Here is a 70,675-nt window from a genome sequence, read left to right on the forward strand (position 1 = left end):
TCCAAAGGTGGACTCCTTTGGCATCTCCCTCTATTGCCTTGTGGCTTCGCTCCATGGTGTCTACGGCATGGCAGCTTCAGGGAAGCCAGACTTCCTATAAGTCAGCTCAGGGCTTCCGAGGCGTGTGTCCCGAGACAGAAAGAGCCAAGAAGAAGGTCTATCACTTTGTGGTTTTCTTGCCTCAAAAGTCACAGGTGTCACTTCCACTATAGCCTCTGGGTGGAAGCAGTCACAGGCCCCCACCAAGATTTAAGAGCAGGGAACACAGAGCCCCACTTCTGTGAGCAAGGCATGTCATCTCCATTGTGAGAAGAGAGGGCGGGATGAGAGATAGACCTTGATGACTCTGTCTTTGGAAACTATTATGTGCACCCACTCTCTATCTGGAAAACTCTTCGCATGCTCAAGACCCAGCTTGAATATCATCACCTCCTTTATAAAGCCTCTCCAGCTCTCCCAGAGCTAGTTACCTCCTCCATGGGGCCTAACAGCACTTCCTAATCTCTGCTTTCAGAGCATTTAGCACCTGAAATGATGTTATTTCTCTAACTCTTTTGGATACTGTGAACTGTGAGCTCTTCAAAGTCTGGGGCTGTAACATATCTTTCTATATCCCTAGCTTTCCACACCGGGGGGCTTCTTAGGAAACAAATGCTACTATAAGCTAGACTAGGGTTTCTCATGCAGCCTGGACTACTTGCCTCAGAATGCCCATGTGCTTGTTAAAGATGCACCCTCCTGGTGTGCATCAAACCTCCTGCATCTACTCTTGGAGCTGGAGTTTGAGAAGCTGCATTTTAATAAACTCCCCAGATGATTCCAGTAGATAGTAACCTTTGCAAGCTATCCGGGATATCCCCAGTGCTTAATACAGTACCTGGCACATAGTTGCTACTCAATAAATACCTGTTGAATGAATAAATGAGTGAGTGAATGAATAAATATTTTTAGAACTGGGCTGGGCACACAAGAGTCCATCTGCTCTGTTGGCTAATGGGATGGCCAGTTCTAGCTCCAGGGTCAGATAAGCGGACATCCCTCTGGATTAGGCCCAGGTGGGACTCGACCCCTTAAATGGGCCGGCCCCTGGAGAAGGTGGTTGGGACAGAGAAAGGAGGGAATCTTGGCAGTGTAAAGTCGGTGCATTATCTCACCCTCTACCAGAAGGCTCCTTTACCGTCCGCACCTCCTCCTCGTCTCCCCACCCCCAAGCATCCTGTCACATCCCAGATCAGAACCATTCTGGAAGCAGTATTTGCTAGTTTGACATTTCAAAATAGCATCAAGGAGGCTAAAGATAGCTAGGTTACAAGGGAGGTTAAACAGCTTGCCAACTGACGCTGAGCGAATTCGGTCTTCTCCATGTTGGTCCAGAGAGCCCTGTGATGTCTTTTCTCTATTCAGAGGGTTAGAAGTATTGGAAGAACAGGAGGGGATATTGAGTCAAGAGCAAAGGGCACAGGCTCTCTGAATTCAGTGAGTGGTAGCGGAGTGTGTGTGCTTCAGGGGTCTCAGAGCTCTGTTTTTTCTAGGTCTTGAGGCAAACACTTGCCTTCATAAAACTCTGCTCTCTGGGCTCCTTCTGCGGTCCCCATGCCCACCTAAGCATCTGGTTCCCCTCAGACGAACACAGCCACGAATCATTCGAGTGGGGGAAACGGTTTGTCAGTCTGAGATAGTGAAATTTTTCAAATGTCACTAGCCTTTTAGTTCCTTTTCGCTTCTTCCCACCTCAGCCTACTTACACTCCACGTTCCAAAGTCGGGACTACGTGACTGCAGTTATGGAGAGTAGGGGCCAGAGCCTGGTGACTGACTGGGGTGGGGGGTAGGGGTTGAATTCAAGCACCGTGTATGCTAATAACCGCTACATGCACGGCCCATTTACTGCCTGCCAAGCTCTGCTAAGCTGCTTACACATTTGACCTCATGTACTCTTACAACAATCCTCCTATGCATTAGGTAATGTTCCCTCCACCTTATAGAGGAGGAGCTGGGGGTCAGAGAGGCTAAGTGATTCGCGTTGGGTGCCACAACTAGCAAGTTGCAGAGCTGGGGTTCTAGCTCAGGGATGTTGGACACACAGCCTGCTTTTCCTCCCGACCATATTATATCAAGATCACCTCCCCTTACAGAAGTAGATGAGGAACTTCCTCCCCCACATGCCCTGATTCAACCCATCCCCTGCATCAAACTGGCCTCAGCAAGGGGATAAGGTGCCCCCTGACATGGGCCAGCAACGATGTGGAACAGAAAGGGGTGGGCACTTGCGCTCCGTGACTCAGCAGCCCAGCCCGCCTGTCTGACCTTTTCCCATGTCACAGATAGCTAATGAAAGGGTTATCCCTGCTCGAATCCTGCAGCCCCAGGGCTAAGTGGCAACCTGAGTCACAAGGGACAGATTGAATGTCAGAGTTGAAGTGAGTCTCTCTGCCTCACCGTCCCTGAATGTGACCGCAGCTGCCCATTCAGCGGTGACAGTGCTGTCACAGCCAGAACATGCTGGCAGAGAAGCAGGCGGGGATCCTAAGGGGACGAGATGCTGATCATCTGGCTAAAAACGGGGGGTAGGGGAGGCGACCCAATTATGTCTGGCTTTGGGGCCAAGCTCTATAATAAGATTCAGGTGCCTCCAAAGGCCCCCTGCCTGTTGCGAGCAAATTCAGTTAGGAGCAAGGGGAGGTTGCATTAATGGCTTTCACATTGGGGACCTTCTGCAACACAGCTTTTCAAGCTCTGAAGGAGGCGAGGAGTCTGACCTGGCCTCAGCACAGAGCCCTGCTCTGGGGAATGAAAACACATAAATTAAGTGCCTCATATGTGAGTGAGGGTCTTACTGGGCTGGACGCTGAAATATGGTGATAAGCAAGCAAACAGATGCATCTGCCTGGACCTTAGAGCTGGTGAGAAAGACAGAAAACATATCAGAAATTTATAACACGGGGGTGAAGAAGGCTGTGAGTGCTCTAGGGGCCCAGAGGAGGCCACCTGCCTGAGATTTTGGGCTTCCAGAAAGGACTGGGTCCTGAGGCCTGCAGGCTGTGGAGGAGTTCAGCAGGGGGCTGAGGGTGCTAGGAGCTGGGAGGAGAGCGGGGGAGGGGGTGCACCTGAGGTGGGGAGACGGTAGGGTGGCCAGAGAGGAGGGTACAGAGGTACAAGGGGTCAAGGGATAAGTTAGGAGTGTTGAACTCTTGGATAAACTTCACATCTTGGAACCCGTCAAGGAGAACAGCTGAAGAATGATAAAAAGGCCAGAGATAGAATGCAATCCATCCATTCAGAAGCACCAGTCTGGCTTCCGAGAACAGGCGGGACAGGACAGGATGCATGTGGGGACACCAGTTAGGAGGCTGTAGCAGTGATTCAGGCAGGTGTTCTTGACTAGCACGAGGGTCAAGGGCATGGAGAGGAACAGAGTGTAAAGCTAGTTACAAGGCCAAATCAAGGGATGATATGGTCTTTGCCTTCAAGGAGAACACAATTTTATTTATTTTACTCTAAAAAAAAAGATTTTATTTATTTATTCATGAGAGACACAGAGAGAGGTAGAGACAGGTGGAGGGAGAAGCAGGCTCCATGCAGGGAGCCCAATGTGGGACTCAATCCCAGGACCCTGGGATCACAACCTGAGCCAAAGGCAGATGCTCAACCACTGAGCCACCTAGGTGCCCCAAGGAGAACACAATTTTAGTTGAAAAAAGTATTTTCTCCCTTAATCCATCCCAATTTTACTTAACTGGACAGGAGGTGAGAGGTCACTTGGTCCATTCTCCCCTCACAAGAAGTCCAGTGGTTTTCAGCCTGGATTTGAATTCGTTCCATGCAGTGGGGGTGCCATTGGGGGGATGTTAGACTGCAGGGGAAGAATCTAGGTGCTAAGTTGGCCTGGACTCAAGCTTTCTTGAAGTTTCAGAAACCCCTGGGTCTGGGAGTGTGTGTCCTGCTGGCAGGGCCCATGGTAGTGGGCAAGGTGACAGTTGGAGGCCACACATTTTCTGCCAGCTGTGATGACACGGGCTGCTGACCTCACCAGGTGGAGCCCCCTGGAAGCACCTTTCTGCCAACAGACCCACTCACAAGTGCTTGCTGAGTGACTGCCCTGTGCCCAGCCTTGTTCCTGGAAACTCCTGTGATAACACTCTGGGTGAGAGCCAACACTCGCTGACCTTTTATATGGGCAGGATCCACAGGAAAAGGTCGTTCTTTTTGGAGGCTGTTGAAAATTTAATGACAGCAATTCCTTAGGCTTGTAAAACTCCTTTAACATTCTCTAAACACAGACAACAACATCTTCTCTTACAGGAGTAAATGGTGTTTTACAGCTCTAAAGCACTAACTCCGTGACATGCTTGATCCACAGACAAGCTTGGGAGGGGGGCAGAGATCCTGGATCCTAGAGCCCTGGTGGCCCAGAGTTAAGTCCTCACCCCACCCCTTATGACTATGCGGCCACAGTCCTTGCTTTACTTCTCTGACCATCCTCCTCTGTAAAATAGGGATAATACACTTATTTTGAAAGCTTGATACTGCCTAGCCCAGTGCTCAGGAAAGGCCAGTGTCCTTCACTTTATTTCTCTCCCATTTCTGTATTCTCAACAAGGACATGCCAAGGTTGCAGAACTAGAAGAAGCAATGCCCGGCATGTAGTGTCTTAGTCAGCTCAAGCTACTGTAACAAAATATCATAGACTAGACAGTTTAAAAACAGAGGCACGTTTTTTTTCCTCAGGGTTCTGGAGGCTAAGAAGTCTCAGATCAGGGTGCCTGCGTGGGCAGGTCTGCTGAGGACCCCCTTCAGGGCTTAAGGATGGCCACCTTCTTGCTGTGTCCTCCCATGGCAGAGAGTGGAAGCTCTGATGTCTCTTCTTTTTGTAAGACTGCTAATCCCATCATGGGGGGTCCAGCCTCATGATCTCATTGCAGTTTAGTTACCTCCCCAAAGCCCCACCTCCTAATGCTATTACATTGAGAGTTAGGGCCTCAACAGATGCTTGTGTCTGGGGGACCCAAGACTGGTCCTACCAGAAACAAACATCAGTCTGTAATACAGTGGGTCTGAAATAAACATTAGTTTCACTTTTTCTCAGCTTCAGGGCCCTAAACTAGGGGTGTCTCTTCTCCAGGCTTCTCCTTACACAGCCTCTAATGCTTCCTGGGGACCCCCTTTGAGAATGTAATGAGAGTCATGGACCTTCTCCCTGGAAATGCACATGTATGGAAATAGATACCACATGGTTCTTGTTATCCACACAACTTTGCCTACAATTTTAAGGAGTTCACAGATCCCTAAACTCAACCCTGGATTCTAATTTAAAACCTCGTTATGTCACCCATACTACACAAAAACTACCTTCTTCCACATATTGTGGCTCAGTTATCTATACTCTGTGGTAGACTAAAAAATCATATAAAGTTGGGGACCAGCTCTGCTTGTTGAAGTCTGTATTCCATATAGCGACTAGAGAGTGATAGGTGCATAGTGAATGTCAATCGAATGCCTGATGGACAATAAATAAATGGCTGGATGGGTGGATGGATGCATGCATGGATAGATGCATAGAAAGGTGGATGGATGGTTGGATGGATGAATGGATGGGTAGATGGGTGGGTGGGTGGTGGACAGATAGGTGAGTGCTTCAAGTAGATGGATGGTTAAGATGGTGAGGGAGTTGCCATGCTCATAGAAGGGCACAGACAAGCAGTGAGAAAAGGACAGGTGCATCCATGGTTACAGGGGACTCAAATGCTGGAGGACCTTGAAACCCATAGGTGAAGTCCTCTGAAATAAGTCAGTAGAGAATATGAGATCTAGAGTAATCAGAAGCAGAGGAGGAGTGGTAGCAGGTTGGGTATGAAGCAGAGCTATGGGTTGGGTGGGATTGGAAGAATCTGAGTCAGAAAGACAAACAGGAAGCCAGATTGGAAGTGAGGGAGTCTCTGACCAAGAAAGCAGCACTGGCACTGGATGGAAAGCAGAAACAGCAAGACCCATTTCTAAGGAAAACTGGAGAGTGGGCAAATCCGGGAGGAAGGGGAGAGGGCTGAAGAGAGACACAAGAATCCATGGCATGTGGGATTCTTGGACTCATTTGTTCAACTACTATTTGTTGAACCCCTGCTATGTGCCTGGGCTTATTTTGGCACTGAGGAGAAGACCCAGTCCTTGCTGTCAAATAAGAAAGACAGAAATATTAATAGCAATTGAAATTTACAGAGCACCAACTATGCACCAGCCACCATTGGGTTTAATGTGACTTCCCTCAATAACAACCATACAAGGGAGGCGTTGTTATCATCGTTACCTAATGGATTGGGAAACTGAGGCACTGAGAGGGTAATTTAGCTCCCCAAAGTAGTGTAACTGGCAAGTGTCAAAGCTGAGATTTGATCCTAGGTTACAGAGCCTCCGTGCTTCATCACTGTGCTATACTGCTGCCAGCAAATAAATGATTCAACAGTAGCTTCAATGCAGGATGACGACAGATGGAAGGGCAGACAGATGGAAGGACAGTCTACCCTCACAGGAGGATGCAAAGCAGGGGTGGTTGACTCTGGTTGGGTGGGTCTAAGGGTTTTTCTTGTCCCTTCTGATTATCCTGATCGACCTCAACAGGTGGGCAAGTCAGATATTCAGTCTGTCTCTCTTTGGTAGATAAGGAAATCAGTCAGAGAAGTTAAAACGACTGGTCTAAGTTTACATGATCAGTGTGCAGCAGAGACCAGGCTGGACCCTCAGGCTTCTAATTTTAATAATTTGAGCACACAAAGCATTTTGCTGAGCTCCAGGACAGAGATCAATAGGACTGAGTTCTCTGTGTTTTCTGCAACAAAGGCAAAGATGAGGAAACTCAGAACAGCAGAGGACAGAGAATAAAGCCTTGACAGAAAATTAACTATCAAAGAACAAGCTAGATGGGCACGGTGCTTCATAGTCAACATACAGACATACAGAACCTTATGTGATATCTATGAAAACACTGTAGCGGACTGTGCCTATACTGCTTCTGTTCCCATTTTTCGGGTAAAAAAAGCCCTAGGACTCAGAGATAGTAATTAATTTGCCTAAGGTCACGCAGCTTGTAGGTGATAGAGCTACAACTTGAACATAAGTCTTTCTAATGCCAAATGTACATAATCCATGAGGACTGTTAATATGACAATAGCCAATATTCATTGTACAATAACTGTGTTAGCTGCTGTGGTCAGTGCTTACAGGCAACATTTTATTTCCTTTCTACAAATGTGCCAGGAGGCGATGCTGCTATTATGTTCATTTTCAAATAGAGAATCGAAACTTAAAACAACTAAGGTCCCCCACCTAGTGTGATCAACCAACCACCAAAGCAATACCGAAGTTCTTTAGCCCCACGCAATACCATCCTTACCATCTTTGGACTCTTATCTAGCTCACCTGAGCTAAGGAAAAAAATGTTTTGGGTGTTACACAAAACCTCTGTGAAAGCAGGTGCATTCAATGATGGTAAATTTCGAACAGAACTATCCCCTATAGGGATAGGCCTGTCAAAAAGGCCTTGGCTGAAACTCCACTGAGGTCCAAGACCAAATTCTCTTGTGCCTTCAGTCAGGAATAGAGATCAGGATTTCCCTTGTGCTGGGAAAGAAAGGGCTTAGCCAGGGTAAGAGCCAGGCACCTGAAAGGCCTGGGCTGCTGGGCAAGATGGTCCCAGCCTCAGCTGAGAAGCCAGCAGGATACAGCTAGGATAATAGAAAAACATCATTCAGGGCCCTTGGGTGGCTCAGTTGGTTGGGCGACTGCCGTTTGGCTCAGGCCATGATCCCGGGATCCTGGGATGGAGTCCCATATTGGGCTCCCTGCTCAGCAGGGGGAACCTGCTTCTCCCTTTCCCTTTCCCTCTCCCTCTGCTGTTTTCCCTGCTCTTGCTCTTTCTCTGTCAAATAAATAAATAAAATCTTAAAAAAAAAAAACAACAACACAGCATTCCTCAGGTGCTCACCTTCTGCTAGATAACCTTCCTAACCCATAACATAAACCATTAATCCTGTCATCTGCCCAGTGAGGCAGTAATTACAGCAATTATCACAGATGAGAAAATTGAGGCTCAGAGAGCTTCAGTGACCTGCCCAAGATCACACAGCAAGTCCACAGTAGAAGCAGCTTTCCAGCCCAGCCAGCCTGGTTCTAAAGCCTATGTGCTAACTAACCTGCATGTTACATCTGGAGGAGGCCTAACAGCCATCAAGCCAAGCTCTGCATGTAACCTGTGAGTGGGGACATGAGAGGTCATAAAATTTAATCAATAATACACAGTATCACCTAACTCTTAGTCCAGTACTCAAAAGTTTCAATTCCAGGGGCACTTGGGTGGCTCAGTCGGTTAAGCGTCTGCCTTTGGCTCAGGTCATGATCTCAGGGTCCTGGCATCGAGTCCCACATCCAGCTCTCTGCTCAGTGGACAGCCTGCTTCTCCTTCTCCCTCTCCCCTCCCCCCATTCATGCAGTCACTCTCTCTCTTCTCTCAAATAAATAAATCTTTAAAAAAAAAAAAAAGGTTTCAACTCCAGAGCCATTCTACTCCTGTTTCCTCATCTCCCTCTTCTTTATGGTAGCCTTGACTTCAACCTGGCCCTGTAGGTTAATGGGAAAGAGCTTAGGAGTCAGTGTAACTGGGGTCTGAACCTTGATCAAACCACTCAGCACTGTAGGTACCTGGACAATGTGCATGGTCGCTCAGGCTCGGTTTTCATATATTCAACTTGAAGGGGCGTTGTAGAGGTTAGGTCTGTAAAATGTAGAATCATTTTCAATCATTTATGTAATCATTTTAATTTCTTCATAGCGCTTTGAAGAACACTGTGTGGTTTATATTATTATTTCTATTGGACAGTGCTCCTCCTGAACAACATCTGGATCACCAGCCACATAATAAATCATGGACTGAATGCACATTATTTTTAAATTTTTTTTTAATTTTTATTTATTTATGATAGTCACAGAGAGAGAGAGAGAGAGAGAGAGAGAGGCAGAGACATAGGCAGAGGGAGAAGCAGGCTCCATGCACCGGGAGCCTGATGTGGGATTCGATCCGGGGTCTCCAGGATCGCGCCCTGGGCCAAAGGCAGGCGCCAAACCGCTGCGCCACCCAGGGATCCCTGAATGCACATTTTTTTAATACATGAGCATCTAGCACGAAGACAGAAGTAGGCAAATATTAGTTTCTCCTAGCTAGATAACACCAATAGGATATGGCTGGCTGCATTAAGTTAGTAAACTGATTTTGGTTGAGGTGTTACTAGGTGATGACCATTTAAACAACGGAGATGAGGAGAAGCAGCACCAGGCCCGGTCAGCTCCCTGCCCCAGGCAACCCTGGAATTGCCCAGAGCCCAGGATGCATGTCCAGGGCACACAGTGGGTGCTCAGTAACTGGGTTAAAAGACTAAGCGGGAATGAAACAGTCAAGTGGGATGGGGAAAACAAATTGGGCAGGGGAGAAACACAGAGGGGCTGGGCAAAGGGGGAGGGCCGTTGGTCGCTGGCTGGGGCAGGGAGCCCGGGCAGCCCAGCCCAGGAGGAGCGGGTGGGTGGGGGGGGCAGAAGGTCATAGCCTCACCATGGGGACTTTCCTGGGGTGGACTGGGAGGACCTGGGAGTGTGGCCTCTGGCTTCCTAGGTCATACTGTGGCTGCAGGCCTCTGAAGCAGGGAAGCTGCTCATGGGCCCAGGGCTAGCCTGCCCATGGGGACTGGTCCTCTCACCTGACCTTTTAAACCTTGCTAACAAAGGCCCCATGTTTCCCTAGCCCAGGGATTCTCACACTTGAGTGCATCACAATCACGTGGAGGCTTTATTAATTTTTTTTAATTTTTATTTATTTATGATAGTCACAGAGAGAGAGAGAGAGAGAGAGGCAGAGACACAGGCAGAGGGAGAAGCAGGCTCCATGCACCGGGAGCCCGACGTGGGATTCGATCCCGGGTCTCCAGGATCGCGCCCTGGGCCAAAGGCAGGCGCTAAACCACTGCGCCACCCAGGGATCCCCTTTATTAATTTTTTAATTTAATAAATTAAGACTGATTCAGTCATGATTAAAAACCGTTGGTACCCTCCCCCCATTGTTTCTGATTCAGTGGGTTTAGGGTGTGGCCTGACTGTGCATTTCTAATATTAGCTCCCAGGTTATGCCGCTGTGTCTGGTCCAGGGTCCATCCTTTGAGAATCACTGCCCTGTCTCCCTCAGACTTAATCCACTATGTACCTTGTTCAGCTTCCCAGGGAGCCTGGAATCCTTGACAGCTGGAGAAGCAGAGGCAGGGGGACAGGCATTTGAGCCAAGCCAGGAGGGCACCTGGGAATCCCAATGTCCTGTCCCAGGATGGGGAGCGGGGTGCTGCTTTCTGCAGCAACATTTGCTGCCTATATAGTCTCTTGGGAGGCCTATGTGAGGGATCCAGAACAGAGCACAACCCTGAGAAGTAAAAGCTGAGGGGGAAGTACAGTTAACCAAGTGTGGCTGCAGGAAAGGGAGAAAAAGGAAAAGACTACATGGAGGATACCTATTCATCAGCCAATGGTATCCTAAGCAGTGCCACTGACACTTTGATTTATTGAAGAAAAAAAAGTTAATTGAGCAGCTACTGTATGTCAGGCACTTGTCTCGGCGTCAGGGATAATGCAGGAAATAAAATGAGATCACTATCTTTAGGGTGAATACTTTTTAGTAGGGAGATGAACAATAAACATAACAAAAGAGTAAATTATTGAGTATATGTAAAAGGTAGTAAATGCCATGGAAAAAAACAAGAGTAGGGTTAGGGAGTGCCAATGGAAGTTGCATTTTAAATAAGATGGTCAAAGTAGGCCTTTCTGGGAAGGTGATATTTAACCAGGATATTTAACCAGGAGTTAAGGTAGCTGGCTGAATGACAGCTGGGGTAAGAATGTTTAGGCAAGGGGAGCAGCCAATGCAAAGATCCTGAGGCAGGAACATGCCTGGGATGTTTGAGACCCAGAAACGATGCCAGTGTAACTGGAGTGGAGGTGGGGTGGAAGGAGGAGCTGAGGAGATGAGGTCTGAGGGGTAAAGGGGCTGGCAGGAAGGTGTTATAGGGTTGGGTGGGTCATTGATAGGGGCTTGAATTTTACCCTACAATGTTCCTCCATCTTTCTTTACTTTTTTCCCCTGGTTGTTCTTACCTCTTCTATCTACAATACCAACCCCAAAAATAACATTAACCATTCCCTGGCTCATAGCTGGAGCTGGTCTTGAGGAAGAGGTACAGTCAACCCCCGCATCTCAGATGTGGGCTTACAAAGGTTGCAGTTAGTTACCCTTTCAGACCTTCAGGTGGAAGGTTGGCAGTTCGCATTTGCCTTCAGCATCTTCTCCTCTTCCCCCATCATTCTCCACACCTCCTCCAGGCTCTGGTTCCCCTCAAGTGCGTGCTCCCTGAGCCTTCCCAGGCTTCTAGAGCAGCACTGTCCAATGAAAATGTAATGTGAGCTGCATACATCATTTAAAATTTTCTTAGTGACCATCAAAAAGGATTTTTTTTAATAGTAAAAGAAGTTTAAAAAAAAAAGCAAAATTAATTTTAATGGTATATTTGATTTAACTCCATAATCCAAGATCTTGTCATGTCGTCATGTAATCAGTACAAAAAAACTAATGACATTTTACATTATTCTTTTCTGTACTAAATCTCTGAAACTCAGTATGCATTTTGTATTCATAGCACACCTCAATTCAGACTAGTCACATTTCAAGTGCTCTGTAGCCTCGTGTGGCTAGTGGCTCCTTGGGCACCACAGTCCTAAATTATACCCCTGGTCCTGTCTGGCCCTCTCCTCCTCACCATCATTAACTCCTCCTGTTCCCGACCGAGCCAACACTTCCTTCAGGAAGCCTTCATTGATTTCTCTTCTTCCCCGCATTGCCCTGTGAGAATTAAGTGCATTTTTTTTTTTTTAACGTAGAGTGCTTAACGTAGAGTTCCTGGCACATAGTAAGTTGAAGTATTAGCGATCATGATTATGCCACTTACTGCAATTGTCATAAACTGATCGGTTGTATAACTTACTTCATGTTTCCTTCTCCCTGCTACACTGCAAGCTTCCGGAGAAGGAACTGTGCCTGCCTTTCTCATGGCTCTATTCTCAGGACCTTGTGTCTGGCACAAGGGGATGAATATTCAATGTAAACCGACTGAATGAAGGAATGCATGATAAGAAAGTGTGCTTGGGGTTATGAAGAAGCCTTTTCATTCTAACATTACCATCAATAAATCATAATCCTGGATGATATCAGATTCTATTTCTACAGGTACAGACAACAGATCCTAAAGAGAGATAAAAACCAGCCTCAAAACAGGGAGAAAAAGAGAGTGGTATGGGAGAAAGGCACAGACTTGGAGGTCCTATCATGAGAGACACAGAGACACAGGCAGAGGGAGAAGCAGGCTCCCTGCGAGGAACCTGATACAGGACTCCATCCCACGACCCCGGGATCACAGCCTGAGCCAAAGGCAGACACTCAACCACTCAGCCACCCAGGTGTCCAAGAGTATCTCTTTCTATTATGTGTTTTCATGGACAGTAAGTTTGCAAGTGGCAAGAACACAGGCCCTAGTCTCAGCTTGAGGATACCCTCAAGCATGTTGCTTAACTCCTCTGAGCTTCAGCACCTAACCACGTATGTGTGCATGTCAGTGTGTCTTCTTTTAGCATCTAATGTATAATATCATATAATATCATACACAGAAAGGTTTGATACACAACTGATGTCCATATTGATGGCTTCATTTTTCCTTAATTTCCATCCAGGAAATTTTCATGTAAGTGATCTTTTCTCCTCCTTCTCAAAGACAGAGGAAAACTTCAAGCAGTTGGCTAGTGGGGAAATGGAACCATCCTGTTCTGGTGGATAGTGTGTAGCTGGTTTAAGTTAAGAAAAGACCCTTTGGCAAAACTGGAAAATTTGCCACTTTAGTTTTCCCGCCCTTTGCCTCTTTCTTCATTCTTGCCTAATTCTTTCAGAAAGTCCTTCCCTTGTACCATGTTGGTTCCTGGCATTGGTCCTCTGTCTTCTACGGATGGAAGTAATTCTCCTCCACACTCTGAATTTTTCCACGTGTTAAAGAGAACTCCCAAGTACCTAGAAAGGGTTATCAATTGCTGCTTGGCATTCTGAAAGCTCTCTATAGTCCAGCTACAGTGCTTTCTCCATTCCTTCCTGAATGACTGTTAATGCATTTTCCCCTCACCAGGACTCTGAAAGGTACCCTTAGCAGTCAGCCAGGCCACATAGTAGGTGCTGGGTAAAATGTGTGAAAGGCATAGGTGGATGCATATGGGTAACTGTTTCTGATTAGGTCCCCTCCCAAATGCCCAGAAGACTGACAGATGTGTGCGGTGCCAGCTGTAATGGGAGGAGGCTGGCTGCTTATTTAGCAATGAAACTGAACCAGCTGAGCAGCTCACACTCACTGCTTCTCTTTGGTGTCCTCTGGGGACGAAGGGGTGGGGGAGGGGAGCTGGGAGACCAGGAGGGCTGACAAGGTGCCCTCTTCAGCACTGAGTCAGCAACACCCAGCCCTGTGGACACAGGAAGATCCCGCTCTCAGGGGCTGAGTCACATGAATAACTGGAATAGTTGTTTAGATCAGAATGAATTCCCAGAACCTCTCCAAGCCAACCAGCAGGCACATGTTCTCTCCCTACCCTAAGAGCTTTCCAGCTTTGTGACTTAGCAGAAAGGAGACACTGGGCCTTTCTGTAAGGGAGGGGCCGCAGGAGAGGAGGGCTTAGGAATCCTTGCCAGTTCCACTGTCTAGCGCTACAGGTGGTTTCTGTGACTTTTCACGTCTCCAAGAAGATGTAAAAAAAAAAAAAAAAAAAAACCTGGCAGGCATGAATCCTGCTCAGGTCACACAGCTGTTGTGTCAACTGGGCAAGGTGTGGACTAGAGACCCTCACACCTCCCTGTGAGCAGTTAATGTGTACTATATACTAAATGCCCTGGAAGCCAGGCAGGTTATCCTCTGCTGAAATGTCATTAAAGGTCTGTATACCTTGGATGAAATAAGATACCTAAACTGCGGCCCTAGAAGAAACTGCTGGAGAGGGCAGGCTGGCATCTGGGGCACCGCTGGGCTGGTACACGGGGGTCCACAGGTTGCATCTTCGCAGCTGCTAGGAGTGCATGTCCTGAGCGTCACGGAAGCCCTCAGTGAGTGCCTTTTGCAAGCAATTGGCATGGTTCAGAGCTTATGTTGCAGTATTTCCTTCCTGAGAGTGCCTAAAAAAGATCTCAGACTTCTAAGATTTTGCCCTGCCCTCCTTGATACCACATCCACTGTGAATGGTCCACTCATGCTAAGGTGCAGCCCCAGTTGCCATATCACTCATGCTTATGCTTGCTCTAGGGCAGTGGTTCCCAAACTTAAGCATCCATCAGAATCAGCTGGAAGATTTATTGACCCACATTCCTGTACCCCCACCCCCAACCCCTGCCCCAGAGTTTCCGGTTCAGTAGGTCTTGGATAGGGCCTAGAAATAGGCATTCCTAACAATTTCCCAGGCTCAAGGATCACACTTTGGGAAACACTGCTCTAAGGCAAATGTATTCTTAAATGCATTTTAAATGTCTTCTTAAATGTATTTTTAGGACAAAGATCCATTTGAGAATCCTTGACAAACCATTTGATAGGCCTTGCCACCACTTCCCAGAAAAACAATTATACAAATGCTGAAAAAAAAAAAAAAAGTAAAATCTTGATTATAACTTCAGGATTCATTAGGCTTGCACAAATTCATCCATGAACATCTAGGTTAAGAGAACTCCTGACTCAGAGTCCAAACCAGAATTCATAAGTGAAACACAGAATCATGAAGTACAGGGAAGTGAATTTTGTCAGTAAATGCAGAAAGCGACTTTTATCAGTTTCACAGCAAATGAGTTGAATATTTGTTTTCAAAAACTAGACTACCTGGTTTCAAATCCTAGCTCTGCCTTTTGCCAGTCATGCTTCACTCTCCTCACTGTAGATGCGGGTTGATAATGGAGCCTACTTCACAGAGCTTTGTAAGGACTAGGTAAATTGATAAATGCAAAGTATACAGAATAGAACCTGCCACATAGTATGCACATACTAATTGTTCCTAATTACTTTAGCTCAGTTGAGTCCTATTGACTCATCTTCTGGATATACTGCAAGCCCTGTCTTCTCATTCTAACATCCACGATCCTAGTTGAGATCCTGACCACGTGTGGTCTGCCATTTTGCAATAGCCTTCCAGCTGCTCTCTTTATCCTGATTCTTCCCCCTTCCAGTGTGTCATCCACTTAGCATCTGGGGGGAGCTTTCTAAAACCTACCTTATTTTATCATTCCTCTGTGTCAAACCTTCCAAAGGCCCCCGTCACTTCCAGGAGAAAGTCCAAACTCTTGAGCATGGCATGTGGGGTCTGCCTTGATCTGGGGTCCTGTCTGCCTTGGACCTCATTGCTCAATGTTCTCCTCTTTCCCCCTTATGCTCCAGACGAAGGAAGCATAGGCTGATCCCAACTATGCTACACTTTTTCATACTCTCTGCCATAACTCATAATATTTACTCTGCCTCAAATGCCTTTCAACCTTCTTTGAGGGAAACTGCTAAAGGACATTCTTCAGACTTAGCAGGAAGAGTCTTTTTTCTGTCACTTCCCCTGAACCCCAGGTAGAACTGTTCTCTCCCGTCTTTGTGACCCATGTCGTACCTTGTCGAGCGTGCTTCCTCTACCCCTGAGTGCACACATATGTTCACGAGTTTGTGGGAGACACTGCTAGGTATGCTCCCAATATCCACACACATCAGTAGTACAAGTCCATTTTCCAGACTTCTCTGTAGATAGATGGGGTTCTGAATACCAATTAAGTTCCACCAATAGATGCACATACATAAGATTTGGAAAGTAAAAAAGAAACAAAGAAAATCTTGCTGTTTTAGATATTTGTTGCTGGCAAGCTCAGTTGTGGAGATATGACATTCTTCTGCTTTGTATTCTGGTAATTAGCCAACAATTTTATGATTATCCAGAGTCAGCCTTAACAGCAGCACAACAGCTTCCCTATGCTGCCTTTCTGATTCCCTAGATGAAAATATGTTATCTGGTCCAGATTTTAGAATCTAGAACTCATTGTTCAATTTGGGTCCCCTTGATCTCCACCTTCCTGATGGGGCAGCAATAGCACCTCCAGCTATCACTGGAGCCTACAACCTCCTCTTTCAGATACTTACGATAACTTTAGTAGCATCTAATCTCCATATTAAAATATTTTCTACTTGAAATACCTAGAATGGCTTCCATTTCATGAACACCAAATGATAGGGTCTATCTTCCTCTCACCCTGATGAGAGCTACTATTAGTAGGCTAGGATCATGTCTTATTCATCCTTGCTAAGAGGGGCTTCTGAAAAATGAACTCCTTAAAAAAGTAAGTGGAGTCACTAACCTGAGTTGGAGAGGGGCTTTACTGACAGTGGGTTGAGGGTAGGCCATTTATCTGCGTTCACCAAGTGAGCTTTGGGGGCAAAAGTACTCTCAGATCAGCCAAAACCCAAACACATCATCACCACCAAAGTAGCAAAAAGTGGGGTTTGAACAGCAGTGCCAGCTTTGAAACAGGAGACTCAGACCCTTCTTCTTACTGTGGGATGGTACTCTTCTCCACAAAGGCCCCTGGTCCCTCAGGAGACAGTTAGAGAGGCCAGGAGAGGATGACGGGAAAGAGACTGGGTAGCTCCAACCAGCTGGCTTGTCAATATGCTTCAGGAAAAGTGTAAAGAGGATAGAAAACAGGTACTTGTTGGCACCACCTCAGGGTCTGAGGTACAACAGCCTGGCTGGAGACTAGAGGGTACAGATGCATGGAATGAGGAGTCTACTCAATGCAAAAAATTTAAAAAGCATACAGTGGGAAACCCACAAGCTTTGAAAATGAGACCACCTCATGATCAAACCCAGGTCTGCTGCTAATTTCTGTGGCCTGAGACAAATTTTTTAAACTTCATGAGCCTCTGTCCCCTTACTCATACACTGGAGATTAAAACCTATCTCAGAGGATCAGATGCTCAGCATAGGGAGGGCCTGGCACGTAGTCAGGTCTCCACAAGATGCCTTCAGATCCTCTGTTTCCTGACATCCCTTAAATTCTGCGTGGCATTCTTTCTATGGTTAGGACTTGCTCTACAAAATAATTAATTTAGTGTTTTGTTTTCTAATTATGGTGCCTGTAGGTAAGGCACTGAGGTTTGTGAGAAGGGTGATTTCTCAATCCATTCATTTTGTTGGAAGAGGCTGAGGCCAGGAAATCAGATTCCCGGAAGTTTTTTGATTGCAGAGGATGGGAGGTAGGAGGGAGCCGTTCCAGGAAGACTGCTCCTGCCAGCTGGGGAGAGAGTACAAAACTTGGCCGTGCCTTCCCTGTGTAATCATGTTGTCCACGCTCATCAGAGGGGCCATTAGCATTTGAGTCTAAGCCAATCTTCCTGTGGCATCCCAGAGGACTCTGGGTTTATTGCAATGTCTCCTTTCATGTGCCCTTTGTAATCTACTGCAGGTTTATTGCTATGAATTTCTCCACCAAAAGGACCAGAAGCTTTCTACTTAGAGAAGTGGCTATCTCAGATATGTCACCAGCCTTTCATCAAGGTATGTCACTTTTCCTCAGTAGAGAGTACCAGAAGTTCTTTAGGGAAGGCCTAAGCCCTAGAACACTGGGAAAGCTATTTATCCTTTTGATGAGTCTCTGATATTTCATGTGCTCCTTAGCATCTTCTATGAAGCCAGGAGATAGGTTCATCCAGGGCAGGTAGGACTAACGGAACAAGCCTCACAAGAATTGATATAGCCCCGGGGAGGGTGGTATTGATGAGCCTCACTCACAAGGACATCAGCCACAGGGGAACTTAGATGTCCCTGATGCCCGTTTGGGAGTAACCATCAGAATTAGGGAGGAAACTGCCATGACTGGGCACACATTATGTCCACAGGCATCCTGGCAGGGGATTTTGCAGCTCATGCAGACTGCACATGAAACAGTTAAACTGTCCTATTCTGAGCTTCTTCAGCCAGCAGGAATATTTGATGTTAGTACACAGGAAGCATGTCCTAGAGTGAATAATTCCTGCACAGCAGGGGAGCCTTTTTGCAGGTCGAGCCCTGTCTGGAAGATGCTCTTTTCTTGTAAGAGAGCCAGGGGCAATAGCTGTCGGCCTTTCTTTGGCCCTGTCCTTCCCCCCACCAAGAGCACAGGACAAGCAGTTCAACTCCCAGGGAGACGCTCAGAGTGAGGGATAGAGATCCACAGAGCTACTACTGTGCTTTGTGCGAAATGGAGGAAGACGAATCTCCTTATTAGATGTTGATGACTATCTATAAGCCCCTGCTCAGAGAGACTGGGAATTCTCTACCAGTGCTTTCAAAAGTAACCCACATGGAAGTAAACATTGTTTTGTCTACCTGAGCAGGATATAGACAGGGAGGGATTCAGAAAGGCATGAGGGCAGTGTAAAAACAGGATGACCGAGAAGAGGAGCCTGGAGATCAGAGGGTTCCCTGCTCCCTGGTGAGTGTGTTGTACCACAGCAAGTATTGGGATATGATATCAGATGTGTGTGAATGATACACCTCTTTTGCAAACTGTGTATATTATGCATACAGAAGGGAAGGAGAAAGAAAAAATAATAAGCAAGATGCCACTTCAGATATTATTCTGCAGGAATATCTGGCATTGAGGGCATTCTAATAATTCTTACGGTCAAAATTCTCATAAGCAGTCTCCTTTTCAGTACATAGCCTTAACAAGGGTTATTCCTATTGTTTCATGAAACTCATTTAAGAAGAATGTTTTATTTAGTGTTTGTAGAAACACCAGGAGATAGATTCACTAGATTCATTTCACAGACAAATGCACTAAAGTGCAGGGGCATGAATTGAATTGCCCAAGACAACATAATTTACCAAGTAGCAAAGCTAAAATGCAAGTGCAAATATACCTGATTATTTCCAAACCTGTGCCCTATCTATTAAACCATGTTCATCTCCTTGATCTGTGTTCTAATTTGTAGAGTATCTTCTCAGAGAAAAAGGAAGCTGATTCCAGAGGGAAGAAGTAAAACCAAACCAAACAAAACAAAGTAAAATGAAAAAAAAAAAAAACCCTAAGTAAATATAAGAATTCAGTAAAAATAAAAGGCACAAAATAGAGGCATTTTGAGAGAGGAGATATAGATGGCAAATAAGAACATGAAAAGTTTTCAACATCATTAATTATTAGGAAAACATTGTTAAACCCACAATGAAAAACTTCTACACGACAACTAGATCGCTACAATTAAATAGATTGATCATATCAAGTGTTGGTAAGGATATAGAGCAACCGGAAGTCTCGAATATTGCTGAGAAGAATGTAGAATAATACAACGGCTTTGGAAAACTGCTGGACAGTGTCTTAAAAAGTTAAACATACCTACATACAGCCCAGGCTTTGCACTACAAGACATTTATTTAAATTAAAGTGTATGTCCACAAAAAGATTTGTACATGAATATTCATGGTAGCTATACTTGTGCTGCTTTGTGTACTATTGCACATAGCAATATCCATACAATGAAATAATAATTAGAAACTAAAAAAAACAAATGATTGACATACTTTAAATCATGAATCTCAAAATAATTATGTGAATAAAAGAAAGCAGATAGAAAAAGAGCACATACTGTATGGTCCCGATTGCACACAATTCTAGAAAAATGTAAACTGTTCCATAATGACAGAAAGTGCATCAGTGGTTGCCTGGGGATGAGGGAAGGAGGGAGAAGAGACAGATTACAAAGAGATATGAGGAAAACTGGAGGAGGAAGTAATAAATATGTTCCTTATTTGAACAGTAGTGTTTTCATGAGTGTAAACATATGTCAAAACTCATTAATTGGTACCAGTTAATGTATGTTAACTGCACCTCAAAAAAATCAGTAACAATAGGCAGCCAAGAAGATGCAGCAGTAGGAGAGTAAAAAAGGAAATTCCATCAAGATAAGTAACCTAAAAATAAATGCAATGTAAGGGTTAAGAACCCACGGCATAAGTTCAAATCTCAGCTCAACTCTAGACAAGGCACTTAACTTCCTCTGGCAAAATGTGGATAATAATAGTACTTACTTCATAGGGTAGTTGGGACACTTAAATGAGTCATGCATATAAAACCATAGACCACTGCCTGGCATTTAGGAAGATTTTAATAAGCATTAGCTCTTATTATTGTAGAAATCATTTCATTTTATCCAAAGTCAACCATTTTCCAATAGAAAAAAAATAGCCCTATCCAGCTGATAAATTCAGAGGTAAAACCCAGGGCCAGTGATTTCCAAGCTCAGCTTTTCTGGGGAATGCTGATTCCTCCTCTTGAACATAGTTCCCTGGGGTTCCTTGAGATTTTGTAAGCTAAAAATTAAATAATGTACTTGATTCCTGATACACTCACTACTCAAGGGTCAGGGAAATAAAAGATAGCAAGACCCCCTTAGTGAGGATGGAGGAAACAATAAGACACTCAGTCAATGGCCTAGAGAGTCATCTGGATTCTGTTGAGCCACTCACTCTCATGAATATCCGTTTGTTTCTTGGCCAGTCAGCTGCCCTGGGTTCTACTGACTAGGCCAGTGTTAATCTATATTAAAATTAAGAGGGGAATTGAGGGGTTCCATTATAGGGGCTGTACCACCTTGGTAGTTCATTTCTGTTCAGGCCATGAACATGGACTCAGAGTTGCTTTCAGGGTTGAACACAGCTTCTGTTTACTAGGCTTGAGCATTTCATACGGTACAACTTTTAAGCCCTTTCTTAGCCCATCCTGTTAATCGCACAGGGTAGGGCAGGGAGGAGGCAGGAGAGATTTAGTTTGCTGGTACTCAGCACCAGAGATCTTACCAAAATTTCATTTGAATTTGGACCTCACTTTTGTAGCATCAATTTCTTAATACCAAACTTGGGGACTCTGTACATAGGTCTAAATCTTTGCTTCTTGGCCTCTGCCTTTGAGTTTGAAGAACCCTCATCTGGAGCTGTGAGGCTAGGCTCCTTTCTCCTACCATTGTGGCTCCTCTTTTCACATCACTACCCACCCAGATGTGCATTTCCTACTTTCCCAGACAGAGATGCACAGCAGAGTTGCTCAGAAACATCTGGAGCCATCAGGTTTCCTGGGTTCTTCTAAATCCCCCCAATACCCAGTAGGCTGTTTTATGTGCCAACTTGACGCTATATTCTTAAGGCACCTGATTATTTGATTCAACAGGTTCAAATTGCTAACTACAGGTAGAAAGAAAGTAATTCTCCAAACAGAGCTATAAACCTGCCAGGTTCTTCTCTACCTGCTATCAGATGGGCCCAAATTGCTAACTTACTAGGACATAGCCACATGGTAATTTGACATTTTTCTACCAGTTGACCTAAAGTTCCTAATTTGTGAGCAATGGTCTGAGCTCTAGCAGACAACTGATAATCTTTTAACCAACTGATTTTCTACCGCCTAACAAGGATTACTACTATCCCAGCCCTATATGGCAGAGTCCTTACAACGCCCCGCTCTATCCAGACTCAGCCAGTTTCACATTCAGGGACGTGTCAGGTGTAACATTCCTCTCCCAGAGCACATTTCTGCATCTGTCTACGCTCTTCTGGTTAGCAGTGAAAAAGTTCCATCTCAGACAAGATTAGGCAAAGGGACGCTTCTTGGCAGGATATGGGGGATCCCACACCATTGAAGGGGAGAAGCAAGAGACTTCTAAGTGCAGTGACTTGGCCAGCTTTGTCCACTGCTCAAGGACTAATGCCTCCTGAATGTTAAATGAGTAAGAGATCAAACCGCAGCAGGAGAACAGTTGCCTGCCACTTGGCTACGACAATGGCTGAAACCAGCCCTTAGTTAATGCTCAGGAAGAGCAAAGAGAAGGGAGTTTTATAGCAGACAGCTTGGAGCTATCTCCCAGTCCATTTATTGTCAGAACGTCCCTGCCCCATCATCTGCGTGGTGTATAGGGACGGTCCCCAGGAAGTCCAGTTCTTACTCAGCCCTCTTTCCTCCAGGGCAGAGTTGAGTGTTGCAGCACTGACCACAGATCTGAGTGTGGCCAGTCACAACCGCCTCTGACAAATGCTAACCAGAGTGTTGAGGTAGGCTTTCTGCATCTCAACTTCCAACAAAAAGAAAAACAGTTATTTTCAGTGGTTGCAAAAAGCAAATGAGATAACATACATAAATACACCTAGTTTAATACTTTGGAACTTTCAAGTTTCTCAAAGAATTAGTCTTCTTCTTGCATCTTAGTTCCCCCAGGGGAGAAAGTACAAGGGCCAGCTGAGGAAAATCATGGGCATTGGAGTCAAACAGATTTTACTTCAAGTTTCAGCTCTGCCATTTATAAGCTATTTGACTTTGGTGAATTATTGCTCCTTGTTCACCGGCAGGTATTTATTGGCACCTAGTACAAGCCAGGCTGGGAATACAGGAATTGAATAAGAAAGATATAGTTCCTGCTCTTTAAAACTTATATTCTTTTTTTTTAAGAAAAGATTTTATTTATTTATTCATGAGAGACACAGGGAGAGAGGCAGAGACACAGGCAGAGGAAGAAGCAGGCTCCCTGCAGGGAATCCAAAGAGGGACTCGATCCCAGGATCCCAGCTGGGATCATGACCTGAGCCAAAGGCAGATGCTCAACCACTGAGTCACCCAGGAGTCCCTAAAGCTTATATTCTAATTTGTTCATTTATTAAGTATAAGTAATAATACTTTACATCCTACTATTGCTGAAAATGAAACAATTCATAAAGAAAATCCCATGAAAAGTACATGCTCAGTAAATGCTGATTCTCCTCCCTCCTTCCCTTTCTTAGGCATTATAGGATGCTGGAAAAGGCATTGGGTTGGATGTCAGAACCCTGGCATTCTCTCCTAGCCCTGCTGCTAACTAGCTCTGTGATCTCAGGCAAGTGCCTTAAGCTCTCTGGGTCTCAAGTCCATCCTCCATAAAATAAGAGTACTGTATGAAATAATTTGTAAGACACTTTTTATTTGCATGATATTCTGTATTTCTCAAAAGAAATCACTCATCATCATATATTGTGGCAGAGTGGGCATGTTAGGCTTTGTAATAATTTTTTTTAGGCTTTGTAATAATTTAAAAACAAATGTATAACTGATGCTCACCAAGGACTTCCCAGGTCCAAGCCCTGTGCTACATCTCTATGTACTTTGCTTTAATCCCACAATGACTTTATGAGACAGGTATCATTAATTTCATTTTATATGAGCCTCAGAGGAGCGAATTTGGTCAAAGTTGCCTAGCTCATCAGAGGCAAAGTGGTATTGGTACCCACACCCGTCTGAGTCTAGAAGCCATTAGTTTTGCTCTCCACAGCTACTGTGTGACTGTGGAGAGCTTGTTAGAAGGCCAATGGACCGTTGTTAGTGACTCCATAAAGGAATTGGTATGTCATGTTGGGAAGGAGTGCCTCCTGCAAGATTGGTCCAGGGCAAGGCACTGACCACAAGTCTGGCCCTCTTCTGCACCCGAGTTCTTGTTCTTGACTCCCCCACAGCTACCTCTCCCTGACTCCATTTCTGTGGATGGGTCCATGTGATGGATGGGAAACCAAACATTATTGTTCAGGAATGATGTTTTTAAAATCAGACATCTGCTGCTTGTTTATATGGGAGTTTGGCAAGGGTTTCAGTTCGTCATAGTGGTCAGGCCTAGGGGAAATAATTAGGTGGTCATGGCAACAAGCATCCCAGGCACACCACAGCGATGCTGAGGAGGCAGCACTGAATGGCGTCCAGAGGTCCACTCTGCCATGAATGCTCTGGCCTCAGGTTCCTAAGCAGGGCCTCTGCAACTTTAGTTCTAAACTTCTCTCAATAGGAGAATTAAATAAGTATTTAATTCCATATTGGAAAATCTGGGTCCTGAGATCCAAAGAGTATCCGGAGAGGTGGCATGGAGATCAAAATTCATACGAAGCTGAAAAAGACCAAGGAGGGATGCAAATATTCACAAGTGAAACCTCCACTCTGTCCCAGGAGTGGTGCCATATGCTTTATACCATTCCCTCTGTTAAATCCTCAGAATGTCCTTCATTGGACAGAGGAAGAACCTAAGCTTGGGGATGTGAAATGACTTGCCTAAGGTCCCATAGCTATTTAGTAAAGGAATGAGAATTTGAACTTGGTCTAACTGGCCCTAAAGCTTGGTTACAACACCCATACTCAGCCACCATGAGCACCCTTCCTACAACTGCTCTCTGCTAGAGGTGGAGTAAGGGCAGCATGGGAGGTAAGATGCCACCAGTCCTGAAGGTCATGTCATTTGTTGACGTCCTCTCCCCCTGCATTGCCAGCATCAGTGGGATGCTGCCCTCTGATGTAGACTAAACCCATCCTAGCATAGGTTGCACATCTTTCCTCACCCCAGTTATTTTAGATGCGTCTTCTCTCTACAGTGTTTCTGTGGAGTTCTAGGCAGTACATTGCAGGTGAATCTGAGTTCAACTCTGTCTTTCTTTGCCTTATTAAAAAAAATGACAGAATGCGTCATTCTCCAATCCTGGATCATATCTCTTCCCTCTGACTCAGAAGCTGGATTGCTTGTTGCCTTATAGATCTTTGAAAATTTCTGTACCCCATGGGCAGGTTCAGAAAAATCCCAATTTTCGGAGTGCCTGGATGGCTCTGTCGATTACACATCTGACTCCTGGTTTGGCACAGAACATGATTTCAGGGTCATGAGAGCAAGCCCCCTGTCTGGCTCCAGGCTCATCAAGAAGTCGGCTTGAGGATTCTTTCCTACCCCTTCTGCCCACCCCTCCCCCACCACTTGTACTTTCTCTATCTTAAATAAATTAATTAATTAAATTTTTTTTTAAGATTTTATTTATTTATTCATGAGAGACACACACACACACACAGAGACAGAGACAGAGACACAGGCAGAGGGAGAAGCAGGCTCCATGCAGGGAGCCCAATGTGGGACTCGGTCCCGTTCCCGGGTCTCCAGGATCATGCCCCGGGCTGAAGGCAGTGCTAAACCCCTGAACCCCCCTCCCCCTGGGGCTGCCCTAATTAAATCTTTATTAAAAAAAAGGGAAAAAATCCTATTCTTCAGTGATTTTTCTCCCTTTTCCTCATTCCTATAATTCTTGTAGAGTCTCATGAGATTATCACATACCTTTGGTGAAACAAGTTATCTGGCATTTGATGCCAAATAAGCTCTAGGAGTAGGAAATTCCAATGTTCCCTAATACAGGAATAAGACTTACTTTTCAGTCCCTTTTCTGCCACTAACTAGCCCTGTGACCATGGGGAAGTGACTGAATTTCTACATGAGTGAAATAAGAGGTCAAACTACTACTGAAGTATCTTTCAATGCTAAGATTTGGTAATTCAAGCCCTCCTTCAAGTAAATAAAATTTCATTTTTCCATTGGAAAGTTACAATTTTTCAACCTGCTCCTCACTTCAAAATACAGCATTACCTCTCAAACTGATGCAAATTCAGACTTCTCACCTTGGGGTTTTGATTTTTCTACCTCACATTTTCTGGATTCCAAAGAGAGAGTCTCTGGGTTTTTAGAGAGTTGTTTTTCTTCCTTTCCTAATTGATAGAATGCTGTATAAAGGGCAAGTAGAGATGGTAATGGTGCCAATGAAGAAAGTAAACAAGCTAAATGATACCTTTAAGGAAAGGAAGGCAAGCGTTACCTGGGTCAAGCTGCCCTCACTATTACTACATTTCACTGTGCTTTGACCACACTGGGTGAGGTATAATAGAAGAGCACAGCCTTTGGATCTGGCTCTATTACATAAGTAGCTGCTTGATCTTGGGCAAGTCATGCAATCCCTCCAAGCATCAGTGTCTTTTTCTGATAAATGTGGATAATGGTACCTTGAAAGTTGTTGTGAGGATCAGTGATGAGATAGATAAAATGCAGGGCATTAAAATTTAGAAATACATATTGATATATTTACAGATAAATTGACATGATGTCTGGAATTTGCTTCAGAGTGACTAGAGTGATAATCAACGGATTTTTGACAGGGGAGCCAAGATAATTCAATCGTCTTTTGATCATTCTTTACAACAAATCGTGCTGGGACAACTGGATATCCACATGCAAAAGAATGAAGTAGGACCCCTATCAAATCATCTATAAACACTAGCTCAAAATGGATCAAACGTGTAAATGTAAGGGCTAAAACTATAAAACTCTTAGAAGAACGCATAGGTGTAAACCTTTGTGATCTTGAATGAGGCAACTGTTTCTTAACTATGACACCATAAATATAAACAATAAGAGAAAAAAAAATAGGTTAACTTGGGCTTCATTAGAATTAAAAACATTTCTGCTTCAAAGGACATCATCCAGAGAAAATGACCTGCAGAGTGGGAGAAAATATTTAGAAGTTACATATCTGATAAAGGACTTATATATTGATTATATAAAGAACTTTTACCTCTCAATGATAAAAAGACAAGTAACCCAATTTGAACAGATATTTTTCTAAAAACGATATACAAATGACTGATAAGCACATGAAAAAATGCTCAACATCTTTATCCATCAGGGAAATGAAATCAAAACAGAACATAGAATTATCATTAAGACAGTATAAATACTCTTTATGATACTCTAGTGATGAATATATGTCATTCAATGTTTGTCCAAATGCATAGAATGTACAATATCAAGAATAAACATTAGTGTAAACTACAAACTTTGGGGGATTATTATATGTCAATGCAGATTCATCAGTTGTTTTTTGTTGTTGTTGTTGTTGTTAATTTTTTGTATTGGAGTTCGATTTGCCAACATATAGTATAACACCCAATACTCACCCATCAGGTGCCCCCCTCAGTGCCCGTCACCCAGTCACACCATCCCCCCACCCACCTCCCCTTCCACTACCCCTTGTTCATTTCCCAGAGTTAGGAGTCTCTCATGTTTTGTCACCCTCTCTGATTTTTCCCCACTCATTTTTCTCTCCTTTCTCCTATAATAGGTTCATCAGTTTTAACAAATACACTGCTCTGGAAGAGAATATTGATAATTGGGATGCATTGCATGTGTGAGGGCACAGGGAATTAATTATATCCTCCTCCCCATTTTGAGAACCTAAAACTACACTAAAAAAAAATAAAAGCCTTAAGAAAATCTTAAAACATTAAAAATTAAAAATTGAAAAAAAATAAAATGAATAAAAAGTGTTAGGGAAGGGGAGCCTGGGTGGCTCAGTCTGTTAAGTGTCTACCTTTGGCTCAGGTCATGATCCTGGGGTCCTGAGATTGGGCTCCCTGCTCAGTGGGGAGCCTGCTTCTCCCTCTCCCTCTGCCTCTCCCCACAGTTCTTTTCTTGCTCTGTATCATAAATAAATAAATAAATAAATAAATAAATAAATAAATAAATAAATTTTTTTTAAAAAGTGTTGGGGAAGATGTGGAGAAATTGGCATCTTTATACACTTGATGGGAATGTAAAATCGTGCAGCTGCTATGAAAAATAGTCTGGAAGTTTCTCAAAAGGTTAACTATAGAGTTATCATGTGACCCAGAAATGCCTCTCCTAGTATATACCAAAGATAAATGAAAACATACGTCCACTCATATGTGAACATTCCTGTACACAAATGTTCATAGTGGTGCTATTTATAAAAGCTAAAAAGTAGAACCCAAATATCCATCAACTGATGAAAAGACAATGTAGTATGTGTATACAGTGGAGTATAATTGAGTAATAAAATGAAACAAAGTACTGATATAGGCTACAACATGGATGAACCCCAAAAACATTATGCTAAGTAAAAGAAGCCAGTCACAGAAAGTTATATATTGTATGATGCCATTTATTTGAAATAACTGCGACAGGCAAATTTTTAACAGGCAAAGCAGAGCAGTGGTTGCTCTGGGCTAGGGGTGGGCAGATGCACGGTCAGAGTGGTGATATCTAAAGAGTATGAGGTTTCTTTCCGGGGTGAAAATTGATTGTGTCCTAAAATTGATTGTGATGATGGTTGCACAGTTTTACGAATATACTAAAAACCATTGTGTTGTATACCTTAAATAGGTGAATTATATGGTGTGCAAGTTATGTCTTAGTGAACTTGTTATTTGAAATAATGATAACAGTGGGCTTGGGATGTTGGGGAGGACTGAGAGAGAAAACAGGCAACAGGATCAACCTGCCAGGATTTGATCATGGTGAAGCTGATTGACAGGTGCATGTGAGTTGATTACATGATTTTCCCTATTTTTGTAAGGACACATTTTCTACAATAAAATAAATTTTATTTTGAAATTTTCTATAATAAAAATAAATTTAAATAACTAAAACAGTAAGACATATCAGACTGGCAATAAATGGCACTATTAGTATTACTATTATTCACAAAACGAAGCTTTGAATTTGAGAATTTAAGCATATACCCCTAAATAACCCATGGTACCTCTGACAGTGTTTCTTTAACTTGCCTAAATTCCTTTTGCAGGAGTCAGCAAGTCAGCACTTTTCTTTCCATCATGGCTTCATGAAGGCAGAAGAACAACTGGTCACAGACATGAAGCCAGCCTGTAACCCTTGACTCATCCCCTTCTTTGTCTTCTCATAGCCAATCAGTCACCCATTCTGGCCCATTTTCCTTCCAAATGACTTTGTCCATTCCCTACCTTCATAGCCATTGCCACCTACCTAGACTAGGGCCTTGGCAAATTCTACCAAGCTATACCAATATCTGGTCCTCCCAGACCCCTCCTCATTCCCTCTCCTGAGTCTTACACCCATCTACCCTCCACATTATCAGCAGACTCTTTGCATGTATGTCCTTATATGTTTGTCTCCCCAACTCAAAAATTTATAGGCTATCTATTTCCTATGGCATAAACTCTCAATTTTTCTATCTGGATTCCTATCATCTGATGTTACCCTGTGAATCTAAACTTATTTCTCATCATTTTGTAATTTCTCCCCATTGTTCTGACCTAGAACTTCCAACCACTGTGTTCATGTAGGCATACATGTGCTTCAAGTGAGGTGAATCCTTTTTTTTTTTTTTTTAAGATTTATTTATTTGAGAGAGAGAGAGCATGAGTGGGAGGGACAGAGAAAGAGGAAGAGAGAATCTCAAGTAGACACTGCACTGGGGGCAGAACCAGATTCCAGGCTTGATCTCAAGATCCTGAGATCACAACCTGAGCCAAAACCAAGTTGGATGCTTAACCAACTGTGCCACCCAGGTGTCCCAAGTGAGGGAATCTTAATTAGTCTTCTTCAATCATATTATTTCATTTTTCTTCCCAGTGATTGGTTTAGGAATGAGCATGTGATGAAATGCTGAGCAGTAATGCATGAGAGGAGGTGTATTTGGGAAAGTACCTCTTGGGAAAAAAAGTATTGTTCATAAAAAGACATGGAAGAAGAGATGGAGCCTTTTCTTCCACCACCACTTCAGACACCTGGGCATTGAGAGACAAGATGTAATGCCCAGAATTGCTGCAGCCCTCTTATGTCCATGAAGAGAAAGCTGGGAGAATGAGAGAGATGCCTTTGAGCTGGAACCATAAAGCCATTGAAATGCTCAATATTTGTTTTAAAGATTTTATTTATTTATTCATAAGAGACACACACACACACAGAGAAGCAGAGACCTAGGCAGAGGGAGAAGCAGGCTCCATGCAGGGAGCCCAATGTGGGACTTGATCCCAGATCCTGGGATCACACCCTGAGCCAAAGGCAGACACTCAATCGCTGAGCCACCCAGGCATCCTGAAATGCTCAATTAAATCAATCCCAAAATAGAAATACTTCTGCACATCTATTATATGAAATAATAGATGTCTATATTGTACAGGCAATTTTACTCGAAATCTTAAAACTTTGTGGGCTATCTCATTCTAGAGCCTTTCTGACTTGGTTAGCAGTCCGCTAGACTTTGATTTCTAAGTTTCTCTCTGCTACTTATTAGGTCCGTGAATTTGGCAGGTTATGTACCTTTTGTACTCCAGTGCTTTTCAAATGTTTAGTCTGTAGCAGAACTAGCATAGGAGTTTGTTAAAACATAGGTTCCTGAACATCACTTACCCCCAGAGATTCTTATCACTAGTTTTGCGGTAGAGCTGGAGAATTTCCAATGCTAACATGTTCCAGTGCTGTTACTTGGAGGACCACACTTTGAGCACCAGTGTCCCAGACTATGTTTCTCCATCCATAAAATGGACATGAGAAGATTCCTTAGTGGGTTTTATGAGAATTAAGCATGATAATACAGATACAGTTGTTGGCACAGTGCCTGGCACACAATTATGGCTCAGAGGTGGTAGCTATTCTTATTAGCTTGGGAAAATGTTACTCTTGCAATTACGCTTAGTTTGTACAAATTTCAGGTACAGACTCATTCCTCTGGAGTTCTGGGGCCTTTGTAGCCAGTTTTCCCAGAAAAAAGAGCCAAAAGAAACCTGTTGACTGGAGATATTAACTAGGTGACTGTGGGGGGAACTACATGAGTGATTTTCTGGGATTATTGAAAATCATCCGAAATACTGCTGGGTGGAGAAGCAGACGGGAGGAAAAATGGCCTTCACTTATCAGCCCTCTATTAAGATGGTTTGTAGTGTGTCTCAGCATTATCCAAATGATTAAAGAGGTGAGACCTTGTAGGGTGGGGGTGGGAATGAGACTGGCCAGCCAGTTTTAAAGGACGGAAGGCAATAAAAGATTAGTTATTAAATAAATGAAGTTCAGGAAATGATCCAATGTCTTGGGGGTGTTCAATCATAGGAGACAAGAAGCTTCTAACCTTGCAGAGTCAAAAAAAAAAAAAAATTCACAGATACACACACATCACCTCTAGCATGCCATTCTCTTGCTGTTGATCAGAGTAAGGAGAAATTAAGAAGACCAAGCAAGCTGGATTTTTAAAAAATTGTCATGAATTCTTTTCCTAGAATTCCCAATAGATCTTACCTTTTTTTCTTTCCCAGCAATAAAGAAATGTGTCTTCTGCTGTTGTTGCTGGTATCTACTACAAACACAGCCATTTATTTAGTCCTTAATATGCGCCAGACGCCATGCTAAGCATTTACTTCCACTGTTTCATTTAATCTTTTTAACAATCTGTGGTGGATTCTATTTTTAAGTCTTTTACAGATGAGTAAACAGGTTCAGAATAGTGAAATGGTGTGTGGGTCGTATGGCCAGGAAAAGTGATTTTTAACCTGGACCCAAATGGCATTGTAACTTTTCGAATAATATATACCTCTCTTCCTCACTTTATTCTTCCCAGGAGGTCAGGTAGGTATTAATGTTGCTGTTTTAGAGAGAGGGACCTGGAAGATGAAGCACTTCCATGATATGTCCAAATGTTGCCAAAGGTAGGAAGTTGTGAAACCAAAGCTGGAGTTCACAGTACTCTCTCTGCTATGTCACACTGCCTTTGGAAATCACTCAGAATTTTTTTTTTTTAGGGTAATTGACATGATATACATATTTCTCATTCCTTTCTCATTGATAGATGAGACAAGTTTCCAAAATCTTTTCTCATACCACTTTTTTTTTTTTTAAAACAGAGTTCACCTTCATTTTAATTTTCCTTCCCTCCTTCATTTCTATTTCCATCGCCTCTCATTTCCAGGGTAGGTATCATCTCCCCACATAGCTCTTCTTCAGACTCTGCTGTGAATTTCTCCAGCTCCAGAGGGCCTGAAGGGCTAAGTCATGGGTCTCTCTTCCTTGTCCCCACCTCCTCTTACTGTGACTTGCAAAAGGTCAGATATTATTATCTCCATGTTAATGACGACGAACTTGAGTCAACAGAAAGGTTTAAAAACATCCAATTTTTTGGCTTTAGTCAATGTTCTTTCTGGTTTTAAAAGCTGCATTCTTTTATAAGGTTTTACTTTGAGTTGGCCAGAGGTCTTACCTTAAGAATCACATTCTGCTCAGGATCCAATTAAGACCTAGTTGATCTTAAGCAAATTTCTTATTTTTTCTGGTCTCAGTTTCCTCTTTTGTATAACAGAATTTCTGTAAAGTTTGTCAATAAATGTGAGGATACCAAAGTAAATTTATATATATATATTTACTTATATATATACATTATGTATATACTGTATACATATGCATATATACATATGTGTATGTGTATATATATATATACATATACTTCTTTTTTTTTAAGTCTTTTTTTTTATTTTATTTATGATAGTCATACAGAGAGAGAGAGAGAGAGAGGCACAGACATAGGCAGAGGGAGAAGCATGCTCCATGCACCGGGAGCCTGACGTGGGATTCGATCCTGGGTCTCCAGGCTCGCGCCCTGGGCCAAAGGCAGGCGCCAAACCGCTGCGCCACCCAGGGATCCCTATATATATACTTCTAAGAGTTTTATAGTTTTAGCTGTTACAGTTAGATCTTTGATCCATTTTGAGTTAATTTTTGCATATGAGGTAAGGTTAAGTATCCAACTTTTTTTTTTTTTTTTTGGATAGATATCCAATTTTCTAAACACCATTTGTTGAAAAAACTGTCCTTTTCCCCATTGAATGGTCTTGGCACTCTTCTTGAAAATCATTTGCCATATATGTGAGGGGTTATTACCATATCAATGTTCCATTGATCTATATGTCTATCTTTCTGCCAGTACCTCATTGTTTTGATTACCATAGCATTGCAATGTTTTAAAATCAGAAAGTGTGAGATCTCTAGTTTGGTTCTTTTTTTTTTTTTTTTTTTCAAGTTTGTTTTGGCTATTCCAGGTCCCTTGAGACTTCCTATGAATTTTAGAATAGGTTGTTCCATTTCTATCACTGGAATTTTAATAAGAAATGCATTAAATCTGTAGATGGCTTTTGGTAGCATTGACATCTTAGCAATAATAAGTCTTCCCTTCCATTAACACAAGGTTTCTTTCCATTATCTGTGTCTCCTTTAACTTCTTTCACCAATATTTTGAAGTTTTTGGTGTGCAATTCTTTTGCTGTCTTGATTTAGTTTATTCCTAAGTATTTTATTCTTTCTGATGCTATTATCATCTTAATTTCTTTTCAGATTGTTCATTTTTAAAGTACAGAAGAGCAACTGATATTTTGCATGTTGATTTCGTATTTTGCAACTTTGTTGAGTTGTTTACTAGCTTTAATAGGGTTTTTTTTTTATCTTTAGGATTTTCTCCATATAAAATTATATCATCTGCAAACAGAGATAATTTTACATCTGCCTTTCTAATTTGGATATCTTTTATTTCCTTTTCTTGCCTAATTACTCTGGTTAGGACTTCCAGTGTTATGTTGAATAGAAAGCAGTCTAAAGCAGGCATGCTTGTCCTGATCACAGAGGAAAACTTTTGATCTTTGACCACTGTATATGCTATTAGCTATAAGTTTTTCACATATGGTCCTTATTATGTTAAGGTAGTTTTCTTGTAGTAGGAGCTTTTTGAGTGCATATTTATACTTTTTAAAGATACCTCAGCTGCTAAGTAGAGAATGAACTGGGTGGGGATGAGCTGATAATAAGGAGACCCTCTTGGAAGCTGCTCTAGTCGTCTAAACAAAAGATGATGTAGTCCTGAATTAGAGAATTTATCAGAAAGCACGGGAGGAAGAACAGTTAGAAGAAACTTTTAGGAAGTAAAGTTAGTAAATCTTAGTTATTGATTTCATATGCTAGGAAGGGAATGGTCAAGGATGCTTTCCAATTTTCTGACTTGGGAAATAGGGTAAAGAGAACCCTGGAGGAGGATAGTTTTGTGAGTAAAGATGATGAATTAGTTGGGTATCATGTGTGCAGGGACAGGTAGTTAGAAGGTTCAGAGCCTGAAGAGAAAGATATGAACTGGAGGTGGAAATTTTAAAATATTTCCATCCAGGTGGTAGTCAAAACCTTATGTATGGATGAGTTGAGCAGGGGTTTCAAAAACAAATGTTTGAAGGAGCCAGGCAGGTTTCAACCACTGAAATGAGACTTGATGCAATACTCTAGGGAAACCCTGGGGCCTAGGGCAACTGACCATGCATGCCCTGCTTAAAGGCTTTTCAATGTAACCAACCAAGCAAAGACTGCTGGTTTGTGTGCAGACCCTCTCCTGTCCCATTGTTCTTGCTCATGGACCTAAAGGTCCATCATCTTAGTGGAATTTCAGGGAGCATGACTGACCAGTAGGAAAACAATTACAGTTTAGAGATGCCCCTTTTCTTCCCCCTAACACACTTGACATCATTCCACAGAGGCAGATGTAACTCCAGCTGCAATTGGCTCTGTTCTTTGCTGTGTTTCCTACCAGCATTACTCAGAGCACTGGCTGCTGAGAGCTCAAGTTTGGGAGCCTGGGGGTCCTTAATATGAGACAGCCAAGACATCTCAAGACCAAAGCCAGCAGACCTGGCTCCTGTTCCAGAGCCTGGAAGCATAGTTCTTCAAAATGTCAACATAGCAATGATCTGCTGAAGGCTTGGCTTCCTATGCATGGAATATTTGGAAAGAAAAGGTTATTTTTGTTGTTGTTTTTATACATAAATAACACAATCTGACTTTTCAGCACTGTAGAGAGGTCTGGGTAGCCAGGATAGGAAGACCCCCCACTGGGGTGAGTCTTTGAAGCCAGTTCTTACAGGAGCCTGAAGCTCTAAGGGGATTTGGGCCAAGCAGCCAGAGGTCAGCATCTCTGTTCCTGTTTTTCCTACGAATGGCAGGCCAACTAGGGCAGGAAATTGAGATAACTGGCCTGGGTTGTTGAGGCTGTTTGTCTGAAATGCTGGATTGGAGAAATTTAGCAAGTCTGTGATGTTGTCTCTTTGATGGCTATGAGGACCAGGATGGAGACTTTAGGAAGCTCTTTCCAGTGGCAGAAATAATCAACTCCATTTAGCAACCAGCAAGCAAACATACTCATCCCTCAAAACTTGGCTCAGATGTTACATTCTGCATCCAAATCCTTTGGGTCCCCGTAACATTTACTTCTGTTGTGAACTTCACCAGACCACACTTTCAACTTCTCAAGGCAAAGAGTTATATTCTACTTCTTCATTTATCAGCTCTAGGGCCAAGTGAGTTGCCTCATGCATACTCCGCATTTGAATGGATTAATGAATGGCTTTGTTATTTCATTAATCCACTGCTCCTCCTTCACATTGCCTACTTCCTGTGGTTTCCGTATAACCTTTCTTTCTTTTAGTGATTGTATCAGTTTCCTAAGGCTGTCATAAAAAGTAACACACACTAGGTAGCTTAAACAACAGGAATGTATAGTCTTACAGTTCTGGAGGCTAGAAGTATACAGTCAAGGCGTCACAGGGTTGGTTCCTTCTGAGGGCTGTTAGGGAGACTGTTTCATGCCTCCTTTTTAGATTCTAGTGGCTTCCTGGCAATTTTCACTATTTCTTGTCCTATAGACATATTGCTCCAATCTCTTCCTTCATGTTCACATAGCACTCTCCCTATGTGCATATTTAAATTTCCTCTTTTAATAAGGACACCAGTCACGTTGTATTCAGGGCCCACTGTACTTCAACATGACCTTATCTTAATTAATTTTTTTTTATCTTAATTAATTTTATCTGCACCCACCTTACTTCCAAATAAGACCATGTCTTCTTGAAAGTTAGGATCTCAAATTATGGATTTGAGGAAGACACAATTCAACTCCCAACAGACATATTTTACAACTAGTGATTTTCATAACAACCTTCATACTCTTAACCTTCCTAGTATCAGGGATTGTACCGTTCTTCTCATAAAGCTGAGATGTGGGCAGCCCCAGTGGCTTGGTGGTTTAGCGTCTGCCTTTGGCCCAGGGCGTGATCCTGGAGATCTGGGATCGAGTCCCACATCAGGCTCCCTGCATGGAGCCTGCTTCTCCTTCTGCCTGTGTCTCTGCCTCTCTTTTTCTCTCTGTGTCTCTCATGAATAAATAAATAAAATCTTAAAAGAAAAAAAAAAAGCTGAGATGTATTAGAAGGAGCTCTGCTCTAAGAGAACAAGTCCCTCCTACTTTCTGATCTCAGTTTTCTCCTATGTAAACTGCAAAGTTAAAGGAAATAATCCTTCAGGCCACTCCTCATTCTGAGATTCTTGAATTTTTCAGGGAATCAATAGCCTTAGAGCCTGCTGTATTTTCCCATAGGTTTCCTCCCTTCCTTAACTAGCAACGGACCTCACCATCAGTTCATTTACTGCCCATGTTACCGATCAATGGCATTTCTCATTTTTATTTAATAATTTGAATAATCTTTTTTTAAAGGAAGATTTGTCTCTTAATTGGAGGGTTTTTTTTTTAATTTTTATTTATTTATGATAGTCACACAGAGAGAGAGAGAGAGGCAGAGACACAGGCAGAGGGAGAAGCAGGCTCCATGCACCAGGAGCCTGACGTGGGATTCGATCCCAGGTCTCCAGGATCGCGCCCTGGGCCAAAGGCAGGCGCTAAGCTGCTGCGCCACCCAGGGATCCCTAATTTGAATAATCTTATGTAATTTGTCAGTCTTATTGTTGTTGCTGAGTGTGAAGGTACAATCATAATTTAATTAATAATAATCTGAAAGAAAATGTTATCCAAGAAGTCTGAAAGGAATTCCCATTCAGGTGTATAATGATGATCTAGCCTTCTGTCTTCCTGTCATATTATAGAATAGTGAGGTTTGGTATCTGTCTGCTGTCTGTGTAGCCCAAACCCATTTTGTTCACTTCTACCAACCAGTTCTTTCTTTCATGCACACTTGTCTAACTACATTATATGTGGATGCCTCCATGTGTATGATCATTATTAATATCCATTCCTACCTTCATGCCTTTGTTTTTGATATTCTTTACTCCTGACATATGGCCTTTTCCCATTACCTCCTATTCATCTATCCAGATCCAGCTGAAATGCTGGATCCATAAAGCATTCTTTTACTTCCCCAAGCCAAAGAACTCACTCTATTCTCTGAGCTGCCGTTGGACTACATGCAGATTTTTTTTTTTACTTTTTTGGCATTTAATCACTTTCTACTTTGTACCATTGTTATCTGCAGAGCGCTCAGCTTCACCAATTTTCAGCTCCAACTCTGAGTGAATAAATGAACTCTCAAGTCTGTTTATTCATCTGCCAAGTGGGAATCATTATGCCCAATATCTGGAGTAGTTATGAGAATTACTTAAAAAGATAAATGTGAAGTACAGGAATACAGTAGGTGCACAATAGATATTAGTTCTCTCTCCCCCATTCCCTATATCAGGTTTGTGTATTTGCTCATTTCTACATTCCCCATCAGCCTCTAGAATAGACCTGGCATTTGCTAGATGCTTAATAAGAGATAGACAGATGGATGGATGGATGGTAAATTGAATAACCTGTGAGAAAATCTGAGAATACTCAATTTGACTATTACTTTCAGGTAAACAATGCCTGAAGTGAGTCTTCATGGTCCAAAAACATGATCTAATTAGTAAACAAAGGAAAATTTTCCTGGGCTGCTACATATAGTCTTCCAAACACTGTGCCCCAAATACATTTTCCTTTACTCCTACTCAGATACTCAAAATGCTACAACAAACTCCCTCTTGGTGGCATGTTCAGGCCTACCTTTCTCCCTGAACTTACGTGCTCTGTGTATTCTCTCTTTTCCTTTCCTTGTCCATCAAGATTTACCTGTTCCCTGTGCTAATCACTTGGGGATCCAATGATCTCAGGGAAGTCTTTATCTGCTGGTAGGAAGGGCTTATTGGTGTGGTGGCCAATCTCTAAAATGGCCCCAATGATCCTCACTTTCTGATATTCATGACTATATGTAGAGCCCTTTCCTATTGAATAAGGACAACTAGGATGATCAATAAAATATTGAGAAAGTGTGTGATGTCCAAGGTGAGGTCATAAAAAACATTGCTGCTTCTACCTTGGGCTCTTGGGTTGCTCACACTGGAGGAGGCCAGCGACCCTATTGTCAGGATACTCAGGCAGCCTTCTGGATAGACTCATGTGGGGAAAACCTGAGGCTTCCTGCCAACAGCCAGCACCAATTTGTCAGTTATAAGAGAGAACCACCCTGAAAGTGAATCCTGTGATTAACTCTTCAGGTGACTGCAGCCCAGACCAACATCTGATTCAATCTGATTGGACTTTAACTTTCAACCACCAGCCAAGTTACACCTCGATTCCTCACTTAAAAAATTGTGAGAGGTAGTAAATATGTATATGTACTTCTATTTTAGGCCACTATGTTTGGAGGGGATGTGTTGTATAGCAGTAGATAACTAATACACTAGGTTATCTGGAAGCTTTTGATTCCTTACCTAAAGAGTAAGAGTATATCCCTGGATTCCAGGACGTATAGGTCCACTAAGAGAGATTGGAAGCATGTAGGACTATCAAAGCTTCTCAAGGTTCTATCAATTAAAAATAAGGAATACTGAGGCATCCGGGTGGCACAGTCAGTTGAGCATCTGACTCCTTGTTTCGGCTCTGATCATGATCTCAGGGTCATGAGATCAAGCAAGCCCCACATCAGGTTCTATGCTCAACACAGAGTCTGCTTGAGACTCTCTTTCCCTCTGCCCCTCCCCGCTGTGTTCACACTCTCCCTTTCTCTATCTTAAATAAATAAATCTTATTTTAAAAATAAGGAATACTTCCACTACTTTCTGCATGTTTACAAATGGTAAACATGTACAAATCTTAACACTGAGAAATTCCAGTCACAGATACGTACTCAAGAGAAATGTATTCACCAAAGACAACTACAAGAATGTTTTTAGCAGCATTATTGAAAATAGTCAAAATCCAGAAACCACCCAAATGTCCATCAACAGTAGACTAGATCAATAAATTGTAATATATTCACTGAAACACTATACAGCAAAGAGCGATGAAGCAAAGCCACAACTACAAGCAACAATATGGATGAATCTCTCAATCATTCCATAGGGTGAAAAAAGTGAGATGTAGGAATATCTATATGTGATCCTATTTCTATAAAGTATACAAAGGTAAAAAATTCATTTATAATAAAATATAGTAGTTATTCTCAGAGAGGGTAATGAAGGGACTTCTGGGGTGCTGGTAATGTTCTGATTCTTGATCTGAGTGCTTATGGCATGGGCAGGATCCCATTAGGAAAAATCAGTGAGCTATATGCTTATGACTTATGTACTTTTCGATATCTATGTTATGCTTCCAGAAATAATTTATTTTGAGAAATTATCTTAACAAATTTTCTTTTTTTAAATAAGTATAGCTGAGAGCAGTACAGGTTTAGAAAGGATTGTTCAAAAAAAATAAAAGGAAAGAAAAAAATGAAAGGATTATTCTTCATATTAAGAATGAGGATGGAAATTCTTGCCCTGCCTTTAACTTGTGCTGGTGCTCACTTGCTTCATAATAAAGTAACAGTTAATATTGATTGTGTACCCACTATACCTGCAGTATTAGTAAGGCAAATAAGTATGGCATTGTATTTAGGTTCAAAATAGTATTTTGAGGCAGATTCTATGATACTCGTTTTACAAATGTGGAACAGAAGTCAAGAAAATGGAGTAACTCATGCAGAGTTTCGATGTGTATCAATGACACAGGCTGCATTTAAACCTAGACCTCTGGCTTCAAAGAATTTACCTTTTTTTTTTTTAAGATTATATTTATTTATTTGAGAGAGAGAAAGCAAATGAGAGATAGAAAGTGAGAGAGAGCACAAGCAGGGAGGAGGGCAGAAGGAGAGGGAGAAGCAGGCTCTCCACTGAACAGGGGGCCTGACATGGGGCTGGAGCCCAGGACCCTGGGATCATGACCTGAGCTGAAGTCAGATGCTTAACCCACTGAGCCACCCAGGTGCCCCAGAATTTACTTTTTTCAACAATGCCATGATCCCACCAAAAAGAGGAAGGTAACTAGGTAAGACTTATGTTCCTCTAGTACAAAATTAAGATCTGTGCAAGCATATATCTATATTGTAAATATATATAGATTTATATGAACACACACACAAGGCCTATATGTGTGTGGGTGCATGTGAGTGTTCATGTAGTGATTTACGTGGCTAGGAGCCTGTCTACTCAGTGCCAAGATCTAGAAAGAAACTAAGAAATATGAAGATTCACTGGGATGATTCCAAATATTTGATTTTTGGCATTGGATAATTCAAGCATCTGATTAAGTTTACTCTGCTTTTCATCTAGATATTTATTCAATACAGATACAAGCTTAGGCTCAGGAACCCAATGGATAATTGATCAGTATTCATTTCCATGATGCTTTCCTTGCTTCTATTATTCCTGATCTGGAATTTAGATTAATAAAACTCCCTAATTGAAACTGGTCACTTGATCACCCAGCTAGAGACTACATTTTTCATCCTTCCTTGAAGTGTGGAATGTGACTAAGAGTAAGTGATACATGGAGCCTCCAGGTCACCTCCTTAAAGACAATGAATGTCCCTTCTGCAGCACTCCTCTTTATTTCCTCCCTGCAAGCTGGAAATCTGATTAAGACAGTAACCCAGCCACAGCCAGAAATGAAGATGACACTCTAGGGATGGTAGAGAAACAAGTTGTCGGAAACCTGGGGTAGCTTGTGGCACAGAGCCCCATACTAACCCAGACTGCTTTCCTTTGGATTGTTAGGGAAGAGAGAAACCTGTTTCCCAAAACCCAATGTGGGGTTCCCTGCACCCTGCCTGATGTAGATAGCTTAATAAGAAAGGGTGATTCATGGACACACATGAGCAAACACCTTGGTTGTTGGCCAATAGCCTACCCCTCAGAAAGCAGACAATGAGTCCCCAAGTGAGAGACCACTCTCTGGGACACAATTTCAGATGGAATAATAGTGTCCCTTTGTAGCGTATAATATGGTAGCATGGACACCTTTTTATTGGATCCTCACCACAAATATATAAGGTACGAATTGGCTTTATTTCCATTTTGAGAAACCAGGTCTCAAGTGTCTTGCTTGTGTCAATAAGTGACATGGAGCCAAAAACTTTTCATTGTTCCTGGTCTCCCCGGAAAGGAACGAAATGGAAATGAAGCCAAGGAAGGGGTTCCTGACAGAGGTCTTTTCACCATCTTCTAAAGAAATAAAATTAAACCTCAAATGAGTGTAGGCCTCATCTATGAGAAGGTATAATAATATAGGAATTTCAGCAACTTTATTTTTTTATTTTTTATTTTTTTTAGCAACTTTACTTTAAATCAACTTAGCTTTCTGGGCATTTTTGTTAACCTTGGGTTCAAGTTGAAATAATAGGACTGCCTTAGGCCTACCACCTGGACTTTGCCTATCTAAGCAACATTTTAATAAAATTTGTGGCCTATAATACATTTATGTTCTTGTTGGAACCTTACAGCAAACCTATATGTATTTTTATTTTTCCCATTTTGTACAGATGGAGAAACTGAGGCTGTAAGAGGTTAAGGAAGTTGCCCATGGTATCACAGTAAATAAGTGAGATCCTCTACATCAAACATTCACTCTGTGTCTGACACTTTTGACGTGTACAATAAAGTGTTATTTACTATTTTGAATTGTAGGTTGGGACTTAAATTGAAATCTCCTGCTATAAATCTACTATTCTACGTGGCCTCTGTCCTGTAGCTTTCCCTCTTAGATCTCCTTGTGCCTAAGGCTGCCTTGGTAATCTAACCAGTAATTATGATGGCATCACTGATATGGTGCTTACTCTGTGCTAGGAACTATTCTACATGCTTCCATTTATTAATTTGTGTCCATGGCCTCTGGCCAAAGACCACCAGGAACACATCTATAATTGAACACTGGGTTGCTTGACTCATTGCAATGAGGAAGACTACACATTATGGGGAACCATGGGGTATTGCAGTAAAAGGTGTTAAAAGGGACCTAGAGGATGTAAGTCAGGGTCAGGTGACTTTGGAAAGGGTTCAAGGAGGCAGGGCTTGCTCTGTATTTGCTGCTATTATGAAGCAAGGGTAATTCTGATTGGATATCTTAATGAATCTTATCTAGAAGGGAGAATAATAGAAAGAAGCTAAAGAAGTAATTAGCAAAGTGGCAGCATCACTCATATTAGTCGGGAGAGGGGGAAGTTTGATATTTTTTGTGGTTTGCACAGTGACTCTCTTTTTGTATGTGTGTGGGGAAAAAAAGCTACCTTTATTGGAGGGGTCTCATTTATGAGACTATTTATGTTCAGCAGAAGAAACACTGCAGCCTACCTACAAATGCCGGGCCAGCACCTAACAACACCAAAGCCTTGCTTTTAGTGTTAGGCGGGTTCACAGATGTTGGGGGCTGCTTTTCTCCTTCTCATTTATTTAATCTTCACAATGAATTTATGATTGAGACTCTATTAGCATCCTAGATGAGGAACATGAGACACAGAGGATTTAAGTAACTGGCCAAGGTCACACAGCCAACGAGTGGAGGACTAGAATGAGAATCCAGGCAGTATGGCCTCAAGAAATCGCTTCTGACTCCTAGGATATTCCACCTCTCCAACTATTTCCCCAGAGCCTCATCCTATCTGTAAATCTTCAGCATTTGACCCCAATGAGACACTCCCACCTCCTCCTAGCCACGTGCTATGGATTCTGTAGCTCGCCTGGGTACTCACGTGGCTGGAGTCCGCAGATCCACCATGGTGCTGATTTACCCTCTGGAAAGCAGCTGGAATTCCTGACCTGATAGCCTCCTATGCACGATTCACTCACTCCCATCCCAAAGTCTCTGGAAACCTGCTCCGCCTGTTTGGTTGGACTCCCCCTTCATGCCCTCACATTCCTCTGGGTGTCTTCCCCGCCCTGAGTGAGTGAGTGAGTGAGGCCTTTTTCTGGAGGGGCCCCGATAAAAGGCTTGCCCAACCCCATGCTCCTATTGTGACATCCTAAAAGAATCTGATTAAGGCCCCCAGGGTGTTAGCTTCTGCCTGTGAGTTTGGAGGCAGAGAGGTATAGGGGAAGGAACTCACTGAGTCCCTACTGAATGGATGGATGACCTCCAGGCAAGTTACTTAACTTCTCTGAGTTTTGTCAGCTACATAACTAAGACCACCAGTGACCAACTCAAAGTATTGGGAAGATCAGATGAGACTTTTTTTTTTTTTTTTTGGTGGAAATTGAGGAAGTGATTAAATTTCCCATCTTGGTTAATATGGAACAGACAAGAGAGAACAAACAAGGGAGGTCAAAAGAAGCTATCAACTATCCTGTGCAGGCAAAACTCTCTAGAACTATTTCTCTTCCTATTGTGCACACAGCTCAGTGCAGGCACAGGCCCTGCCAATGTGAGGATCACTGGAGAATTTCTCTCTCTGATGGGCTTAAGAATGCAAAGTGTTGACTGTAATGGAAAAAGTATTGGAGTTAGCATCAGGATATCTGAGTTCTATATCTGGTGCCACCATTTTCTAGCCTTGGGCAAATCACTTGACTTCCATCTTTTTTTCCTCTCCCCCCTCAGTAGCAGAAGAGAAGTTTCTATAAACCAAAGGTAGAGCACTTTACTTTTATTTAGTCCTTACCACAACCCTCTCCAGTATGTAATATCATTATGACCAATTTATAGAAGAGGAACCCCAGGAAAAGAGTGGTCAAGGGTTTGTCCAAAGACACACAGTTATGAGGGGCCAGGCTATAAACCCAGGTAGTCAGACTCTAGAACCTATGCTCTCAACCTCCACCTCAAGCAATGATTCCACTTGCTTATCTGAAACTCTGGAAGAAAAATTGCCCCCTTCCTTCCTTTCAGGCAGCTCTGAAGATCAGATGGACTAATGGATGTGCTGGGATGTGCTTTAACTGCGGGATGCACTGCAGAGGTGTGGTAGTGTCTCACTCACTGTGGCTTTGGAGGGCAGCATCAGCACAAAAGTCCTGAGCATGGATGTTTCAGAAAGCCAGATTTCAGCTCAGAGTGAGGACACTACCTGAGGACTGAGTGCTCCTGAATGAGCTGGACTACCTCTCAGGCAGGAAGCACCCCCCAACAAAAGAAGCACCTGCCTAGATGAGAAAGCAGTGGAGTTTCCTTCATCACCTCTGGTAACCGAAGTTCCTGACACCGGTCTCTGCCGGGGTAGGAGTGGGGTACTCTATTTCCTGGGCTTTCCCTCTCTTCCTCTCTTCTTCTCTTGCCACTGTTTCCCCCTCAGATTCTGTGAATTCTCATGTTTCTGTGAGGTTGCTGGAGCCCCACTTGACCTGAGTGTCCTTTGCCAACTTCATCACAGCCTCTGGGGCAGGGGTGGATATGTGGGAAAACATTTTTCCTAAACTCTGGCTCAGAGTCCTTCAACATCTGTGGAAAACAAGGGAGTTTACCACACAACCCTCTCACAATCAAGTACTCAATTAATGCTTGGCTCCCCAGAACAACCTTTCTCAAGAAAAATACCACTTAAAACTTTTTTTTTTCCTTCGCCTCTCTCCATCTTTCTGAGAGAGGGAGTTCTGAAGCCAACCATGGAGAAAGAGCCTTTGGTTTCCCCCCTGAAAATAGTTGTTCTAATACCCTGGCCAAAGCATGCAGAATGGACCACTGAGCGTTCCCTGGCATGACCTCCACACTGCCTGGGCAGGGACAGACCAAGGACTGAGATGAAGACCTAATAAGAGAGCAGTAGCTCCTTCATGGCTTCCTCTGTCACAGCCTCACCCCAACAGAGGACAGGAGAGCCATATCTCCCCAGGAACACCAAGAGATGATGTATGTATAAGAGAGAGAGAGAGACAGAGACAGAGACAGAGATGGAGAGAAAGAGAGAGAGATAGACACTATGACACTATTCAGAATTTTCCATCCCTTTGAGATCTGGAACTCTCTGATTCAGAGTGTGGTCCACAGACCACCAGCATCACCGTCAGCCAGGAGCTTGAGCTTGTCTGAAATGCAGAAACCTAGGCCCCACTCCAGAGTGAATCAAAATCTACATCTTATCAAGTCCCTCAAGCAATTCTCAGGCACACTAAAGCTTAGAAGCGCTGCTCTAGATTTGATTGCCTCAACAGCCCTAAGTATGTTCCGTGGCAGTCCAAATCTCTTCCGAATTTGTCTGTTAATCCCAGGGATCTCATCCTCTCAGGGGCATCCCTGGAACATCTGCTTCTGCTGCACAGGACAGTTTAGAGCTGATTTTGCCCTCCTTTGCTCCCTGTCTCTGTCTGTTTCACATCAGACCAGATGGGAGACTTAATTCCTTCTTCAGTTTATACCAAAAAGCAACTCACACAGAGCATTTGTGTATGTGTGTGTAGGAAATGTTCCCAAAATTTGCTGAGTAGGGGAGATGGGACAAAACAACCACTGAAACCACTTTATACTGAATGATAGACCACACAGCAGTAGTTCTTCCCTTGCCCCTCACCCCAGGTGTTTTCTAGTCCACTCCATGACCCTGGGTCATCTCTTCCTGCCTGTCCTCCTTGGTGCCTTTCCTCTCTTCTCTCCCCCTTTCTATCAGAAGCAAAACTCCCTTCATTTTCTAATATGGAGCAGGAAGGATAATCTTTCTGTTATCTTCACATTAGGTTCTCAGGATCCTCCGTCTGTCCTATATATCACAAAAAGACAACTCCTTGCACCCATGTTCATAGCAGGACCATTCACAATGCCAAATAGCTGGAAGCAGCCCAAGGGGCCATGAACAGATGATTGGATAAACAACATGTGGTACATGCATAGGATGAGATGTTGGCCTGCCCATAAAAAAGGAAAGACATCCTGATACTGCTACTACATGGAAGAACCTTGAGGACTCTATGCTAATGAAATAAGCCAGTCAACAAAAGATATATATTATATGATTCTATTTATATGAAATATCCAGAGTAGTCATATTCACGGAGACAGAAAGTAGACCAGTGGTTGCCAGAGGCTGGGGGAGGAGGAGAAGGGAGAGGAGTTGTTTAAAGAGTCCTAAGTTCTGGGGCACCTGGGTGGCTCAGTGGTTGAAGGTCTGCCTTTGGCTCAGGTCGTGATTCCAGGGTCCTGAGATGGAGCCCCATGTCAGGCCCCCTGCAGGGAGCCTGCTTCTCCCTCGACCTATGTCTCTGCCTCTCTCATGAATAAATAAATAAATAATCTTAAAAAAAAAAAAGTCCTAAGTTTCAGTTTGCAAGATAAAAAAAGTTCTGAAGCTGGGTTGAGGCCAATTAGAACCATGCCTGAACCTTCCTCAACCTGAATATCAGGAGCTGCTGGTCTCCGAAAGGGATGTAGCTGAAGCCTTTTGGAATACTGTTGGCCTCACAAGGAAAGGAAGATCTGGAGGGGAATCCTGCCTCAGTCATTCCAGTATGTAAAATGGCAGGAAACTCACTTCATGTTCTGGGCTCCTTCTGGAGTATTTTTCACCTACTCATGACCTTCCCACAGCAATCTACAGAAGTGAGTGGCCAGGAGCAACTGGCCCCATTCTGTACATTGTGACCCCACTCCTTAGCCACATTTGACCAGACTGGAGAAAGGCCCTGACTCAAAGTTGTTTCAATCAGGCTCCCATCTGTAGTAATGAGGACTCCAAACAGGGAGAAGCAGAAGGTCAATCTCTCCTATGGTTGGCATGATAACTTGGGGGCTTGAAAGCTGTTCGAGTCTGCCATGCACCAACCATTTGCACTGAGCAGCTGAGAAAGCCAGGCTCAGAGAAAAAAGACTAGGCTGGTCCATCAGCCAAGTAGAGAAAAGGGGAAAGAAGGAGAAACACCATTCTCCAAGTTTCCTGCAGCCCTCCTCTTCCCAGTTTCTGTCATTTCTGGAGACTTTCCCCATGGCTTACTCATGAGCTTGTTTCCCTGAATCATCCCTGCATCTTATGATGAATTTGTCTCTTTACCTGAAGCTATCTCCATTTGGCTTCTGTTGCTACCAAAGCTACTTTGAGCCATTCCCATTCACCATTTTGAGTTTGATTTGGCTGAAAAATCAAGATAGTGATGCTGAGTCACTGAATTGTTGGAAGAACCAAATGGATATTTTAAAAATATCATAAAAATGGGAATGACTATTATTTTAGGAGAGAGATAACATGGATCAAGCAAAATGGTTTGTTTAGACAGAAGTTTTGTTTTGACTTTTTTGAACCACTGATTTAAAAATAAGAAAAATAATGATAAGAACTGTATAAGAATATATGCAAATGTATCAGAACTTTTTCTAAGTATTTTATACATACTAATTCCTTTAATCTTCACGTCAACCTGGTTTTGCATAGGTTCTGTTCCTACCCCCATTTTGCAGCTGAGAAAACTAAAATAAAAGAGAAGTTGAATAACTAGTGAAGATCACATAATATTTGGTGCAAAGTAATATCTCTGGCTTTTATACCCGTTTCCTCATCTGCAAAATGGCACAAATGATGGATACCTCATGGTTGTGTTTAGAGAATTAACTAAAAATGTCTTCACTATGTATATGATACATAATAACTGATTTGATAAATCTCTTTCATTAGGAAACTCATCATAGATCTATTTCCTTACTGAAATGCAAATGAAGAAAATAAGACATGCAACTATGAAGAGGTAACGTTCAAATAAATAAAAGGCAGTTCTGTTTATATGGCAAGAGATGCTTCTTAAAATTCATAAGACCCAGTGGGGAATAGACTTGAAGATATGTAGCCTGAATGAATGAAACAGGGCTTGAGGCAGCCTCAGACACTTTTCAAGCCCTCTCTTTCCAGGGGAGTCAAGATACCCACATTCTGCAGCCTTTATTATGTTTTCAACCTTAAGAACAGCATGTCTTAATTGAATGTGAAGTGGGGAAAGGCAAGGAAACTGAGAATGGCTACATAGTACTACTTACTGGGGGTCCCGTGGGCATCATCTCACATTACAGATGGAAAATGGGAGCTCCAAGAGATAAAGCAACATGCCTTCAGTCCAACAACCAGGAAGTTGAAGCATCAGATTTCAAATCCAAGTCTCTCACCCCAAAGTCCTTGCTTTCCTCCTCCTACCTTGAGGTGCCTCACTGAAACAGATACCTATTCCACTTACCAAATTACCAAAAGTCAATCATGTGAAGTAACAATAAGCCTTTATTGTCTCTCACTTTCTGTTGAGTCAGGAATTCAAAAACAGCTTAGCTGGGTAGTTCTGGTCCAGGGTTTCTCATGAACTTACAGTCAAGATATCAGCTGAGACTACAGTTATCTGCGGGTTCAACCGGGGCTGGAGGATCCACTTCTAGTTGAGATTATTGACAATCTGGTGCTGGTTGTAGAAAGCAAAGCCTTGGTTCCTCTTCATGTAGGCCTCTCCTCTGGTTTGAATGTCCTCAGAGCATGGTGACTAACTTCCCCCAAAAAAAGAAACCCAAGAGAAAGAGTGCCAGAGAAGCTATCCTAGCCTCTGAGGTCCCAAAGAATCACTTCTACCACATTTTTTCCAATTAGACTAAGATCTGCATTCAAAGGAGAGAATTTAGGCTTTGACTTTTGAAGGGAGGAGAATTATGGACATGCTTTAAGACTACTACACTTAGCAACCTGAGAATGAATTTGCAGCTTCTCCTATGACTTGCCTAGCATCTGCTTTAAAGGAGCCAGGGGCTTCAAAATCCTCAACAAGGCAGCAAGGCCATGCATGGCCTACACATTGCATGTCCCCAGCCTCAAACTAGGTCTTTCCCTTTGATGTTATGGACCTAGGCTTCCATTTCCACTAAAATACAATGCTTCCTCCTGCCTGAAAGCCTCTGCAGAGGTGTTCCCTCACCCTTCTGAGCCCTCTCCTAACCTTCTGTTGTCTTGCCAATATTCACTCATCCTTCAGATCGTGGTTCAAAGGTCACCTCTTCATCAAATCTTCCCCCATATCTCTGACCACAGAGGGTCCAATCATAAGCTTTTACAAATCCTTGAATTTTTAAATAAGGTCTTTTTATTTGCAATTATATATTGATGTGATCATCTGATCCATGTGTGTCTTTCCCAGTAATATTCAATTACATTGAGACTGCATATGATTTTTTTATTCACTGATAAATCCTCAGCACTTTGCACCACACTAAGCACATAATGTGTACTTAATCACAAATGTGTTGAATGAATGAATGCCTGGTCAATGATTTTCTCATAGCTGGAGATGTGCAAGCAGAAGTGGAACCATCTCTTTGTGTGTTTCAAGGGAGGTTCTAGCATCAGATTGGGGTTGACTGTGTGACTTTTAAGGTCCTTACCTTCAGGAGAGTCTTCAAGATTGTGTGTCTGTGATTCTTGGGTCCACTCACTGGCAAGTAAACTCTGCCTCCTTGGGTGACTCACCTGTGGCCCAAGTCTTGGGTCTTCCATTTCCTAGGACACACCCTCTCAAGGGGCAGGCTAACCGAGGCACGGCTGGCAGCCTGTTACTCACATCAAGCACAAGGAAAGCCTATGTTGGAAATCTCAGGGAGCAGCTGCCCAGGGTTCGAAGGAGGCTTTGAGTGATTGGGCCCTCCATAGCTGCTTTAAGAAGTTTTACAAGGTTAAGGTTTGCTCTAAAAATAAGCCCACAAGGCTTTTTAAAAAGCTTCTAAAACCATATGTCCACAACAGCCATTTTTTTTTGAAGGGCCAGTGAGCCTTTAAAAGCTTCAAAAACCACTACTTGGCCTGCCTCCCACAGTGGAGAAAGTTCAATATGCGCTGTGTTGAAAACCAGACCTGCTTTTAAGTCTCCTAGAATCTGCCTCTGAAACATTCTACTCCTATCAAAGGGGTTCAAGATGGAGATCAGTATGCACGAGGCTTGTTATCCCAGAGGCCAGCTTCTTCCCACAGTAAACAACTGCCCCAAATAACCACAAAACTGCAATTAGTTGCCTATAGAGAGATTGTTTCAAGTCTTTCTTTCCTGTTTCCTCTCTGCTCCCATAGGTCTCCTTCATAGGACAGCCTGTTGTGGATTGTTCTGTTAAGTGCATACACACACACACACCAGGGTGTGCCCGAGAAAAACGTCCACACAGGTAGAATGCCTACCAGGTGAAGGGCCACAAATGAGGGAGAGCATTTATTTGTTAAATTTTTCTCTCCCTTACTTTCTTTCTCTTTCTTTCCTTTCTCTTTCTCTTTCTTTCTTTCTTTCTTTCTTTCTTTCTTTCTTTCTTTCTTTCTTCTTTTTCTTCTTTTGCTTTCTCTTCCTTTATCTCTTTCTCTCTCTGTCTCTTGCTTTCTCTTTTGTTTCTTTCTCTTTCATTTTTAAATAAATGTATAAGTGCCTACTATGTACCACATATTGAATATCTATATTTCAGCTGGAAAGGCATGGGTTACAAAGAGCAGTAGAAATGGTATCTAAATGAATCCCAAATGAATTGTACCTGAAGACATGTTACAATCTGTAGGGGGACTGGAGACGAGTACAGGGTATGATGCACCATTCTTCTGGCCCTTTGAATCCTTCTAGCTTCAGTAAGGAATCCCTACTGACCCCTTTACATAACAAGGAATCTCGACTCAAAGAGGTCAAGATTATTGTTCATGATCCCACAGGTCCATCAGCCTCAATGAACATATATCTGGCTTCTTCCCTAACAGAAGAAACATAGCCACCCATAAAGAGCTATAGTGCAATAGGACAGGGCACAGTGTTACAAGAGCAGTATCAATATAACATGACAGGAGAGTGTAGAGGAAAGAGAGATACCTTCTAGCCACAAGGATCAGAGAGGATCTTGATACGGTCCTTGGAGCCACAAGAAAGTGGATTCTCTCTTCTCCAAACCAGGGAGCTCCCTTCAGTCTCCTTCCTATCCAAGTGAAATAGCTCCAGTCTCTTTACAAACATCAAGGCATTTATACAGATATTTACCCAGCTTATGTTCACACATCCACAGTGACAGGGAGCTCACTACTTTTTAAGGTAAGACACTTCTGAACAATTCAGACGATTGCCAAAAGTCTTCTTTCTGTTAAGCCACATTCACGGTTCCATGTTCTACAGTGTAGAACCACGTTGAACTGATTGATTCCCATTCTAGCAATGGACTACTGGAGTTTGACTCCTGGCTTCATCACTCATCATAAACCTTTGGGTAATGTACTTCATCTCACAGAGTTTTGGTTTATCAGCAAAACAATAATTTCTACCATAGAGGATTATTGAAGAGACAAATTACAATAATCCATGTGAAAGTATTGTCAGAATGTAGAATATGGTAAGCATGTGGAAAATGTTACCTAGTGTTGAGGGGCCCTTCTTAAAATCTTGAGTAATTAGGCATTTCTTTCCTGTTTGGGGACAGAAAGGAGCCAGCAGGGAGCTCATTTTGAAGATTATGGCATCAAGGCACACAGGAGCCTGAGACAGCTGCAGACAACCTGACGTGTCTCAGGTGCATTCTGGATCACCTAGAGTAGAGACTCTCAAACTTTGGCATGCACTAGTACCTTGCAGAGGGCTTGTTAAAACAGAGTCCTGAGCCACCCCCAAAAGTTTCTGATTCAGTGGGTCTAGGGTGGGGCCCTTTCATTTGCATTTCTAACAAGTCCCCAGGGGAAGCTAATGCTGCCAGTCCAGGAAACACACATTTTGAGAACATCTAAGTCTAGAGTTTAACCAGTGGTAACAAGTTAACCATGATTTTCCTGAGTACTATGCACACACATTTTACGTCTTTCTCAGTCAGTTCTCCTGAACAGTCCTCCAAGGCAACAATTTAACTACCTCCTCTTCCAAGATAAGAAACTAATGTGGGGCGGGGGAGTTGGGGGAGATTGTCACTTGTTCTTAATAACATAGTCAGTGGCAGAGCTGGGTTTGAAATCCAAGTCTGATGCCCCAACGTCCATGCTCTTAATCTCCATTTAGCAACTGAGTAGACTGAGGCACAGAGAAGTTAAGGCTTGCTTAGATCACACGTGTAATATGTCGTTGAATTAGTTTTCAAATCCAGATCCATCTGACCCCAGAGCCCAAGGCCTTAACTTAAACTTTTGCGAGAAGCAGGGTATGTTGAAGGCTATCTGCAGGTCACTGTGTGAAGCCTGAGACCTCTTCCCTGTGCAGGAATTTTATTTTGTTCTTTCCTTTTTGCTTGGCTTCTCTAGATAATTGCCTTCTTTCTGCAGGCTCTTGATGGGGTAGATGTGGTCTTCCTGGGGATTGAATGACCACAGAAGGAAAATAACTTAGAACAGGCGGTTCTTCATTCTTCCTCACTGGTGTTTTTCCTTCAGAGTCTGGAAAGAAATGTGGCCTCTGCACAATTTAAATTGGGCCATCAATTATTTGGGTCCTGAATATGCAGAGCTCATTAGGGCTATGTTGGCCACAGCAGAGCACCTGGGCTGACAGAAGTAAACTTGGCTCCACTGTTTCAGGCACTCCTGCCTCCCCCCACCACCACCACCCCCCACCGAGAGTGCAGCCCAGCCTGGGATTGCCAGGCATTAATGTGACCAATTATTTCTGTCCTCAGTTACTGGGTCATAAATCCTGCCTTGCACTGAGTCCCTGGTTTCCGGTGGAAGAAGGTTTGGCTTTAGGAACGACTCTACCTTCTGGCTGTAGAGTGGTGTGATATTGTGGTTAGGACTCTTGCCTTGAAACCAGAGTGTTGTGGGGACCTCATTATGGCCTGTCAATAACCAGCTGTGTGGGACTGTCACGTGCCCGTCCTACTCCTCAGCTGTAAAATCTGCCCAGTGCCTCCCAAGGTCGTTCAAGTGACACCATGTTTGAGAAAAGAGGTCAGTCATCTATAACAGGCCACTGAGAGGATATCTAGGTTGATCTGAAGACCCTGGCATGGTTGCCTAAAGCAAAGGTGCAGAGCGAATCCGAAGCTTCCTCCTGTTCTGGGGCCCTGGCACTTACTCTTACCTGGCCAGAAAGGTCTTCCTTCAGCCCTTTGCATACCTGGCTCCTCCTCACTGTTTGGTTATTTCCTCAAATGCCACCTCTTCAGAGAAGCCTTCCCTAGCACCTGTCTAGAGACCCCCTCTTTGCTTTCGGCACTCCAGTTATTGTCTGAAACATCATCAGTCTCTTCAATATGAAAAACAATCTATACTTACCTTTCCTTTTCTTTGATTGCAAGATCACCATCTAATGATTTCATGTGCTGCCAGGTCAAATCACCTTTTTGCCATTTTCTGAATGAGAACTCCCTGCCCCCTCTGTGAACTCCACTCCCCTGAGATTGCAAAGTTCACTCTTTAAAAACTGTATCTTATGACTGCTCACCTCGGTAAGTCACGATTTTCCAAACCAAACAACCAAAACAATGTGCACAAGTAATTGAGGGCCGAGTGTGATACCCGATGTTTCTATTCGTAAACCCAGCTTTACTGTTTTTATTCATGGTTATTACATGCTATAAATTTGATCTACTGTTTTCAAACAGGCAGAGGAAACACAATGGCAAAAGACAATCCCTGCTTTGAAGGAACTCAAAGGGAGAGGTACACAAAGTAGCAGACGGTTGCAGGACCATTTTCCATAGAGGTAATAAAAGAGCATAGAGGCTTGTGAGGTACAGAAGGGCAGAAAAACAGCATGAGTGAAATCAGGATGGAGAAATAGGACGGCATGTTCAGGGACTTAAAAGTAGCCCAGTGTAGGCTGAACAGGAGTGGAAGGGAGTACAGACGACCCACAAATAGCCCCAGTGCCTCTCTGTCCCAATCCTGATTTGGGGGTTCCGGCTATGTGCTTTTATTGTCTGTCTACTTGTCTGTAGTCCAAATCCCAGATTCCAAGTCCCCAGTACCAAGCACAGGGCTTTCCCAGAATCAACATTCACTTATCATTTGTTGAATAAGCTTTGAATAAAGGGTCAAGTTCTCAGGGCTCTCCAGCTATCGCCCTCTCCCCTACTATGAAGAAAATTCACTTGGGAGCCTTACTTTTCCCTTCTTTTTCCCTTTACAGAGGAAGATAAGAATTTTTTTAAAACACGTTCTCATTTCCGAATGATTTAAAAAAAAAAAATGTGGATGCTGGTTGAGCGAGGAGCTCTGTGGCCTGGGAAACACCCAGATTGTTTACCGTACTCATGTGTACTGCCACCGAGCAGTCAGGGCTATCTCTTAACCAGCTGCTTGCTATGGACAAATGACATGTTGCCTCTGAACTTCAATTTACTCACCTGTGTAATGGGCATACTCTCCAAACTCTGTGAGATGACTCCAGAAGACGTGTTTCATAGAATGTTCTCCAGGTAGACTTATTGTAAGGAACTTGGCAAACACACCTTCCTTTAACTTCCAGGCTTCCTCTCTCCTCTCACTGCCAGCTTCTACCCAGAGATGCCCATGGAAAAAATGTACTGGCCCCAAAGACAATAACAAAATGGGATTCAGTGGGATGAGGGAAAGGAAGAACAAGCCTTTCAAATTACAGTGAGAAATCTCCAGCTGCTTTTTCTTCCTTCTTAAATTGCAGCTTATATTGGGGTAAGCTATTAGAAAAAACACTGTCCCAGAATCCTGGGAAATTAGCTCTTCCAAGAAGTCACTGTGTGGCCTTGGACAAGTCATTGTGCTCTCTGAATTCCTCTCTGGTCTAACAAAGGGGCTGGACCGGGGAGTCCCTACAGAAGAGTGTTGTGTAAGAGAGCACACTCTAGACCAGACAGACCTGGCTTCAAATCTCAGTTCCTATAGCCTGCTAGCCATATGACCCAAATATGTCTCAGTTTCCCCATCTATAAAGTAAGGTTATTAGATATAACCTAGCTAATGTGGTTATCCTGAGGCTTAAATGAAATAAACTACATAAGAGATTTAACAGTGTGCCTGGTTTATAGTATTTAAGAAAAAGAAGTTGCTATATTATTAAAACTGTCATCCTCATTAGTATTGTTACTCTCAAATGGTTGGGATTTTAAGTTGAAGGCAATCTCAGCAGAGGTGTGTTTTGAATGTCCATTTTCTCCCTGGGGGCTCACAGCAATACCCTCAAGAGAGGGTGTCCATCTGTCTGGCACACAACCTGGAAAAGGGAACCATGCCCTCCTGTGTCCTTTCCCTGGGGCTTCGTGTTTTTCTCTATGCCCTGCTCGGTCCAGTTCTAAGCACTCGAGCATCTGCACTCTGGGCCCACACTGGTCAGGCAGCCAGGAGGGAGAGGAAACCAGAATAAACATGTTTTGCAAGAGCAGGGCTAGTTTAAGTGAAAGCAATTCTAAATAAGGACAATACAAAGCCTTGGCTGCCTGTTGGCAGCTTCCTCAGCACAGGGGTTTGCCATGGAAAACCAAAGGTCAGACTGATAAGCTGGGGGTGCCTGCAGGCAGGCTGGCAGGAAGCTTATGACAAGATCCCCTCACCCAGTATTTGAATCCAACACAGGCCGGGGGGGTGTGGCTACAAGGACAATTCAAAGACCCAACATGGGCTCTAATCTCAGCTCCTCTGCTGTGACTTAAGGCATGTCTTTTTATCTTGCAAAACCTCAGGTTCTTTATTTGTATTAGGAAGAGAAAGAAAGAAAGAAAGAAAGAAAGAAAGAAAGAAAGAAAGAAAGAAAGAAAGAAAGAAAGAAAGAAAGAAAGAAAGAAAGAAAGAAAGAAAGAAAGAAAGAAAGAAAGAAAGAAAGAAAGAAAGAAAGAAAGAAAGAAAGAAAGAAAGAAAGAAAGAAAGAAAGAAAGAAAGAAAGAAAGAAAGAAAGAAAGAAAGAAAGAAAGAAAAAGAAAGAAAGAAGGAAAGAGAAGAGAAGAGAAGAGAAGAGAAGAGAAGAGAAGAGAAGAGAAGAGAAGAGAAGAGAAAAGGAATAAGATCTGCTCTGGGTTCCCTCGAAAAATTTTAAAAGACTATTAAGTCAAGGTGGTTATAAACTATAAAGTAATTTGTGAATCTCAGAGTTAGAACCATGTTTTAATCTCACCTCCACTACTGTTTGTAACTGTTTGATCCCGGGCAAGTCAATTTATTTTTCTGAAACTCAGTTTCATATTTTGTGTATTTCATACCTGTCCTGGGTCATTAAAGCAGCAAAGTATTGTGTATTGGTTTCCCATGGCTGTTGTAACAAGTTAACACAAGCTGGATGGCTTAAAACAACAGAAATATATTTTCTCATAGTATGAAATTTGTTTCACTTGTCCAAAATCTGGGTTTTAGGGGAGAATGGGTTCCTTGCCTCTTCCAGTATCTGAGAGTTGCCAGCTTTCTATGGTACATCACCCCAATCTCTACTTCAATGATTACATTGCCTTCTCCTCTTCTAATGGGTCTCCAGGTCTCCCTCTGTCTCCTTCTTAGGAGGACACTTATGATTACAGTGAGGGCCCACTGGGATAATCCAAGATAATCTCCTCATCTTAAACTACTTACCTTAATCACATCTATAAAGCTTTTGCTATAAAAGGTAACATTCAGGTTCCAGGTATCAGGACCTGGTATCTTTGAGTTCCATTATTCAGCTACCCTTAGGGATATTGAAGGAGTAGTATCCCTGTTATACTTACTTCTCCCTGATTATTAAGGAGCGATAGAGTCTCAGAAGGACCCCACTACTAGAAATATCTTGTGATCAAAGCTGAGAATTAAGGCCTATGGAAGTGTGCCAGAAATAATAATGTTGAAGTTCTTCATCTTACCCATAAAACCCCATCTTAGTTATCTCTTTATCTCAAGCAAGTGCCCCAGCAGAGAAACTAATACATGCTTGATGAAAGAATGGATGTAAGGAAATATTTGCATAAATTTGAATTTCATTTTGGGTATGGCAGAGTGCCTGCATGGGTAGACTAAAATCAGATGACCTTAGTGAAGCCATGCCCCTTCCTTTATTAGCTGCGAGACTTTAGGCAAGTTACTTAGCCTAAGAAATTTCAGTGTTCTCAAATGTAAAGTAAAAATTATTATAGAACCTACTACATAGAGTTTTGCAGGGAATAAATGAGATGATCCTTATAAACAAATTTCATAGTGCTTATCATGTGATAACTACTTATATGATATATATGTTAGACATTATTAACTTTAAAAAGTTTTCAAGTTTAATGCATTTAATGTATCCTTTGTATATACCAAGAATTGACTAATGGGGGGGGGGCAGGGAGAGATTGTTAGTTTAGAGAGAAATAAGGAAACTAGCAATATATCTTCAGACTTATGTTAAAGAAGTCCAATTAATTGCCTTTCTCCCTATCTTCAACTCAGATTCACAAGGACCAGAATTGGCCTTTGCTTCTAGGTTTTATTCCTTGGTAAAAAACACTTTGATCAGTTCAAGTCTTTCTCTTTCTTTAGGAATTCCTTCAATAAATATGTCCTGAGCACCTTTGACCTAGAAACTTTCTGAACTCCTTTCCACTGGGGATGGGAAGTACGGAAAGGATTGAACCAGTCATTGAGAGTTCCATGGGTCCAGGGCTATTTTATGACATGGTTCTAAGCCAGAGCTTAGAACTAGATTGCCAACTGAAAGAATAATATCTTCATCCAGGAAAACTAGAAGAGATAGTAAAACATATTTATCAAGGGCCCAAGGAACCAGAGGGCCTTAGGAAGGTGAAGGAGTAGAGTTGGGTGAAAAGAAACACCTAGAATATATATTGTTGCTACAGTTGGCTCCTCCATGCTTGTTTTATATGAAAGAGCAGGCTTCATTTAAAGGACTTCTTTTGAAAAATTGCATGTTCTACCAAGAAAACAGATACGTACACAACAAATTTAAGATGAACTATGAAAGATGCAGTATAAGAAGTGTTATAGGACAGGGAGATGAAGGCAACAAGTCTAGCTCAAGGGCAAGGGAAGGGAGTGAATTTGGAATAGCGTTCCAAAGAAAGTGACCTGACATTTCAATGGGTTTCACATTGTTTCCTGTAACCTCTAGTCCATTCAAAACATACTTTGAAGAATCAAACACAAGAGACTTTGAGAGATTATCTGGGTTAGACCTCTGCTTTCAAGGGCTGTTTATCCCCATTTTATAGATAAAGTTGCTAAGGCCTAAAGAAACACAGGAAATGGTAGTAGGCAGAAAATCACATAGATCTTTTTGCTTCTTAATAGTCTCTATTTCCAGACAGGTTGGATAAGGAAGAAGTAGAATCTTTTTTTTTTTTTTTTTTCATTTTAATTGCTAGACCCCTTGTACCAGCTGAAAGTACGATCGGTTGAAAGTGACAAAAATCCAAATAACAATGGGTTAAATAGACAGAAATGTATTTCTGTCTTATGTAAAAGAAATCTAGAGATACTTGTATACAAATGTTTATAGCAACACTATTCACAATTGTCAAAAAGTAAAAACAACCCAACTGTCCATCAGTAGATGAATACACAAATAAAATATGATTTATACATACAATGAATATCATTTAGTCATAAAAAGGAACGGAATACTGGTGCATGATGCAATGTGAATGGATCTTCAAAACATTATACTAAGTGAAAGAAATACAAATGGCCACATGTATTATGAGTCCATTTATATGAAGTGTCCATAATAGGCAAATCCATATGGAATGAAAGCAGACTAGTGCTTTCCAGAGACTGAGAGAAAGGAGAATGGATCTCTCTAATGAGAGTTTCCTTTTGGAATGATTAATATATCTTGGAACTAGATAGAGGTGATTGTTTCACAATCTAGTGACTATACTAAATGCCACAGAACTGGACACTTTGGTAAATGGCTAATGTTATGTTACATGAATTTTACATCAGTTTAAAAAAAAAACAAAAGTAATCCAGAGTTGGGAAATTCAGAACTTGTAGGAAGCTGTATGACAGTATCTGGGATCCAGGCTCTTTCTATCTTATAGTTCTGCCATCTGTAGTTTTTCCCTTCTGCCTCACAATTTAAAAATGTCTATTCAAACTCCAGTGGTCACAACTGCATTCCAGCTATCTGGGGAGAAAATAACAAAGATATGGAATGAGAAGAAGAGTGTATAAATTGAGATTTGAAAAATGTACAGGAATGAGCCAAGGCAAGAGGAACAAGACTGGAAGAGTTCAGGTCTTGGGAAACTTCGGTGGGGGAGGTGTTGGGTGAAGTCCAGTGAATCTGGCAGCAGGGTGAGGAGGAGAGTACTGGAGAGGGGGGCATCGGCCCTGTCTGGCTCTGGAACTCTGACCTTTCCCCTCCCCATCCCAGTTCTTGCTGGTCTTACCCTACCATACTCCTAAGCCATAAGAAGATGGATTCAATTAAAATAATCAAATGAGAGAAGGGTCTCTGGATGGCCTTTGGTACACATAAAAGCACACATTTTATCTTCCAGTCAAGGACTTCTTGAAATTATTTACCTCTCAAAGACAGCTGCCGAGGACCCCATGACTCAAGAGTCCTCTCCCGCCTCTTGGCAGTGTGTTTTACTGCTGTCCTTCCAGAGGTCTTCTCCATTGTCTTCTTCCTTCCGTGACCTCATTCTCAGTGCCAATGAGAGCCAAGTTAAATCGTGCAGACTTACAGCTGGGGCCAGCTGTTGAGATGTGAACTGGTTATCTGTCTCCCCTGGCCCCAGGAGACAGCATTTTGTAGAACAGGGAGGAGGTATCTGTTGCCTGGGGTCACCAGTGCCCACAGCTCTGTCTCTTTTGGCTTTGATGGGAGATGGGATTTTCCATGCCAAGGAGCTCAGACGGGGCCAGCCTGCCCTGACATAACCTCTCACACCTAAAGAGAGAAAGAGAAAAACCGCTACGCTCAGCTGGGGACCCAGGATACTTTGGCATGCCCTGAAGATACCATAGTTTGTTGTGAAAATGGAGAATGGCAGATCTGAGGGACCTGAGTCCCAGAGAGGTGAGACTACTTTCCCAAGGCTAAACATTGACATTCACAATAACTTGGTCAGCCCAAAGATTGCAGGTCAGTTCATTAACTATCTTGTGGCTCTAGCCCAAGAGAACTCCCTCCAGATTCCTGAGTTTTGACCAGGAGAGCTGAGGGCAGAGGGGAGACAAAAACACAAAGATTAGGAGAGAATGAGGACTGTAATATTACTGTGTCTATGTTTTCCAGTGGACTCTCAACTGGGAATAACCACTGCCAATTGATTCCTAACCACACGCCTGACTCTAAGTGCATGACATGTTTAAACTGATTTTGTTACTGCCCCGGTTCTGTAGGGTACTATGATTGTCTCACTTCATAGGTGAGATATTGAGGCTCTAAGAGGCAGTAGAATTTGCCCAAAGTTACCCAGCTACTAAGAGATAGAGGCAATATGGAAACATAGTGATGTATGACCTCGAAGTTCATGTTCTTAGTCAATATCCCTTACTGTTTCTTTTAAATCTTTACTAACCAGCATTTCCCTGTTCAGGCAGATACAGAATCATTTTTTATAGCATATAGGGAAAGATTTGAAGAAATCAAGAGATCCCAATTTGATTAAAAAGAGAAACAAGGTAACTGAAGCTGTGAAATGCGCAGCTGAAAGTTGCCTGTAGGTGGAGGATGGAGAAGCAGGGCTTTCCACCTGCTACCATCTTATGATGGGCTAGGAATCTGATATAGACTGGGTAGTTTGTATTTACCTCTGCAAATCCACTTTCCATCTCAGTCTCTCTGGGCCTGGGAGCCTGGCTTCTGTGGACCCCGTCAACCCTCTGGGTCCTAGCTGGGTTCAGCAAATGGAAGACACTATCAGAAGATCTAGGGACAAGAGAGAGAGAGGTCAAGGTGTTTATTCCCTGCTCCCTCCCTCAGGGCCATTGGTTGGTGTGCAGTGGCTGTATTCCTCTACAAGGCTTCAACTCCTATCAGGTTGCTCTCTGCTTAAGCCATGGCACAGCTCTGGCTCTCTCTAAGGGCACTATTACCAGCCACTAGTACTTCATCATCCCTTGTTTGTGTCCCTTTGCTCCATTCATACCTTTGTTAATAATTCCTTCATTAAACTCTTCTGGACAAAGCTCATTCGAATAAGCTGTTTCCTTTTAGGGTACTAGTTTTAAGTCTGGAAGGTGTGTCAAAAGTCTTCTATTCTTGTGGTTCTCAAATTTTTATTTTTACCTGCAGATCTAGTAAGAAGGGTTCTAAAACCAATAAAATTCTAGAAGGCTGGGGACCCCTGATGGTTCAGCCTCCCACCAAAAGCACTCTACTTCTCTGCCTCCCCACACCTGCTCCTTGAAATCTGAGGGCTGTAGGGAGCACACTTCATAACCAGCTGACCTCATCCAAACCCCTTACTCACATGAAGAGAGGCAGTTGGCAAGGTTTCCAAAGTATCCTTTGTTGGCCTGAGTGGGTCTGATTTATGCCCTGGGCCTTCATCAACAGTTTGCCTCAATATCTTCCAAAGTGTAAAGTCCCGTAAATCTTCCCTGGGAGCGACAACTAGACCGCCAGCCCGTGTTATACAAACACACAGAAATGTCATTAAGGCAACAAACAGCCCCACTGGCCTCGGTAGAGGCCTTTCTGCCAGGCTCAAGTTACCTAAAATCAATATTTGAATAAGGACAAAACCACATGTTTTCAAAACCAAATTAGAGGGGTCTAATACCAGGCCTGGAGATGTGGTTACATCATGCGCCTTCCAGCTGGTCCCCTGGGGCTCTGTCTTTGGACTTGACCAGGCTGCACAGGCTCCCACCCCCCTCACAGTCACTGGACTTACTTGTCCTGAGTGTCTGACCTCACTAGATAGGTGATGCTGAGGGACAGAATAAGCCAAACATAGGAACTTTCCAGAGTCAGAGATGGGATGGGAGTTTACAAAACGAAGAAAATTGGGTGTGTTCTTTCACGCATTCCTCAAGAATTGTTTCAGGATCCAAACCAGGCTCTAGGCTGAGGTCTGAGAGTTCAAGAGTGAGTATAATCATGGGTCTCTGCTCTCAGGGAACTCATACTATAGCATGAGGGGAAGAGGAGACAATAGGTCACTTTAATGCCCAAAAACAAGTACCAGTGATGCCAGTGAGTTAAGGGAGCTTTGGAGACACGCGACAGGTAACCCAGGGGCTCCATGGAAGAAGGCTCCCAACAGCAGATATGTTAAAGGTGCTCTTAACCTATTTTTCTGGCTTTGTATGTGCCAGGCTCAGGAAGGAACGCAGATAGGTGAGAGGAGAGAAAGCCCCTGCCTTCTGCCAGAAGGGAAAAAGTTCTACATCTCCCTGGAAGAGTGGTTATTTGAGTTGATTAGGTATGAAATATGCCCACCTCAGCCTTTGCGGGTCCTGTCTTTTTTGGAGCCAGCCTATATCCACAGGCACCCCACCAGCACTACCATCCATCCATCCATCCATCCTGAGCTTGAACATATGATAAGGGTGGGAAGGGCTTCTGAGCTGGGCCAGCCTGTAGACACCTGCCACCATATGGGAAAGCCTTACTCAGAGGGCAGCATGAAGGCCTTGTGGCTGCACATTTGAAGGCTGTTACACAAATAATAGAGCCAGCACCCTGCTTTCTATCTGCCTCTTGTGTCCTATGTCTCTACTAGGAGAGGATTCTTAATAATTGCATGTCTCTGCCTCTCTCTGCCTCTCTCTCTCTGTGTCTCTCATGAATAAATAAATAAAATCTTAAAAAAAAAAGAAAAACTGTAGGATATAACATTGTTCTTTTTTTTTCATATTGTGTTTAAAAAATAAATAAAATATGCCAGTATCTAAACAATGATTATCTTTACATGTGGTGATACAAGGTTCTCTTTTTTAAAAAAGATATTTTCCAGTTGTTTTTTTTTTTTTAATGGGTATGTGCTATTTTTCATCCGGCGGGGAGGGGAATAAGTAAATGCAATAACACAGTCTTTTAAATTTGGTTTACAAATGAGTGAAAGTTGTAAATCCTGACAAAGGAAGGCACAGGCAGGTCTGTGGTAGGATAAAGCAGTAAGAGGTGGCCCTGAGAGTAGGCACAGTGCATTCCCATTCTCTTTGAACTCCTTAAGCAATTTTGTGTCCAGTGTGCAGTGCTGGAGTAAGAGTAGTTACTGTCTCCTTGGGTCAGTATTCCAGGCCCTATATATTTTGCAGGAACCTGTAGTCTGTGCTCATCACTTGTGCTGTGTGTGGCATGTCTATCCTCAGCAAGCCAGCTCTACTGCGTCTCTATCCCTATGTACACACTCCACTGGAAAAGCCTTCCTCAGTCCTCACTGCCTATATCTGAACCATGTGTAAATCAGGTGGGCACAGCAGATACCCTTCCTTTACCTCTCCCACTCTGTCCATCAGCCACCAAGACCTGCGATTTCCATCTAACTTCATCTCAGATCAGTCCTTTTTCAGGATCAGACTGGACCTACTAGACTGTCGGCCTCTGTGAGAGGCAGCTTCTGAAGTGACCGCCAACCATCCCTGTACTAGCGGGCTAGGGTTGCCATAACAAGGCACCACACAAACTGGGCAGTTTCTGCAACAGAAAGTTAGTGTCCAGTGGTTCTGGAAACTGAAAGTCTGAGATCAAGGTGCTGGCAGATTTGGTTTCCCCTGAGGAAGGATAGTCTATCTGCTCCAGAGCTCTCCCCTTGTAGGTGGCTGTCTTGATGTTCACACGGTGTTCTCCTTGTATGCATATTGGTCTCCAAATTTCCCTTTCCTACAAGGGCACCAATCAACCTGGATTAGGGTTCACTGTAGTGACAGCATTTTAATTTGCTTATCTCTATAAAGATCTTATCTCCAAATAAAGTCTCCACATAAAGTCACATTCTGAGTACCTAGTGTTAGGACTTCAACATATGAATTTTGGGATGACACAATTGAACCCATAACACCCACTAGTATTTATGCCCTTACGTAATTCCCTCCCCTTGAGTGTTGGCTGGACCTATTGACTTGTTTCTAAAGAACAGAAGACAGCAAAAGGGTAAAGTGTCACTTCCAACATTAAGTTACAAAGGAGTGTGACTTTTCAGGGTTTCTGGGTGCCTCAGTCGGTTAAGCACCTAACTTTTGATTTCAGTTCAGGTCATGATCTCAGGATTGTGAAAGGGAGCCCAGCATGGAGCCTACTTAAGATTCTCTCTGCTCACTCTCTCATGAATTCTTTCTCTCTAAAAAGAAAGAAACAAAAGTAAAGGAGTAGGACTTTCATCTTGCCATTCACTCTCTGGTCCTTCTCACTTGCTTAGATAAAGGAAGATGCCATGTTGTCAGCTGCTCAACACAGAGATCAATGGCAACAAACCGAAGGCAGCCCCCAGCCAATAGTCAGCAAGGAACTGAATTTTGTCAACAATCATGTGAGTTCGGTTGGATACCACTCCTCTCTGAGTTGAGCCTCAAGCTGACAGTGGCCCCAGCCAACACCTGACTACAAGTTTGTGAGAGATCCTGGAATGGAGGACTAGAGCTAAGCCATCCCTGGATAAGTCATGCCTAGAGGAGTACTGTTGTTTCAAGCCACTAACTTTGTTATGCAGTAATAGCCAATTGATACATCCACCATCCCCTCAGACTGGGCCTCTCTGTTTGCCTCCACCCTGCACCCTTTGTGAACTTGAGGGGGGCACTTGGCGGGATGAACACTGGGTGTTATGCTAAATATTGGCAAATTGAACTCCAATTAAAAAAAATTAAAAATAAAAAAATAAAAATAAATAAAAAATAAATAAAAATAAATTCATCTGATTGTGACAAAAAAAAAAAAGCCATTGGGGGTGGGGGGGTGGGAATCTCCTAAGATTCCCCATTGCTCTCAGGATAAAATTCAAATTCTTCAGCATTTCTAAAGGCCCAAATTTCACATGCAGGCTCTGAAAGTCTGTGATAGAATATAGTTTGCTTTGAAGAAGTCAGGGTCAGGTTCCAATTTTGGCTCTGCTAGTTACTGTTGGTGTGAGGTCTGTGCTCAGTCCCCTCATCTGAAAAGTCAGGATACAAATTTATTATTGAACAAACACTTATTGGGAGCTCACTCCATACAGGGTCTGTGCTAGGTACAAAGGACACAATAAAAAACAAGAAATAGTTCCTGCCTTCAAGGAACAGAAACAATCGAATTTTTAACAACTATAGATGTGACAAGTACCATGATGAAAGAAGCACAAGTGACTAAAAGTAATATGCTTACTGTGCACATGGCACTTTAGATGTACTTATCATGTAATCACCACAGCAATCCTATGAGGTGTGAACTACTATCTCTACCTTACAAATCAACAAAGTGAGGCTCAAAGAAGGCGATTAACTTGCCTAAGGTTATATACAAAGTAAGTGAAAGACTAGATTCAAACAGCGGCTTCCAGCACTCCAAAGCTCTTAAGATTTCCTACTATGCTCTGTTCTTTGTAGATGGATGTCACAGGTGGGGTCTCAAGAGGCAGACACTGAGATGGGCTTGAGGGTACAAGGTTTTTATTGGTGATAGACATTTGTGCAAGGAAGAAGCAGGACTGGGCAAAGGAAGAAGTTGAACCTTAATACAGAGCAACTTGACAAAGGGCTCTGGAGCTAATTGCCCAGTAGTGAGGTTTTCCATGAGGCTAAAATGAAGATCCCTTTATGTCAATGCCTTACTTGGTACTGATGACTGCAAGCCAGTGATTCCAGGCAAAGTGGTTTTCTACAGCTTGGGTTGACCCTGGAGGAGCTGACAGTTGGAGATGACCTGCTGACCATACTCCTTTCTTACAGAGGATCTGTGCAGTGGTTCCTGTGTCTGTCACAATGAGTGGGCACATAACTCTTATAGAATGGCACGGGAAGAACATCTAGGGGGAAGTGACACCAAATCCCAAATCCCACCAAAATCTTTTAGATTTTGCCAAAAGGGAGGGCAAAGGGCATTTGTAGCTGAAAGCTAAAATTAGAAAAGACAAAAAAGGGTTAGGAATTTGAATGCAGGAGAAAAGACAGAAAGCAAATGAGAGGAATGGTTACACCAGCATGTTAACTCCATGGACTTTCTCTGACCATCATAGTCCTGCCAAGATAAAAGGCTTGCCCTTCCTGTCGCACCCCTTCCTCATGGAACTCATTTCCATCAGGGTTTCCTAAGTGCTCCATAGCAATTTTCTGTGATGCATAACTCAGGCTTCATGGATGTTGTGCCTAAAAATGTATCAAGTTGGGCAAACAGAGGAGCAAATCTGCTCTTGACAGTCTTGCAAGGAGGGGGTACACTAACAAGTAAATGACCCTAGGAACATGGGACCTTGAGTTAGGAGACACTAGGAAGTCTGTGATCAGCATCGAGTAGGATTCTGCAAATAATTGCATCCCCATCATATTTGAGCACAGGGCCCTGGTATGTGAGAGAAAGAGCAAACACGAGGAGCAAGCAGGAGCATGACCAGCCCTGCCATGCCAAGGGCGATGGCCAGACGAGGGGCATTTTGTTTATTTATGCATCCACACATCCTGCCTCTCATTTGTTCATCCATCCAATCATCCATTCATTCTCTTGTACATTAAATATTTACATGAAAGATAGTATTTGACTTCCCTCTCACTTCCTCCTTTTTCCTGCCACAAATCCTTTGCAGAGAAGAGATGATTAGTAAGACAGAGTAAAGACATAAAGGTTGTGTCAGCACAAAAATACATCAAAAGTTTACTAAGTTGGTCAGTGTTAGGAAGAGAAATGCTGATTTGGCTTGTTGATATTCTACTCTGAAGACTTAGAAGGTCTTAGAGCTTGATAGAGTTACTGCTGCCCCTTTGTGTTGAAGCTAAGATTCCAGGCAAGGGAAGAGGAAGTACAGGCGGGAAATTGGTATGAAAAAAGAAGAGGAAGACAAGGGAGGAAGAAAGGCCCCAGATCCCAAATGTCTGTGTGAATTGGACCCTGGCATGGGAGATGGTGACATGGGAAAATAAATGCTTCACATCATCTTTATGTACACCTGGCCATGGAAAGGATTTTCACTATGATCATGAGAAATACTTACAAGCTCTTCCAGACATTTTGTTCAAACTATGACCAACCTTGCCTAGTCACTGAGGACACCCTCATGAATTAAGACGTGGTCCCTGCTCCAGATCACTCACATCCTGAAGGAGATGGCAGACAAGTAGGGGAGTGTAATGGAGAACAGTTGTGTTGATAAGATGGGCACCTCTCCCAGATGTGGACTTTCTGGAAGACTTCCCAGAGCAGGTGTAATAGCTCAGAAGGTGAGTTTTTAAAGATGTGTTGGAATCATCCAGGCAAAGAAGTAGCAAACATTCCAGACAGTAGGATCAGTTTAAGAAAAGGAACAAGAAACATTGATGACAGTTGAGATGTTAAAGTATGGGTGGGAAGGAGACAGATGCTAGGCCTAGAGCTAGATCATGAAGGACCATGTATGCCAACATGAGAGTTTAAACTTCATTCTGAATGCTATTGGGAGCCGTTTGAATAGCATTCCATACAACTATGATCTTAAGTCACTGAGATGGAACTGCTGGAATTTGTTGGATGCTTCCAACAGCTTACCTCTGGGTCCTAGGCTCTGATGTCTGGCCTGAAATTCATGCAGGCCTTGGCTCTATTCTCTGCCTTGGGAGCAGGGTCTGACACCCCGGGCCCAGACCATGGGCTTGTTTCCATGGTATTGGGCCATTGGGTGGAGCTTCTCTGGGTGGGGCCTTCTAGAAATGAGCTGCAGGCCCATGATGTCAGAGGGGTGAGACATGGGGAATGGATGGGGTGTAACAGCAGCTATCACTGTCCCCGTCTTCCCTCCTGAGAAATTACAAATCACCCCCTGGGGCCACTGATAAAGGAGTCCTTACACTTCTGGAGAAATTCAACCTTTTGTAAAACCAAATTACTCCCAGAGACATAGAGCTGTGAAAAGACCTCAAGCTTTATAGTCAAGTAGATATGGATTTGGATGCTGGCCCTGTTACAAGCTGTGAGGACTTACACAAATTAATTACTTTCTCTGAACCTCAGTTCTTTATCTATAAGATGGAGATAATATTTCTCTCAGGATTATTAGGACCATCAAGGAACAAAATATTTATAAATTCTTGGCAGTACATATTTAATTCTGCTTGTGGTGTTTTACTTATTGTTTATCCCAGGCCCACTCAGTTCAGCTTTCTGCCCTAGTAATAGAATTAGGAAAGTGTTATGTGAAAATATGAGTTCCATTGACCAAACTAAAACATTTGGCTCATCTTGAATTTACGTTAGTAAAATGCACCAAATCAGGCACCCTGAATTTATGAGGTTGGAATGCAAAGAATCCAGGACTCAAAGTAGCAAGACCTGAGCTTCTATCCATGTTCATGCTCTTGGCTAAGTCTCCTCTCTGAAAAAAAAGGTCCCTTCCAGTCTTGATGGACTCCAGAACAAACTAATGAATTATTAGACTCCAGTAAGTCACAAGTCACACTTGTGAGGGCAACAGGAGTTGAAGCACCAAAGGGTGTCCCTCTTTTTTTTTTTTTTAATGTAAGTTCTGTGAGTTTCCATGCAGACCTGCTACTAAGGAAGAAGAAATTCTTCCTCAGGAAAAGAGTTAAAAAGTTCACACTCCAAGAATGATTCATAAAATATTCCAAGAATGTCAGAGAGAAATATGGCATACCCTGGGGGACCCCCACTGAAGTGAGAGAGGAGAGCAACTGGAGTTGCCACAGGCTGAGCCCAGTGAAGTCTTCAGTTTGGATCCATGCAGATTAATATGGTGCAATGTCAAGGTACGACTTCTCTTCTTTGGTTTCTCTTCTCATCTTCTGTATACAGGAGTCCTTTCCAGGGCACACCCATTGACACACTCTCCAACTTCTGCTTACTAGATAAGGGGACTACCTTTGGAATTAAACATCTGGATTTCAAACCCAATTCTGCCGATTAGTGTGTGATTATTGGCAAGTGAATTCTTCTCTCCCAACTTCAATTTCTTTATTTGCCAAACATGGATACAACTATCTATTCTCGAAAATGTTCTAAAGGACTCAATGAAATAACGTAATAATGCCTTCAGCCCAGCATCCTAGGAGGGGCTTCATCAATGGCAGCTAATGTTTTGGAAGAGGGCAGCTGGGTGGAGTGGCTGACTGCTGCATGCATGGCTTAGGCCCTCTCTGAATCATCCTGGGTCCCAATGGATATATACAGATTAAAAGACTAGCTTTGGTTTTCAGCAGCAGAGCAGAGGTCTCTAAGGTGCACAGAGGGGAAGCAAAGACTTTTTGCAGCAATATAAAGGGCAAAAGAGACCAAGTGGCCAGGAGACCAAGAGACCAAGTGGCCAGGACAGCAGGCCTGGCTCCTGAGCCTGAATGGATGTACATCTGAGCCATACCGGGAGGGTGGGGTCTAAAGGGTTTGGTAAGCTCTGTGGGATTCATCCAGTAATCATTCAGTAACTGTGCTGAGGATCTACTGCCTATCAGCCACTGGTCCTGGAAACTAGGGATACAGTAGAGAATAAGTCATTGTCCTTGTCTTCCTGATGCTGACATTCTAGTGGAGGAACAAAAATAAATAACTAATATCTTTCAGGTAGCCACATTAGATAGTACTTCCCTCATTCAGACAAGTCAACCCCATGTTTCTGAAGGGAGACAGAAGGGCATAGAGGCAGCAGCCTCTGTCCCTGGATGGGCAGCAGGAGCAATTCACAGTTACTAGGGTCAGAAGCACAGGTTCTGAAGTCAAACAGCCCAAGGAGGAAACCTCATTCCATGAGTTACAAACTGTGGGCCTTGGGTATATTACTTAACCTATTGGAACTTGGTCTCCTGATCTGTAAAGAGATTAAAATGCAGTTTACCTCTGAGATCGCTATAGGAATTAAATGAGACAATATAATGATTGTCGTTCTCCGGTTGACTTCACTTAACAAAATACCCTCCAGTTCCATCCAACATCGAAGCAAATGGTGGGTATTTGTCATTTCTAATGGCTGAGTAATATTCCATTGTATACATAGACCACATCTTCTTTATCCATTCATCTTTCGATGGATAGATAAGAGGCCCCTTCCACAGTTTGGCATAATAATGATTAAGACAGCACTATGGATTCTAAATAATTTTAGTAAACTTAAATAAATTTATCAGTACATCTTATACTGATTGAAAAATAAAATAAAATAAATGAGACAATAGATACAAGTGCCTTAGCAAAGCACCTAGCTTAGAGTAAATCCTTAGTGAAGGTGAGTCATTAATTAGATTGCTATTACCCTATGAATAAGCATGTCCAGGTTCGTATGGACTGAGATCCCAAGAAAAAGAGTGATTGTGTATATGCAGAAGACTCCATGACTAGGGCAGGAGTCTAGTCCTAGATCCAGAGATGAGTGGGCAGAGACAAAGCACACTCGGGGTGGGTGTGAAGGGGGAATAAAACAGGATCCAGTGGTCAATGCCAAGTATGGAACCTGGGCCCATTTGGCAGCAGAGCAAATGTAAAGAACTCACAGGCAACCTGGGGTACAAAGAGAATAGAGATTCGAGCCAAAAAGTAGCTAGTAAAAGCTTATCTTGACTGAACACTTCTGTGTGCCAAGCCCTGTGGAAGTGTTTGATATGAATGATACTGTTTAATAATTCAGCAGCTCTGTATGGTGGGCATTACTGTACTTCATTTTACAAATGAGGAAAATAAGACTCAAAGAGATTGTGACTTACCTAAAGTCAACCAGCCAGGAAATGGTCTTGAACTTGGATTAGAACCCAGACATATCTAATGCCAAAGCTGATGTTCTCAGACATAGGCCAATTCTGTTTCTCCTCATACCCACCTGGCCTCCTTCAGTCAGGTTGGTTACCTTCATAAGTGACAAACATTTATTAAGCTTTACCTGTGGTAGCCATTTGCCATGGGGTGACCTGCATTGGAGTCCTCAGTCAATACTATTAA

The 70,675-nt window shown here is 42.9% G+C and overlaps 2 long non-coding RNA genes across 5 annotated transcripts; one reads left to right on the top strand and one right to left on the bottom strand.

Annotated features, from left to right (window-relative positions):
* Window positions 1-26,383: 26,383 nt before the first annotated feature.
* Window positions 26,384-42,882, bottom strand: LOC140630390 (uncharacterized). Its single transcript, XR_012028161.1, has 3 exons — window positions 42,625-42,882; window positions 27,327-27,432; window positions 26,384-26,453 (listed from the first exon to the last, which is right to left on the bottom strand). It is a non-coding gene; the product is annotated as an uncharacterized lncRNA (long non-coding RNA).
* Window positions 42,883-42,923: 41 nt separating this feature from the next.
* Window positions 42,924-55,332, top strand: LOC140630391 (uncharacterized). Of its 4 annotated transcripts, none has more exons than XR_012028163.1 (4): window positions 42,924-43,015; window positions 43,762-44,084; window positions 47,461-47,530; window positions 53,346-55,332. It is a non-coding gene; the product is annotated as an uncharacterized lncRNA (long non-coding RNA). The 4 variants fall into 4 exon arrangements; XR_012028164.1 differs by having other exon boundaries at window positions 54,212-55,332; XR_012028162.1 differs by lacking the exon at window positions 53,346-55,332 and having other exon boundaries at window positions 47,461-48,032.
* The last annotated feature ends 15,343 nt before the right edge of the window (window positions 55,333-70,675 follow it).

Source organism: Canis lupus, chromosome 3 (assembly GCF_048164855.1).
Source record: "Canis lupus baileyi chromosome 3, mCanLup2.hap1, whole genome shotgun sequence".
In the NCBI taxonomy this organism is placed as follows: Eukaryota; Metazoa; Chordata; class Mammalia; order Carnivora; family Canidae; genus Canis; species Canis lupus.